The sequence below is a fragment of the Euprymna scolopes genome, chromosome 11, assembly GCF_053919585.1.
Source record: "Euprymna scolopes isolate OS-2025 chromosome 11, ASM5391958v1, whole genome shotgun sequence".
Classification (NCBI taxonomy): Eukaryota; Metazoa; Mollusca; class Cephalopoda; order Sepiida; family Sepiolidae; genus Euprymna; species Euprymna scolopes.
Window position 1 is genome coordinate 20,040,187 of NC_136492.1, and position 72,089 is coordinate 20,112,275.

The 72,089-nt window shown below is 33.3% G+C and overlaps 3 protein-coding genes across 6 annotated transcripts in view; 1 reads left to right on the forward strand and 2 right to left on the reverse strand.

Annotated features, from left to right (window-relative positions):
- The window catches only part of LOC145288268 (uncharacterized), a 72,895-nt gene extending 69,771 nt beyond the window's left edge, over positions 1 to 3,124 (reverse strand). The window contains exons 1-4 of the mRNA XM_080136305.1: positions 3,118 to 3,124; positions 2,935 to 3,021; positions 1,826 to 1,930; positions 561 to 734 (exon numbers count right to left, since the gene is read on the reverse strand). Coding sequence (XP_079992431.1) covers positions 561 to 734; positions 1,826 to 1,930; positions 2,935 to 3,021; positions 3,118 to 3,124 — 373 coding nt within the window. The remainder of the gene's footprint in view (positions 1 to 560; positions 735 to 1,825; positions 1,931 to 2,934; positions 3,022 to 3,117) is intronic.
- Positions 3,125 to 6,419: 3,295 nt separating this feature from the next.
- On the reverse strand, positions 6,420 to 56,108 carry LOC145288227 (uncharacterized). 4 transcript variants are annotated; one of them, XM_080136269.1, is made up of 13 exons: positions 56,006 to 56,108; positions 52,020 to 52,126; positions 47,813 to 47,942; positions 45,223 to 45,328; positions 35,566 to 35,744; positions 31,776 to 31,947; positions 25,322 to 25,418; positions 24,014 to 24,137; positions 20,708 to 20,815; positions 16,503 to 16,638; positions 13,735 to 13,826; positions 10,541 to 10,777; positions 6,422 to 6,762 (listed from the first exon to the last, which is right to left on the reverse strand). In XM_080136269.1, the coding sequence occupies exons 2-13, from the start codon at positions 52,053 to 52,055 to the stop codon at positions 6,536 to 6,538; spliced, it is 1,644 nt and encodes a 547-aa protein (XP_079992395.1). In that variant the 5' UTR covers positions 52,056 to 52,126; positions 56,006 to 56,108; the 3' UTR covers positions 6,422 to 6,535. The 4 variants fall into 4 exon arrangements, with proteins under 4 accessions (XP_079992396.1, XP_079992395.1, XP_079992394.1 ...); XM_080136268.1 differs by having other exon boundaries at positions 6,426 to 6,762; positions 20,708 to 20,818; XM_080136270.1 differs by lacking the exon at positions 20,708 to 20,815 and having other exon boundaries at positions 6,420 to 6,762.
- A 6,294-nt stretch (positions 56,109 to 62,402) lies between these two features.
- The window catches only part of LOC145287792 (radial spoke head 10 homolog B-like), a 77,242-nt gene continuing 67,555 nt past the window's right edge, over positions 62,403 to 72,089 (forward strand). Inside the window, exons 1-3 of the mRNA XM_080135624.1 lie at positions 62,403 to 62,744; positions 66,357 to 66,432; positions 68,277 to 68,345. Of these exons, the coding sequence (XP_079991750.1) occupies positions 62,464 to 62,744; positions 66,357 to 66,432; positions 68,277 to 68,345 (426 nt within the window). The 5' untranslated portion in view covers positions 62,403 to 62,463. The remainder of the gene's footprint in view (positions 62,745 to 66,356; positions 66,433 to 68,276; positions 68,346 to 72,089) is intronic.

Below are 72,089 nucleotides of genomic sequence, written 5' to 3' on the forward strand. Positions count from 1 at the left end.
AAATTATATTTAAATTATAAATAAAACTACATATTTCAATAATGAAAATATTTTTCTGGGATTTATTTTAATTTAAATTCCTTTATTTGGTGCGTTCAAAGAACATAGAACTACATAAATGAGAAATAAGAGAAATGGGATTTTTCCAAAGCAGAAATAAAGAAAAATTTATATGTAAGTACCTGTGACGAAACAAAAATATCGTATTCCAAAAATAAATTGATATAGTGGTTTTGTTTTTATAAAGAAAATCATTTAAATTTTTTTAAAATAATGACGGGAATTCGTAGGGATTGTAACATAAATCTCACAAGTTTGAATTGGTTGAGTTATCTTCCCTTTTTTTTTTTTTTAGATTGCTTACAAAATGTCAGACAAGACAGTCAGTCACTCTTGGGTTACTCGTAAAATTTGATTTTCTTATTTAAAAATAATTTATGTGATTTTTGGAATATGATATTTTGTTTCATCATAAGTATGTACATTGTATAGATTTTTCTTTATTTTTGTTTTTTAACATAGGGGGAATTCAGGACAAACACTAAGAAATGTGTTCATACCCTTTTTGCCAGCCTCCAGAATTCTTTTCTGTTTCTGATTTAATAAAAATCCAGTCATTTCGGGTTGAAGATCTTGAAATAATTTGCCTGCACTTAAATCTCCTGATGTCTTCAGTAATTTCATAAATGGCTCAGCAGAATTTGAAATTTCTTGCAGCAAAAAATCAAAATCACCTAAAATGATAAAAAATATGTTAAATAAGTATTTTGTTTATGATTACGATACTTATGCAGTATAAGGACCATACTAGCGACAGAATTATCCAGGCGGTCTACGGAAAATGACGGAAGGTGCTAAAACACAGAGCGCCTTAAAATCATTAAAAAAATATGTGTTTGCTATAATTGATTGATTATAAAAAAAGACAAAAAAAAAACAAAAAAAAAAAAAACCGGTGCAATTACACTATAATAGCAAAATTCAGAAAAAGAAAACATCAATTAAAAATCAAACAATAAATAGTATCTTCTGACCGTTTGTGTTAATTTCAACTGAAAACGACATCTACTTAATTAGCACATCAGAAGCACTTGAATATTACCACAATATTTAAATAAATTATTTATTGTTAAAAACCCTTGCAATATTTTCTTTGGAAACACATGACATGAAAACAAGGGAAGTAACTCAATTATGTTTAAACCAAGGCAAGTAACTCATATTTTTAAGTCACAATTAATAATAATAAAAAAAAAAAATTGGTAATAGTTATATACCATTTACCTCTCCTTGGAACTCTCCAGTGATCTTTTAGCCAAACATTTTATCTTTGCTAATTTTAGTCAAAAAATGTTTTCTTTAATATATTTTTATCTACCTTATCGTTTTTCATAATTTTTGGATATATTCATTACTGTAACAAAACAGTTAAGTAGAGACTATTGGTTTGCCTTCAAATTCAATATTAAAAGTTTTGAATTTCTTTATTATGGTGTAGATGCACAAAAAAAAAAAAAAAAAAAATCGAAATATTTATCATGATTTGATGTACAAAACACAAGTGAAGCAGGCATGGTCCCCTGCGAGTGCACAGTGAACAAGGCATAAAGTGATCTATCTTATAAAGCAGAGTTGTATGTATGACCAGCTAGAGAGAAATGGGCTGAGAAAGATGGTTTGGGGATAAGGAGGAGAAAACATGAGGCTGGGTTGGGGGGGGGGGAGACAGATGGAGAGAGAGGTAAAGAGATAGAAATTTTAATAGAAATATATTAAATTTTTGCTCCGGACAACGCCAGGTAATCTTGCTAGTCTTTACACTTACGTGTGATGGTAACATGGAGAATATTTTCGATGAATTTGTAATCGTTACTTTGTGGAACATCATACTTTGGAATCTTTGTTTCGGATTTGTTTGGACTTTCTTTCTCTGCAAATATAAAAAAAAAGTAGCAGGAGATTTCATATGCTTTTTTTATCATGAAAGCATTGTAATGTACGGAACTTAGGTTTACTACAAGGTGCCTTGATTATTTAATAAATATATATATATATATATATATATATATATATATATATATTGTCATACATTTATTAAAATGTATAATAAATTATGGATTCAAGATGGTGGTACAAATGAAAAAAGATGTGTCTCCGTTACAGTTCAAACATCTTTTAGACCTCCATGCCATCTGGTATCATCAAAAAGGAACAAACAAACAAAAAAAAAAAAATAAATCTGACTCAGCTTTTTACTGTTTTAGCAAAGACATTTATTACCGTACTTTCCAAACAATGCTTGCATCTTGTTTTTTTTTTTTACTGTTCATTTCGTCTCCCATTAGATAAACAAAACCCCGCCATCTTAACACCAGCTTAAAAGTCTCTTGCCGCCACCACAGGGCCACATGTCCATCTCACCTGGTCACATGTCCATCTCACCTGGTCACATTTTTCTTTCTCCCTCGGCCTCATGTTAGCCATAGTCAGCCATTTCTCACCTATTGACTTTCACACGTCCATCTTACTCGGCGCGCCCTTTTCTTCTTTCCGACCGCATGTTGTCCTTTTTTTTTTCTGGTCATGCAAGCCCATTCTTTTTCTGGTCATGCAAGCCCTTTCTAATTTACATATGTGCTTTTTAGGCTACTGCTCCTATCTTTGCAAACCCACTATCCTACAGCTCCTGCTGATATTTTCCCACACACTAATACACGCTCTGTTACACTAACATGATGAAATGTAAATGTGTGTGAACAAACATATTGCTGTCCAACTCCCCACTCAGGTTGCCTCGCCTCCTATGAATCTAGCTCCTATCACAGTAGCTCTTTACACTTTAGTAATAATATGCCATTTTGGGGGTAAATAAAAACTTTTTAAATGTTTTTTTTTTTAAAGAAAATACTTACTGAGAAAACAGAATTAACTTACCTGCTCTTTTAGAATTCTTGCTGCCAAACCTCATCAAAAAGAAATCGTCAAGCGGATTTAAACCTAAATTGACATCAGTAACAAGAACTGAAAAAGGAATTATTAAAGACAAAAAGATGTGTGTTGATATCGGTAATCTTCTAAACAAATGCATTTTAGGTGAAAAGAGTACTACGTACTTACCTGCCATGGCAAAATTAGTATAAATTCCTAAAATTATAAAATCTGATTGAGTAGAAAAATAATTCACAAATAAAAATGAAATTTTTTTTGAGTTTTGCAATTTATTTAATTAATTTTAACAGATGTTTAATTAAGTTTACAAGATCCAGACGGAGGTAACTGCAGTTGATAATTTTTACTAAAGCCTGGATCTTTTTTCATTTGTACCGCCATCTTGAATCCAGACTGTATTTGTAGCTCATTTTTATTTAAAATACTTCTGCATTATTTTTCATAATTTTTTTGAATTTATACTAATTCAGGCTTGACATGTCAGTACATCATGTTTTCAGCTGAAATGCGTTGGTTTAAAAGATCACCAATATAAACAAGTACCGACAAAATACTTCTTCGTCAGTTCTATTTTTTTGTGTATATTTATTGTAATCAACATGAAAATTGGCAGCACTCTTTTTCACTGACTCTGTAATTCATGTCAACTCTTAACTTCGATGTGGCCTCTTCACTGCCAAATATTTAACTTGCTGTTCTCCTCAATTTGTCATTTTCAACGTAGTTAATTCTTTCATATACAAGTTAATGTATTTATATTTTTAAACCACATGCACCATGATCTTTAAAGATCATTTCACATCTGTTAGACTAGTGCCCAGATCGGCACTTATATCTCTTGAACTTCATACACGGCCACACTTTACTAGTCCACACTGCACAGCCAGACACACTTAGCCCACAATACATGGCCAGACACAACAAGCCCTGACTACACAACCAGACACAACTAAGACCTCACTACGTGGCTAAAAACAACTAAGACCTCACTACAAGGCTAAAAACAACTAAAACCTCACTACAAGGCCAAAAACAACTAAAACCTCACTACATGGCAAAAAACAACTAAAACCTCACTACATGGCCAAAAACAACTAAGACCTCACTACATGGCCAAAAACAACTAAAACCTCACTACATGGCCAAAAACAACTAAAACCTCACTACATGGCCAAAAACAACTAAAACCTCACTACATGGCCAAAAACAACTAAGACCTCACTACATGACCAAAAACAACTAAAACCTCACTACATGGCCAAAAACAACTAAAACCTCACCACATGGCCAAAAACAACTAAAACCTCACTACATGGCCAAAAACAACTAAGACCTACAACTAAGCCCTCATTAAATGGCCAGACACAACTAAGCCATCACTATATAGCAAAAACAACTAAAATCTCTCTACATAGCCACACATTAAGCCCTCACTACACAGCCAGATACAACTATTAATAAGAACTTACTACACAGCCAGACACCACTAAGCACACACTACATGTCTAGACATAAAAGGGTTGGTTCATTCAGATTTTCAATATCCATTTTCAAGGACTTTTTCAAATTTTTTTAAGGCCTTCTCCAGACAAAATTCAAGTTTTCAAAACAAAATTTGATATATAAACAGTGATATAATAAACCAAAACTCTTAATTGACAACAGGAAAAATTATGGTACTTATGCAGTTTTGTTACCGGAATAAATCTGAGCATTTCCGGCCAGATAATGCAAAGAAATGAGATATGCTAAATTCAAGCTAGCAGATGAGAAAACAATTCAATTAATTTTTCAATTCAATAAATTTTTGGTCAAAGTTTACAAGCAATTAACAAAATGAATCTATAGCAGTTAAAAAGCAAAAAACTCCAATCTTAAGAGTCTGTTATCCAATTAGCCAAAGAGAAGAAGCTGATTGGCACAATGAAAAATGTCAGGCATGCGAGCATCTTTGTCATCTAAAAAAAAAATTAGGAAAAGCTGTACCTGGAGATGCCATAATCCGAAATGCAAGATGTGGACTGCATTGTTGGAGGAGACGTTTTTCAGATCTGAGTTATCATGCACTCAGTGCGACCTTGTTAAAATTCACAGTACCTAACTTAATCGCCATTGACATAGGGTCTCTGATATGTAACAATATCATTTAATGTTTTTATAGTTTGCCATAGACATACTATTAATAAACGAAATGCTTTTCTCCGTTATAACCATTTAAAAACGTCATGTACTTTTTAAAACACATATGTATAGCAAATGTAACACACAATTAATTTTAGCAATCCATTATGTGTGCTGAGTTTAAATTTATATTCTTTACCCTTGAGTTACAAAACTTTATGAAATAGAATATTAAACATACTAATTCTTCAAAGCTAATAATTTAGTCATCATGATCATCATCCAATTCAGTTTAAAGTCTATTTTACATACTGACATGTGTTGACAGCTAACTAACCTATTTCTAGACAGGTTTTTATTTCTCTCTCTCAAATCCATTCTTATTTTCCTTAATTTTTGCCAGCAAACTAACCCTGCTACCTCAACTGTTCTGCATCTACTAACCCAAGAACTGTCACTCATTCTGTCAATGTGATCAAACCAACATCGTTTCCTATTCTGCAGACGTTTCTCTATACTGTCCGGATTTAATCTTTCTGCTATATTGAATATCAGTTATGGTCAAAACACAACCTACGTCAAATGTTGGTTCCACATTGGCTATGACTGTACAAAGTAAATGACTACACCAACATCATCACAACCTATCTCTGACCAGGTTTTTATTTATCCCTCTTTTTCTCAAATCCGTCCTTATCAATTCCTATGTTTCCATTAACCTACCCTTGCCTATTGACCCAGCTACTTCAGCTGTTCTACATGAACTAACCCAAGAACCCTCATACATAAGCTTGTCTTTAAGACTCACATTACACTTTTATTGTATCATTCTTATGCATTTTCTCTTCATGCAATGCATACCCTCAACCCTCACTGGTCAGATTTCACTTATATATATATATCATATCGTAAAACAAAACAATCAAATTAAACAAGACCAACCCACATGAAATAGATTGTTCATATATATATATATATATATATATATGTGTGTGTGTGTGTGTTGGTTAATAGAAATTCTTGTGTGCGAGGCGTTTGCTCAGTTGGTAGAGTGCTTGCCTCGCATGCAAGAGGCTCAGGTTTCGAATCTTGAGTTCGGATGTGTCTAACTGATGAGCCCAAATGAGGGCGAAACTCGAGTCTTGGACTTCCGGTTTGTTGACTTTCATGGCTCTTGTGGGCTGCGACGTTGTTTGGCTGTGGAATTTATTATATATATATATATATATATATATATATATATATATATATACGACTTCATGAAATTCACCTTATCATTATCACCACATATTGGTTTAATATCTGTTTTAAACGTCTACTTGCAAACTATCCTATCTCTGGATGGGTATCTATCTCCCTTTCTCTGAAATACTTCCTTTAATGCTTTCCTTGGTTTTCCCTTGCAAAATTGTTCTACATCAAACTGAAACATTCATATGCAATGTGACCAAACCAATAAAGTCTCCTATTCTGCACACGTTTCCCTATACTGTCTTGATTTAATCTTTCTGAAATATTGAAAACGAACAAAAAAATAAATAAATAAAAATGATAAAATTCTAGCAAAGAGTAAAACTTTATTACCTTTTTTTGATGATGTCATTTTGCTTTTATAATTATAAATTGATGATGACGACCATTGCATTGTTTTATGAAGGTCAACTGGATCCAAAGTTGGGTCTTCATTTTCAGCTGAAAAAAATATCATTTTTAAACAAAGACATTCATTCAGTTTTTTTTTTGTTTTTTTTTTTTTTTAGATATTTTTTAAATTTTTATTATTCTATTTTTTTTTATTTTATTACGCTTGTAAATCAATATTTCATATATGCCCCCGCCCGCCTTTTTTAAAATAAAAATCTGTGAAGGCAAGTACTAAATGTTATTAACTTCTTTAAACTACTAAGAGTTATCTCCCTTGTTTCATATTTTTTAGGGATCTATAAAGAAAATGGATGCTGTGTTTGAGTTTTATGTAGAAACTTAAACTGAGAGATATAAATATAAATTACTAGACTACCCGTGACCCATTGGGTCAGTATGTTATATTAGCTATGGAATTCATGTATGAGCGTGACACTTGTGACGTAAAGAAAATAGTTGTTTTTTTTTGACATAACAGAAACATTTCTATGAAAGTATATTAAAAGGAAAAATCATGGACGGATCACTTAAACATGAAAAAAAAAATCCTCCCTATTCGTGTAAAGTTACCTATTTTTCCGAATAATCGCTCAAAAATCGAAAATTAAACATGATTTTCCTATGAATCAAACGCCGACAAAAGTCATTTAGCAGCAAAAATGCATATGAACCTACTGATGAGAAACATAAGAATGAAAAACCATATTGGAATCCTTCAACCATGTTATAGAAACTTAAAATTTAAAAACAAATAATTAATAAAACCTGAAGCAAAAAAATAAAACCTAAATAAATAAAATAAAATAAAACTAATATCAAAACAGATTAGTAAATGTGTCAACAAATTCATCGTTCTCACACAACTATTTTGTATCTAGAAATGTAAACAAAAACTAAAAAAAGAAGGAAGGAAGGAAGGAAGGAAGGAAAAGGGACGGATAGAGAGTAGTAGTAGTAGTAGTCTTGGCTTTACTACAATTGTTCTTATGTTTGTCAACGGGTTAAAGTTGTTTAGTTGTAAGAAAATAGCGACAGCATAGTTGTAATAAACAATAGTTGCAAAACACCCCCACTCTTCCCATGTTAAATAAGAATTTCGAAAAAATAATGTTAATATTTCAGTGTTCAGGTAAAAATCTGCAAAAGAAGCGATTTGTATTTATTTGTTTACGTTGTTATGGGTTAATTTTTATGCGCGCATGCGCAACTGGATGTTGTAAATCAGAAAGTGGGTTACATCACTCGTCACAAGGTCATTTAAGTTTTATAATTATATAGATATATAAATTATAAAGATAATTGTTTGTAAATACAGGTTGTTTGAAAAAAAAAAAAGAAAAGGGTACTTGTTTTTATGACAGCAAGCTGAAGGTAGCCATGTTTGAATTTTTAGACCATGAGGAAAGAAGGGGGTGCGCCATGGGGAGATAACTCAGTCTAAAATGCTGACACCCTCCTACCTTAAATAATAGCTTTTCTTCTTCCTCTTGGTAAAAAAAAAAATCAAAATGTGGCTACTTTTTGCTCGGTGTCATAAGAAATTGTTTTCTCGCCATAAAAAAACACTACTTGATCAAATTAAGGGAAATTTTTTTCAGAGAACTTAATTCCACAACAGGCAACTTTTTTCAATATCTTCATTTTTTTAATGTCTTGCTTAAACTGTACAAGCACCTAAAAAGGTTTTAACGTATTGAATAATAAAATTCATCTTTTGAACATTTTCATCTCCAACCATCAACCGATTTTGAATAACGGTTCAATGCGCATGGCAAATTACAAATTTCACACCTCCAAGAATTGACTATTAACAGATGCTTGGCAATCCATTGAATCATTTCAAAATTATCAGACATCTACATGACAAGTTGGATTATTTCTTCAGTCCGCATGAAATGATTGTCAGAAACATCATTTACAAGACTTTTTGACATTTTTCTTTCTCTACATTACTTCCTTGCTCTATATAGTCATGAATTAGATTTTTCTCTGTTTTAAATTTCATATAGGGGTCTAGTTTGGGCTAATCTCTTTAATGTAAATAATGTTTAGCAAGTATATAAAAAAACATAATAAATAAAATTCTTATAAAAATAAATTCTCTGTGATGTACATGCCTGTTATGGAATGAAGTTTTCAAAAATATTTTTTAAATCGTTTAATTTGATCAAGTAATTTTTTATTTACAGAGGAAAATCAAATTTTAGTGAGACCAATCATGATGCAACCATCTTAGTAATTTTAGTGCCAAGGGAGATAACTCCAGCTAATTCTTGAAGTTTAACAAAATTTGACACGATTACTTTTACTGTTCTGAATAATTTTAAGCATTCTTTTTTCTTTTTCTTTCAAAGAATCATTTTAAAATTTAATAAAATTATTACAATTTCATGTGTGTTTTGACAAGAATTAGATGGAGATTTTTGATGTACGATATTTGCTTTCCTACACAGACATGTATATCTATATCGTAAAGATTTTTTTTTAACAAAGGAAAATCAAATTTTAGTGAGACTCATCACGATGCCGCCATATTTGCAATTTCAGCTACAAAGAGGTGGCACCGGGGGAGATAACTTAATCACTAAAATTTGATTTTCCTCTGTAAAAAAAAAAAAAAAATCGAACAAAAAAAAACTACTTGATCAAATTAAGCAAATTTTTTTCATAATTGTACAGTTTAATCAAGACATTAAAAAGTGAAAATATTGAAAAAAAAGTAATACTGTATAGAATATAACTTAGAATCTCGTTATGGAATGAAGTTCTCCGAAAAAAGAAATGAGCTTAAGGTAGCAATGTTTAAATTTTCAGACCATGAGGAAAGGAAGACAATGGGGAGACAACACAAGTCTAAAGCGCCAAAAACCCACTTTCCATGCTAAATAATAGCTTCTCTTCCTTCCTCATGGTCTGAAAATTCAAACATGGCTACCTTTTGCTCAGTGTCATAACAAATTGTTTTTCTGTTGTAAAAAAAAAAATCTACTTGATCAAATTGAGTGGAATTTTTTTTCTCGGAGAACTTCATTCCATAACGGATACGTACACTATAACTTTTTTTTCAATATTTTAATTTTTTAATGTTTTGATTCAACTGTACAAGTACTAATTTTTTTAATGAGAACTTCATTTTTCTTTATCTTTGTTTTTAATGTTTGCTAAACTGTGTAAGCACCAAACAATCACCTGGTATCTATGTCCTTTTATAGAATTTATCATCCAGTCTGGAATATAAAGTTTGGTTGCTTTGCTTTATGTCATATCAACCTTTTCTGGGTTATTCAATGCCAAATCAGGTCATTTTGGTAAAGGTTTTTATGCTTCTAGATATTTATATCTTCAAATATTTATTAATGATGTTTGGTTTGGTTGCTTTGTTTTATGACATATCAACACTTTTCAGGTTATTTAATACTGAATCCATTCATTTTGGTAAAAGTTTTTATGCTTAAAGGTGTTTATATCTTTAAATATTTATTCAAATTGTTTGGCTTTGCTTGTTTTGTAGAGGAAAATTGTTGGCTTTGTTTTTAGTTTTGCAGAACATGATTGAGTTTTGCAAAAGGAAAAGAAAAAAAAAACAATAACATCAATGTTTTGCATATTTTAAGTCAGGAAGCCAGTATCTTCAGACAGCCTGATATGGTAGCATCAGATAAAAATGTGTGTATTGTTTTCTTTATGATTCAATAGGCAGTAAAAATTTAAGATATTGGTGTCAAGCCAAAATATGTCCATTTGACCACTGTTCATTTTGGTGGTGCCTCAACTATAATTGATCCGGAAAAAAAGTAAATAAATAAAAAAATAAAAGCAAACTTGCCTTCAATAATTTCCCTGTTTTTGACAAACATATCATCCAAATTTTCACAGATGGGAACTTGGTTTTCAATGTCCAAAGTTTCGAGAAGCTGCTTTTTGATAATAGTCACGTTTTGAAATGGATCCCAATTCAAAGCTAGCTCTATTTCACTTGGGATATTTTCTGTGGAGAAATTCATATGCTCCAGTGCAGTTCTGACATAATTCTGGATAAAAGGACGTGCTTCAATAATAGGCTCTGTAAAGATAAGAAACAATTTGCTATGAAGTTGTAAACCAATCGTAATTTCTATATTAATAAAATTATGAGATGATAAAAATTGGTTACATTTTGTCAAACACACACACACACTATAATATATATAAATATATATATATTATAGTGTGTGTGTCTGACGAAATGTAACCAATTTTTATCATCTCATAATTTTATATGTTATATATATATATAACATAAATATTTATATTTTTTTTACAAAGGAGTCACACATTATCAAAGCACGAAGGTCACTTGAGAAGGTTAATGAGTGTACAGTAGTCAATGGGACAATATTGTAGCAATCGTTAGTAGAGGAAATTTGCTAAATTGGATTACTAAAGGGGATGGCTCAAGAAGAACTTGTTTACATTGAACTTGAAGACGACAATATTGTAGTCGGCTGGAAAGCAGAGAAATGAACAGACTTCCACAGACGTGCAGTTCTAAGAAAAAAGCTTTGTTCATGCAATCTATGTTTAGGTTTAGGCACAGATAAAGAGTGAGAGAAATTATTGATAGCGGTTTCAACTAGACTAGTGCTTTTCATGAAAGTCAGGCTGGGGAAACCATAGATTGGAGCTCAGACAAACACTTGCCATGAAAATAATGATAAAGTAGAGACAGGCTCACATCTCTTCTGTAGAGTAGAAAAAAAGGTTACAGGGAAGAGAAAAGAAAAAAAAAACATATTTCTATACATTTTATTTATTTTTACATTTTAGTATTGCTACACATTCATGAGTATGTTTCAGTTAACTAGTTATAACCAACTAGAGACATCATCAGACGATGTTATTTTTACAAAAGTCGAATCCTTTCTCCTAATTATTAATTAAGTATTGTCCAGTACAGTTTCAGGAAGTCCACCTTCCCAAGGTTTGTTTTCTCATCCTCTGATAAGGGGTTAGTTTATTGCCAATTGCCTGAAGATCACCCCCGACTGAAGAATGCTGATGGGGCTGCCCAAGTAATTTTTGTTCGGCCAGAGTGCTTATCTTCTCAAACACTGGTTTCAAGTCCAACTTTCCTGATCTTGTTTCACATATTCCCGCTGTGGAAGGGAGATAAATAGACTCTGGTAACTATTTTCTTCTGTGCAATTAGGAATCTCGACAACCATGGTCAACCAGAATGCCATTTCCATGGTTTTCTTTTTCATCTTCTATTCTGACCGTGGCATTATCTCGCATATTAGCAACTGCCGAGGTGGCAAACAGAGTAGCTCACATGTATGAAAATACAAAACAAGAGAAAACCCACAGGAAACACCAACTTTGACACATTCTGCAGCCATTAGTGATACGTGGGTGACATCATCTCTTAGTCATCTGTTGAGGCGTCTTTGTTGTCGGTTGATGTCAGCTCATCTTGATCTGCTTTGAGCCACAAACATCCATCCACTATCACCAGCTGGAAACTGTCCTCAACTGCTGCAAACTCAAGACAGCAAGGAACACTCCCACCATAACACTACCTGTAAAATAACTCGTTTTATTTTACTTCAGTCAAATCAAGGGACCCACTACCTGGGGATAACACTTGAACTCTATATGAGATACATAGATATTCAAATGTCCCATTAAATTTCTTTATCTCTCAAGCACTGAGTTAGTAAAGAAACTGAGAACATAATTTTCCTCTCCCCAATTAACCATTTTCATATATAGCTGTATATATCTATGGTTTTGGGCTCTTGGTCTTACTGGATTCGAGGACATGAATTTATTTAGTCTGGTGTAGTATCCAGCTTCGTGCTATTACTTTAGGTAACATCACTTGGAGAAGGTGCACTATTCCTTGCAAAAGCTAATGTGGGTTAGCATTAGTGAAAAGATCGTATTAGGGCTGCGAATACCATGTGATTTTGATTATTTGGTCAGAGTTTACTTCTAGGGAAAAGTATCCTCATGCCATGTTGTTCTGACAAAACCCTATATAGAGAGACCTTAGACACTCGAGGACAGTGTCTAGTAGGCATTCAAGTTCTCTCCAGTAGGCATTGTTCGCCTTTATAGGTGCTCATAAGTTGTTTTTTCTCTAGACAACATCAAATATTTTCTGTTATATATATATATATATATATATATATATATATATATATATATACACACACACACATGCTGATGAATGAGAAATGCTTATCAGTGGCGGTCTCCTTAGAGCCGAGTCTGATTTCCGTTGAGAAAGAGTCCACTTGCACTCTCTGCTCTAATAAAGAGGTGAAGCCATGCCTCTCTTCTGGATGAAACAGAATTTATTAACCTCCACCCCTCCCACCTCCGCCAGCAGAAGCGCAGAAAGTAAACCTTGGATTTATTTTCTGTCTTGTCCCAGCTACTGCAACACCTTGATTAACAATCCTATTTCAAGTGCCTTTGTGTGCATTTGTGAATGACTTCCCATATTGTCTTCCTATTAACCTTACGTCTCATATCTCCGTTCTGTTGATCAATTTATTTCCTCTTTTTGTTATAGTTCTTCCTCATTTTTTAAAAATCACTTCCTAACGCTTGAGGGCGGAGGGGGGGGGGGTCCATAGTATCGCACTTCTTTTCAAGTAGGCTCAGTGTGGTAATTAGAAACATGGCTAACTCTACAAAATGGCTAAACTCCCACTAATTTTGCACAAAAAAAATTTTTTTTTTAATTCATGTTTCAAGATACAAAAAAAAAAAACAACTGATATACTTATATATTATTCCTTAATTGGAATTTTTTTTTTTTTTTTTTTTTTTTTTTTGGATGGCAGTGATGGCTGAGAATGCAGTTAGGAGATTCGAAGTTCCTATCCGTCGCGGTTACCACCTGACGAAGGCCAGAGGAAGTTGGCCGAAACGTTGTGAACCAATAAAAACAAACAAACAACAACTAATAAAGATGAGACTAATAGTCCGAAATAAAAATAAAAATTAACTGATATACTATAATAAACTTACCTGCAAGTCTTAAGGTAGAAATCTCGTCACAGAATTTCTCCTTTTGCCAACATTTGATGTTAATTTCATTGACACTTTTTGGACTAAGGACACTAAAAACAAATAAATTAGCTTGTATGATAATCATTAGAAAGTTTTGAAAATGGGACGAGTTGTATTAATCGTTTCGTAATAAAAAACACATAAACACAGCTTTAATATTGTTTGTTATTTATCTATGAAAACAATTACTAAATATGGCCCTTTCAGGTTATAAAAGTTCAGTACAAACTAGTGTTGTGATGATTAATTGGAATCGGGAATCAAAAAAATCAGAACTTTTAGGAGTATCAGAATTGGAGTTTAGGAGGCTCGGAATTGGAATAGGAGTATCGGAATAGGAGTTTAGGAGTATCGGAATTGAAGAAATTTGTGCCTTTCTTTGTCTAAAACTTAATTTTCCACGACTCGTATTAATAATGAAATAATAAATATTTATTAATTTAAAACTACTAGTAAAACTAAACCCTAAAGATCACACCCACAATGTATTTTTACGTTTGTAAAAATATATACACATGTTACATGGGTTTTTACGTTTGTAAAAATATATACACATGTTACATGGGTTTTTACGTTTGTAAAAATATACACACACGTTACATGGGTTTTTACGTTTGTAAAAATATATACACACGTTACATGGGTTTTTACGTTTGTAAAAACATATACACACGTTACATGGGTTTTTACGTTTGTAAAAATATATACACACGTTACATGGGTTTTTGCGGTAATGCAACCTCAGACACAAAAAACAACTCCATATTAAGAAATTTAAAAAGCATCACGATCAATAATTCCGATTAAAATCAACAACTGTATTGGAGCCGGGAAAAATATTGGAATCATCACATCACTAATACAAATGTAAAAAGTTTGTATGATTTGTTAGGTATTTATGCAGAATCTAACCAAACTTTGTGTCCACATCTTCCGTGGAGACTGTCAGAGATGGTAAAAGTAAAACGCTAAAAACAAAATTGTAAAACAAGAAAATAGTTACTGTAAATGTAATTATATAAAAAGAAAAACATTTGTTTTTCAAGAAAAGTATACATAATGTTCTTTTTAAATCAATGTTTTTAAATAAATTGTTTTGTTTTATTTTACGAAAACAAGGAAACAACTGTGAAAGAAATTTTTTCGCTTTCAAGATAAGTATGTTTTGTTCAAGCAAAGTATATAAAGTTTTTTTTTTTTCAAGGAAAGTTTCAAATAATCTTTTTTAATGATGAGAAAACTTGCAAATAACTACTTTTCCACAATAAAAACACAGAAACAATTGTAAAAAATGATTTTTCTTTTTCTTTTTCAAAGAAAGAAAAGTATTTAACATTTTTATTTTTGTTAAATCGTTTTTAAGGGGGGGGGGGGCTTTTCTTTTTTTACTTCAAAAGGTTTTCTGTTAATATTTGTTTTGCTAAATCTTTTGGGTGGCCATTTTTTTTTAAACTTCATGTAGTGTGCTACAATTCATTTTCAATTTAAAACAAAAAAATTTTTTGTTAAAGTGACTTTCACAATTTCATTAAAACTTATCTGCTGACAGCTGATTGTTGATTGGCTAATCGCATTGGCATTTTTCAGATGCTTATCGTAACCTGCTGGAAGATGCCAACGTGAAGTTGGGTCAGGTTCTGGATAAGTACTATTTATTATTTTCATCTTGGTAGTTATATTCACAATATTTTTTTCTTTTTACTTGGGAGTCACCATTTATCAAGGCCCGAAGGCCACTCGAGGATAATGGTTAATGAATGTAAGGTGGTAGCATAGTTATCGTTAATGGTATAAATTGGGTAGAATTTTATTATTTATGGGGACGAATCAACAAGAACTTGTTTACATTGGATTTGAAGACTACCATGTTGTATTCAACCAGGAAGCAGGCCAGCAGAACAGTGTTCCACAGGCAGGTAGTTCTGGGAAAAAAAGCTTTGTTCATGGAATCTGCATTTAGGCATAGATAAGGAGTGGGGAAATTGTATATAGTGGTTGTAGCTAGTTGAGTATTTTTTTGTGAAAGTTTGACAAAGAGGGACCATAGATTGGAGTTCAGTCGAGCACTTGCCATGAAAATAACCACCAACCTTCTCCAGGTATATATTTTCAAATTTGGGAATCTTTACGTTGAACTAAGGAATCTATATGGAATTTTAAAATCCAAAGGAGTAAACTGTTCTCCTTCTATCAGACATGACTCAGTAGAAGTATTAATTATTATTACTATTATTACTATTACTACTACTACTATTATTATTATTATTATTATTATTGCTTATAGTAAGGATTGAAATTTCATTGTCACTTAGAACTGATTGTAATCAATGCATTTATCCATTGTGTGATGGTCTAAATCTGGTGAAAATCAAGTTAAGAATAATGGCCCAAATTATCCATATTATCAACCTTTTTTTTTAAATTCTGAAACAAACATAAATAGCTATTTATAGTTATCTATGTTTGTTTCAAAATTTAAAAAAAAAGAAAATAAATAAGCAGAGGTCATAAGTTCAACCCCTATCTGGGCATAAGTATTTTTACTCAGATTTTGTCCTAAACGGATTAGAAATATTTCAACTTTTTTACTTTTACTTTTCTGTGATTTACATAATTTACAGGAATTAAAACTCTGGACAGCTCCACAAATAATATGACATTCAAAGAGACAAGAACGTTTCAAATTTGTTTTGGTAATAAAAGCAAAAATATATTTTTTTACTTACTAGTTCGTGTCATCATTCATATTAAAAGGAACAACTTCTAATAATTGAAATAGATCTGGTTTCTGAAGCTCTTTCACAGGAGATGATAATGGAGTCTCTAGTTGGGACAGAAGCATTTCAGAGACAGGTGCTTTCTCTAAAAACAGCAAAAACAAAAAATATTAAATAAAATGAGATGCGCAGAATTATCCTTACTATAATAAAGAGTAGGTGTATGTTTGTAACAAAAGCTCAGAATATTACTCCAAAAAATAAAAAGGCAATAAAAAAAAAAAATAGTTAAAAAAATAAAAGAATTTAATTGGTTTCTTAATTTTTGTGATGAGGAGTGATAATTTTTTATTATTTGGATTCTACAGACTACTGTTTTCCTTTGAGTCTTATTCGCACAACATTTTAGCGAATGTAATCTCCGACCTTCTTTAGAAGTATCTTGTTGAACTCGGAAGTTTTTTCGTCAAACTCGTAAATCTGTACATTTTTGAATAGAATCATTTATGTAATCCATGGGCATAGCGTAACAGATAATGTATCATGGAGGTTGAAGGTCCAATCGTCAGTGCGGATGTTACTAAGAATACTATCGCAAATTATTTAAAACTTCTAGTCGATCATAGTGGACAGTTTGGTTTGGTTTGCTTGCTTTGTTTTACGGCATATCAACCCTTTTTGGGTTATTTAATGCCAAATGCAGTTATTTTGGAAATAATATTCATGTTGCATCCAGTAATTTTGTAGGTTTTTATTCTTCAAGCTCTTTGTATCTACAATCGCTAGTTTGTAGTGTTTGGTTTGCTTGTCTTATAATGGATTGTATCATTTTTATTCCCTGCCCTGCAGAACATGAATGAGTTTTTCAATGGGAGAGGGAAAATGGTTACAGTATTAATGTTCGGTACATTATAAGTTAGGAGACCAGTTAGGAAGTAGAGGAAAGAGAAAGAGGGAATGGAAAGAAGGAAAATGGGGGGGGGAGTGCAGAACATAATTAAGATTTGCAAAAAGAAGTAGAAAAACTAAAAACATTAATTTTAGGTGCATTTCGTCTTAGGAAGCTAATATCTTCAGGCAGTCTGATCTGGTAGCACCAACATGGTGCATTGAACACGAGCATGCTACCCCTGTGGATTAAATAAAGGGTTCTATTTGAAATTTCATACAGATTCTTAAGTTCGACAAGATACAGCTGAAAAAGGCTGAAGGTCACATTGGTCGAAATGTTGTGGGAATACAGGTTTTAAAATGAGTGTTGTCTGTGAAATAACCACATAAAAATGATACGAGGACGAAAGAGAACGTTTAACAAATTTATTCAACCGCTTACAAGTGAGATTATAATAGTTGAACAACTGGAGATGCAATGATGTGAATTTTCCCGTTTTTTTTTACACAGAGGTCACCACTTATCAAGGCCCGGAACCCACTCAGGGATAAGGGTTATTGCAAGTACATTACGTTAGTGTGGAGATTTGCTGATGTGTTTACTTAAGGGGGCGGTTCATTAGGAATTTGTTAACGTTGGACTTGAACACATCCAAGTTGTAGTCAGGTGGGAAGCAGGCAGACGGAACAGAGTTCCACAGGCGTGCAATTCTAAGAAAGAAGCTTTGTTCATGGAATCTGCGTTTTGACTTAGGCACAGATATAGAGTGGGGGAAATTTTTCACAGTGGATTCAGCTAGACGGGTGTTTTTCGTGAAAGATTGGCGAGGGGGGACCAGAGATTGGAGTTCAGATGAGCACCTGCCATGGAAATAACGATAAAACAAGGATAGGCTCGCAACGTCTCTTAATAAGAATAAATAAGTAATAAGTAAACAGGATGCAAAAACCCATTTTTAATAATAGTATGGATTGGGACAGGAAAGATTTAAGAATTGTGTGTGTGTGTGTGAGAAAAACGAAGTGAATACTGTACTTACAGCATAGTTGGCCATTAAAAAATAAATAAATAAACATTTTTGGAACAAAGGTCTTCAGTTTTTTTCTTCTTTTTTTTGTTTTTTAGAAGAGAGAGAGACGGGGAAACCCATTTCAAAGTTTTTTTGTTATTGTTTTCTTCTTTGATTTTGAACGCGCCGTCGCTGTTTGTATCAGCGATGGCGACAAAAGGAAAATGAATAACTTTCTTGTTTTCGTCGAAGTTCTTTTTGTGAAAAAAAAAAAAAAAATATCTCTTCCAGTCTTTCTGCCTTTGTGATTTGGTCCCTTCTTGTTTTTTTTATATTTTGCTCAAAATAAGAAATGCCACTTTGTAATCAAAAGGTCTGTGTTCATTTCGGGTCACCATTTTCATAGGTGAGAAATGTTGTGCATTTCTCTCCTAATAATTACTTAAATAAACACAAGGCCAAACGACATTGCTTTTAACAAAACAACAACACAGGGTTTATTTAAAAAAGGCGAGATTGTATCTCAGAATGAAGAGAAAGAAAGAAAGAAAGTGTAAATGTCTGTTTGAAGGTGTCGTCTGCCATCAAACTGTAGTCATCAACAAGTAGAAGTGAGAGGGGTGAGTGAGAGAGGTCTGTATAGGTCGCTTGCTGGCGTCTCTCTGGCGATCGCAGCTGAGATCCCAAAGGGCTAAAAATAGTCCTTAAGGGGACAGTTCAAATCAATGCACCCTGTCAACCGATTGGTCAGTGTGGCCGAATCACTTTGGCACCGGGCATTGACCCGCTTATAGTAAATAGTTTGTTAATTGCTACAGATCTAGTTTTTACAAAAATTTATACATACTACCAGTTCGACATTTTGTATTTTGAAATGGTGGATTTTTAACTGAAAGCAAGGGAAATAAGTCATTAAACTAAATTTTTTTTTTACTTGTAATTATTTTTCTGTTTTATCATTTATTGTAATTTTTTAAATTCATACTAATTTTGACATGCCATGCAAGTATGTAATAGTGTTTTTTACTGAAAATGCATTTGGTAAGAAATTCAGAAAATAAAAACTTATTGTCCACGTTAACTAAGATGTCATCTACCACTTGTATAATTGTTTTTAAAGAGCAAGGTATGCAGCCTTAATCACTGCTGTTTGTTTAAGAGGATAAGGGACATATGAAATGGCAGATTTTTTAATTGAAAGCAAGGGAGATAAGTCAGTTTGGCATACAGAACTCTTCCACATTAAAACATGATTAAACTTTATAAGATTAATTTTATTTTCATTTGTAACTAGCGGGAGGGGGGGGGACCCGGGTGTTAGGAGGTGTGTGTCTGTGTGTGTGTGGGGGGGGGGTAAATCTAAACAAAATGGAAACTAACGAATAAGCGAAGTAATAACCCTGTTTAAATATTAAAAAAAAAAAAACGATGTTAAACTTCTTAAAAGAATCAGAAAAACAAAAAAAACAAAACAAGTGAACATGATGAAAAAAAAACAAAAAACGTGTAAGCATCCGATGTCAAAACTTAAAAAAATCGGGGGGGAGAAAAAAAAACAAAAAAAACAGTGAACGTGATGGAAAAAAAAATAAAAAAGAACAAAATTACATAAATAACTGTCTCAATATTAAAACTTTAAAGATCAAACAAAATTTATCTGATACCTCGGATCGAAGCTGCAATCTAAAGATAACACTGCCACTACGAACATTGTGCCATGACCGCGTGAGTGAATTAAGATTGTTTTTTATATTTAAACTAATTCAAGGAACAACGTCTTTTTGCGCATGCATATTTGGCTAGATTGTCATGAAAGAAACAATTTCTTGCTACCCTTCCCTGTAGAGTATATATCTAACACAGTTAATCAACCAAGAACCGCATGACTTTATATAAAAGCATATAAGATATCAACGGATACACACTCGAGGGTCAAAACAATGAAAAGAATATGCTGTTGTCATATCCCTAGTAATAACTAATAACGCGTTATTTTTTTTACCCAAAATGCATGTTTCATATTTCACTATTCTGCAAAGCACTGTTTTTTTTTCTTTTTAGGTTGTGGGGTCATCCTGCATCAAATTCATTTCAATTTAGTATTACTGGTCTCATGATCCTGGCCAGCATGGTAGATGAAAGGTGGACCATCTGACTCCACATGAGTTTTTTTGGGTTTTTTTTTTCAAAGGGGTCACCAAAATCCCCACCATAAACAATTACTACATCATGTCCCAATGACTACCATACACACATTAACCCTTATCCTCGAGTGGCCTCAAGGCATTATGTGATGACTCCTTTGTGACTTACCTACAAATGAATACTCATCATTGTTGTCGTCCTTTGATTGTGAAAACTTCTCTTGAAATTCTGAAGAAAGATTGTTTGTATAATCTTCCAGCAGAATGGTATTCGAATCTGCTGAAAATAAAATTTTAAATTAACTTTTATTTAATAAAACATTTAAAAACAAAAATGTCATAAGCAAAAAGGGGAGGGAATTGACAGTGGTTAAGCAGATGACAATGCAGACTAACAATCTGGGTGTACCAAGTTCAAATCCATTTGGTTCCATTGTTACAGAGAGAGAGAGAGAGAGAGAGAGAGAGAGAGAGAGAGAGAGAGAGAGAGAGAGAGAGGTGAGTAAATGTGGTGGTAGACACGTTTACCAGAACTGAAGGTCAGCTGACCAGATTACGTATGAGTGATGTGGTCAGGTTGGCTAGATCGGAGAGATTTGATTTGGGCTTTGAAGAAGACAGATGGCTTTCCGTTGTCTCCCCCTCTTAACTGGGGAGGGGGGAGACGAACGCTGACGTGTGTAGAAGAACCACCACACAGGCCGATTTCACTTCCACCTTCTGCAGGACCTCTGGGGAAAGTGAAATAAAAACTATAAAACCCATTCATCGTCTTGGAGTAATAAATCTTCGTCAAACAGGTATCAAGTCTCCCTCCAGGATGAGAAATTTCCAGATGATCCAACATCGAAGAAGCAGAGGTAGGTTCTGAAAATGCATGTCACACACACGATTCCCTTTATGATAATTAAACACACAACCATTTATATTAGAGACAATCATATGCACACGGAATCCTTTTTATGTTATACACCAAACGTAAATGGTGCCCCTATATGATAAACACTATATAACACCATGGCACATTCATTTATAGATGCTGACAACCTTCATGTCTCTAAGTACCTAATTCTAGAAAGAATCTGGAGTGATGTTAAATACCAAGTCCAACAACAGAATTAAGCCGGTCAAAAAAAATCATCCACACTGAATTATATAAATTTACAGCACTTCTACACTAGCAGAACAAACTTTTGTAGTCAATAAATGGTTTTTACTGATTTTTTTTTTTTTTTGTTGTTAATGTTAGTTTCCACATTATGCAGTTGAAATCACCTGAATATTACTGAATTATTTAAAAATCATGTTAAGGTTTTTCAGGCGAAAATTTGCGGCCATCTTGTTTTAATAAAATAAATCGAAATGGAAAATTAGCTCCCTTTTGAACTCTCCTTGTTTTCTTAAAATTCTATTTTCTTTAATAAATAATTTTCTACCTTATTGATTTGTGTAATTTTTGGATATAATCATCTTAAAAATAAAAGGAATGCATAGATACCATTGTTTTCATGTGAAATTCAATTAAAATTTCCAAACTTTCGTTCTGATAGTGTAGAAGCACCAAATTTAATTTTCTTTTATGAGCAAAAAATTATTTTTGTACAAATTGATTTCAAGCATTGTTTTCATTATCTATCTACTTATATTTGTATGTGCCTGTGTGTGTGTGTGTGTGTGTGTGTGCCTGTGTGTGAGTTCATTCCCTGTAGATTCTAAAACGGCTCAATAGATTTTTTAAAAATTTCACACAAATATACTTATGTCTGGGAGTGTTATTAGATAGGTTTTGTATCAGAATGCCTCTGATAAGTATAAAAAATCCATAATGGAAAAAATCCGATTAAAGAAAGACCAATCCAGTTTTGACCAAAGTTAACGCCTTTATATGGCCTAACATTACAAGAGCATTTACTAAGTTTTATCACCACACAAGCAGAAGGGCACAGCATATAAAAATCAACAGTATGTTCTTTGATAAGACAAAAGTGCGTTTGAATTGAATGTTTATTTAGAGCACAATTGAACTATGATACTTAACTTTTACACTTTAAAATTTAATTAAAGCAACTATATGAAAATAATTATTAAATAAACAGTAAATTCTATGTAGTGCAATGTAGACTACAATATACTGTGGACTAAGTCACTGCAGGGAAGAATGTGGAGCTTACTCACGGCGGTGGTCTTCCTGCCATATAAAATTCTTAAAAATGCCTAAATTTGCATAATGTCTTAGTCTTGTATCTAAACAGTTCTAGGTTTGCATACAACTATTTCTGTACAGTGTGACCATGCCAACCATGTTCAGATATATACATCTCTTCATAGACAGCATCTCTACTCTTGGATCTAGGCCAATGGCCTCATCAAAATACCAACAAGTTTCGACAATTATCCTCAACTAATAACACCTGTCCCTCTGGAGCATGCTCAAGTTACTTAGTTGATTTGGCTATCACTGTAGATCTGTTGAGTTTACGCCACCTGTTGAGTTGATAACATTTTGAATTGAGGCCGATCATGCCTGACAATTCGATGCTGCTGTAGCCATGAACATGTTATATCGCATATCCCTCCTTAGCATGAATTGTACAGCGACGCATCTCCGATCTCGCTCGTTGAACATTGTGTTACTTTCAGATGTGATAGAAGGCTCCTATCGCTCTTGGGATTCATATACAACTGGCCAACTAGTAGATGGTCTGCAACAAAAAGGGGTGACAATTTTATCATTCAACCCTGTATTCAACAAGAACTTTACATTGGACTTGAAGACAACCATATTATATTCAGCTGGAAAGCATGCCCGCAGAACAAACAGAGTTCCACAGGCAGACAGTTCTAGGAAAGTATTGTTCATAGAATTTGCATTTAGATTTCGGCAGAGAGAGAGAGAGAGAGAGAGAGAGTGGGGGAAAACTGTTGATAATGAGTATTTTTGTGAAAGTTTGGCAAGAGGGGCCATGGATTGAAGCTCAGACAAGAACTTGCCATGAAAATAATGACAGAGCAGAGACAGGCTTATAATGTCTCTTTTGTGGGACAAAGGTTGCAGGGAAGAGAAAAGGGTATCACCTAACAGCTTTCGAAGCCGGTTTTGAACTGAGTCTGGGGGGCTCCGAATAGATCCTGCCTAGATATGGCAACATATTTCTGTTTTGAGCTCTGCAGAACATGATTGAGTTTTTCAGCGTGTGAGAAAACATACAATAGCATCAATGTCTGGTACATATTTTATTATGAAACTGGTATCTCCAGACAGCTTATATTCTAATATGGAATATTTATTGTAAGAAACCAACAACAACCTCATGAATTTTGAGTGAAAATGGTCATATCATCATTTTCTGGTATAAATATACTTCAACTATCTGCTTGAGGAAAGCATCACCCTGCTACACGAGAAAAAAAAGAAATGAAATACTCGACTCCATCATCAAAGGTTATATAAGAAATTGCACCCAACAATAAATACCTTTTTCATCAAGCTTTACAATGACTTCTTGCAACTGAAGTAAATCTTTCAACTGCTGCAGGCTGGATCGAGTTATTGTAAAGCCAGAGTGAAATGAAAGGGTCATGGCTTCTTCAAGACAATGCTAGAAAGATTAAAAATAAATTAAAACATTTTTTATCAAGTTTAAATATTAGTATAATTATCAAATGAAAGCGAGACAAGATTCTTTTAAAAACATGAAAAATTAACATAATTTTTGCTTGTTGTCCAGAATTCCACCTATATTAAAAAAAAAAATATGCATGATGAATGTACCTACCACGAAATGAAAATATCATGTTCCAAAAGTCATGTAAATTGATCAAGTAAATTTATTTTTATAAAGAAAATAATTTTTAAGTGATTGATGGGAATCCATAGGCATTACAATAATCTTGCAAATTTGAATTATTGTTGCGTTATCTTCAATTGTTTCTTAAGATTGTTTTCAAAATTTCCGTTGAGACAGTTGCTCTTCGGATGCTTATAAAATTTGATTTTCTTAATCAAAAATAAAACTATTTGATTAATTTATACGAGTTTTGGAATATGATGTATTCGTTTCGTCATGGGTACATACATCATACAAGATTTTTTTTTTATTTTGTTTTTTTTAATAAAGAGAAAATTCTGAACAATAAGCCAATTATCTATCTTACAACTAAAACTTTTTTTTTTTCCTGTATAAGGTTTAAAATATACAAACAAAAATTAAAAACTAAAATGCCTTTCCTCAGTCCCAAACAATGTCAGTAGGGTTCTACAGAGAAATCTATCTGTAGTTGACTTTTGATAATTAAATATTTTCATTTATTAGCCAAATAGAAAAGTTACTAACTAAATCTACATGAGTTTTGGAGTATGAAATCTTTGTTCCATGGCGAGAACGTACATAATAAAAACTTGAAAATATAAACATTTGGATTTTTTCAGGTGTTTTTAAAACAGCTTTTGCTTAAAAAAAAGAGTATATTGTTCTAATAAACTTTTACTTTTTAATAATTTGACTTTGCTCGTTTGATTTTTTTAAAATAAAAATTGAAAAGAAATCTTTTACTCAGTAATGAGTGTTGGAAGATTGTCAGTGAAAAGAAAACAATCGCCAAATGATAAGCGTTTTATTATTTCTAGTCGCCATTTTGAACAATCACTCACAAATGCAACTGTTTTACTCACAACGTAAAGCCCTGGTCATATAGACAAGGCTAACATATAAAAAAGCTTTGACAATGTTGATATAAAAAAAAAATTTTTTTTTAACGTTGGTAGAAATAAATCATAACGTACAGAGTTTTCATCTGAATGTAGATCAGGGATTGGAAGAAACAATTCTTTGGTTTCGATAATGGGTTCTGCTTCTTTGAATTCCTTTGAAGAACTGAAACTTTAAAATTTTAAATTCAAAATAACAAAATAAATGACAAGAAAACTTGATATTCATATTCCAAAAATCAAAAAAAACATTTTGGAAAGATATGGATGAAAAATATAAGAGAAAAAAAAGAAAAACAAAAATAGAAATATAGGTGCTTCTGCATTTACTAACTCACATTTCCGTGATGTCGCCTTGGCATAGCCTAGCAGCTGACATAAACCGCAGGAATATGCCAAGGGCTGATCAAATTTTAAAATGCTAGAAAAATTAAGAACTACATTTATCGTATGAAGAAAAATGAAAAAACAATAAAAATATAACATACCAGAAGTTTTTTAAATTGAAATACTCATGTTTTACATTTATAAGCCAATACAACACAACAATTATTTTTTTTATATTAAATAAATAAATATTTATTTGTTTAAAAGTCAAAATTTTTGGATGTTATACATCTTCTTCAGGATATTTTTTCTTTTTTTTGCATGAGCACTTATGTCAACGGACCATCAAATCTAAGGGAGATAACCAGCATGAACATAGCAAAAATAAGCATATTTTGCAAGATATAATTTGGGACACTGAAATAATCAGTAGAACAATGAAAGAATGGTAAATGAAAAAAAAAAAAAAATTGTTTTACTTTATTTTAAGTAATCAGTCAGTGTCAGGATGATTAAAAGTCTCTTGAAGGAGATTTTGAAGTATTTAAACCGTCAATGAATGATTAAAGTTTAATTTAATTGTTTTGTTTTGTTACTATTCTGTAGCTTCGTTTTGCAAAGTATAATTTGGGGTGCATAATAATTAATGTACACAAAACAACGAAAATAGAAAACTTTTTTGAAGTAGATTTTGAAGTATTTAAACTGTCAATGTAATTTTTTTTTTAAACGAAAATAAAAAATTTAAAAATAAATTTGTTTTCCTTTATTTTAGGTAATCAGTCATTTCTGTCTATGATTAAAGTAGGAAAAAATAACAACGTTCAAATAAAGTGTTTGTTTTTTTTTTTTGGAGGGGGGTTCTCTTAAATAAGGGAAGTATTTTTCTTTAATTGGACAACAACTTCTTGATTAATTAACAAGTTTGTTTAATTTTTGTTGTTGATTAATTAACATAGTTTCATTGTAACAGGTTGTTTACTTTTGTTTTGTGTTAGTTAATAATAAGTTTATTTTGCTACTTAACATGGTTATATTTTTAAGTTTGTTTATTAACTTCGCTAACTTATTTCCTTTCCGTAAATTGCTCGACTACAGTAATCGTGTAATCTTTCTTTTTTTTTTTCATTTAACATTCTTTTATTGTTCTATTGATTATTTCAGCGTCCCAAATTATATCTTGCAAAATATTCTTATTTTTGCTATGTTTATGCTGGTTATCGCCCTTAGATTTGATGATCTGTTGATATAAGCGCCTTTGCACGGTGTTAAAAATAAAGGAAAATAACAGTAAAAATAGAGTCTGTGTATTTTTCTTCAGTGGTAATACTATTTTTTTTTTTTTAATAACTGAAAACATTGTTTTTGCAAGTGTTTTTTTATGTAAGAATTAAATTTTTTTTTTTTTTGTAAAAGTTTTTTATAGTTTATTTTTTTTGGTAAAAAAAATATTTTTGCTGAAAACCTATCAACAAATGAAAACATTTCTTTTGTAAGAAAGTGGCCTTTTTATTTTAGGCTATTGAAACTAATTTTTTTTCTTCCAATTTATTAACTGTCGTATCCTAAGATTTTCATTGGCTTAATAAATCCACAGCATGTTTGTTTTCATTTGATCAGCGATCTGCATAATCCAGCTGTTTACGGAAATGCAGGTCAGTAAATGTAAATGCAGAAGTACTGATATATATATATATATATATATATATATATATATATGCAAAATCAAATAAAAATAAAAGGTGATGATGATGATCATCATCATCATCATGTGGATGGGTTTAGAAATTGATTTCCAATCCAAACTAACTTATCTCTGGATCAGTCTTTATTTATCCTTCTTTCTCCAACATCCAATCTTATCACTTTCTCCCATGTTTTCCTTGACCTTCCCCCACAAACAGATCCTGCTAACTCAACTGTTCTACATCTACCAACCAAAGATCTTATATCCATTCATTCAGCATGGCAAAACTATTAAAATGTCACACATATCTCTCAATACTATCCCAATTTAATCTTCCTCTGAGGTCCTCAGATCTAAGCCTGTCTAACACTCACATACATCCATCATATCATTTCAACAAGTGTTGAATATGAATTCGCAGTAATCTTAAAACATATGAAAGTATTTTGTCAGATTTTCAAAATGAGACAAACAGCGATCCATTTGACATATAGATATTTGAGGTACTCATGCAGAGAATGATCCAGATGTAACTCAAAGTCCGCCCGGCTTTCTCCGGAACATGACGTCAACAGCCAGAGTAAGCCGAGCATCGCCGAGTAAATTAAGCCAAGCGTCACCAATGAAGGCATAACAAGAAAAGAAAACCTACCTTAAATTTTAAGTTTTATTAACTGTAAAGAAAAATGTATAACAATATTTTTTCTTTTTTTTTTTTTGTTTTTGCTATATATATTTTTTTTTACATAAATAATGTTAAAGATTTTTTTTGTTTGAGAAAAGGCTCCACGCTAAGTCAAATAAATACTTTCAAGGAATTTTTTTGTAAAGGTTTTTTTTTTCAAGAAAAATTAAAAAAAAAAATTATTTTTGTTTTTTAAGGTGTTATTTTTGTTTTTTTGGTGGGTGGTTTTTTTTTCAAGGAAAAACCTGAACACTAGAAAAATGTTGCAATATTTTGGAACAAGAATGGGGTATGATCCCACACAGTCGGACGATTCTATTTATAAACGATGCTGCTAGGAACTGACGAATCGAATTAATTCACGTTCTGCTACCAACCAATCAGAAACCAGAATTGCTTCATCAATATTAAACCTTTTCTGGAGCAATTTCACATGTTTTTTCTGTCTCGACACTGTAAGAATATTTTGCTCTGTGGAACTGTTTACTGCAAACAAATCACCTCTCAGGACTTGTGTGTAACAACAAACTATCAGAAACTGTTCTGTCTACTGCAAACCAGTCACCTCTCAAGACTTGTTTAGAACAACGAACCATCGGAAACTGTTCTGTCTACTGCAAACCAGTCACCTCTCAAGACTTGTTTAGAACAACGAACCATCAGAAACTGTTCTGTCTACTGCAAATCAGTCACCTCTCAAGACTTGTTTAGAACAACGAACCATATGAAACGTTTCTGAAACTAAACATGACCCACACTTCTAGAGGTTATGGGCCCAGCACGCTTACACTGTAAACAAAACTGGGTGGGATAGTTTTTTTTTTCATATTAAAACAGATATTATTGTTGTTTCCTCTGACCGTTGTTTTATTAATGGTGTGTGTGCATAGATCATATTCCGCATGCGTGCTGGGGGTCTTTCTGTGTTGCTCACTCGAACGGCCACAAGTAGATTATTTTAATTATGATGGCAATTGTCAGCCTAGACTTGGCAAAAAAGGTACCAGTCTGGACGATGTAAAGGTTCGACATTTGGTAACCTGACACCTCCAGGCATAGCAATTGTTTACCTTTCTCCTGATAAAATTGCACCCGTGTCCATATGATGCACAAGTTTTCGTCCGTACCAGTAAATTTTTTTCTTGACAAAAGTCGAGGACTCTGGCTGGTGTCTTCAGTTGCTTACTTAAGGCTGTAAAATTCATGTTTTTTTTTTTCTGACGTGAAAAATTGTGTGCTTTTTTTTTTTTGTTTTTACTAATTTGTTTTCTTTTCTTCCTCTTCAAATTGTTGCCTGCTGTATAGAAAAATATCGCGCGTCATTGGTTCAGCTCTATGTTACATCAGACGGCTTAATTTCCTCAGTGACGTTCGTCTTACTCCGGCTGTTGACGTCATGTTCCGAGGAAAGCCGAGCATGTGCTGAGTTACGTCTGGATCACTCTCTGCATGAGTACCATATTTGATTCTAACTAGTCTATATTTTCCTTCCAGTATTCTATTGGCATTAATATATTTTATTTTACTGAAATTTTTTGCTGAAAATAATATTATATTATAGTTGTCTTAAATAATCAAACTTTTTTCATTAAAAATATCATTTTCAATCCTTTTGTAATATTCTTCATCATTCAAATGACAATCTAACCATCTCATTAACATTTACCTTAAAGTGGTTGTTAGCCATCCTAAGTAGTGACGTATTAGTAATAACAAAATAAATAATAATTTTCATATTCAAAATATGAAAGGCTAGTGGAGGGGGGGGCACTTGGATTGCCCGGTCATAAGATATGCTTAAATATATTTTAATTCATGCAGATTTCGTATTTATTATTACAGAACCAATTCTCTATTGAATATTATATTGTACCTAATATATAGTACTAATTCCAACAGATTAAAAAAAAAACGATTTGAGTATGATCAGCTAGAATTGAAACCAAAACATTTAGCGCTCTAGCCACATTCTCTACTGTTTGAGCTAGCTATAGATAGATAAGTAAGATTTAAAATTAAACCACTTAAAACTATGAATGAATTTGCACATGCACAAAAGTAATAGAAATATATCGGCAAGTTGAAATGAACATTTTGTATTTCAACTTACCAACATATTTCTATACATGTTATTCAACCATCCAAAGATTTTTCTTGTTATAAACCATCCTTGGTATATGATTACTATTTCCTGTTAATTTCAGTGTTATGTGACCAGTTTAAGAGTTTATCAGTCAAATATTTGCACACACACACACACACATATATATATATATATATATATATATATATATACCTACTATTTTATTTATATAAATAATATCTTGGAAAGATATGAATTAAAAAAAATAAAATAAAGGAAATATAACACAAATCATAATCATTATTATGTGCATTTTATATGCTGGCATGTTTTTGGATGGCTTTTAGAAATTTAAAAAATTAAGCTATCTCTGGCCAGGTCTTTATTTATCCCTCTTTCTTTCAAGTCCATCCTTATAAGTCTCTCTCGAGTTTTCCTTAGCCTTCCTCTGTTACCTGAAGTTGCTACTTGAATTATTCAACATCTACTTGCCCAAGAACTCTCACCCATTCTTTTCATGTGGCCAAATCATTGACATCTCCTGCTTTATATCTCTCAACGTAACCTTCCTCTGAGCTCAACAGTTCTAAGCCTGTCTTTAAGTCTCACATTACACATGGTATCATTCTCATATCATTTCAACAAATGTTGAATATTAATTAGTAATTGTCTTTTTATCCAGAATATTAAGTTATGATGGGGGATTTTCAAAGTGAGGCACAAATAGCAATGCAGCTGATATATCAATACTTGATTCGAACTAACCTATTTTTTTTTTTACTTACCTATTAGTATTTTATTTTAGTTTAAGTTATTTTCTGAAAATACTATTATATTGAAGTGGAAGACAATGAATACACCATGTAAAGGTAGCTGCACATGTAATTATGAGGCAAGGGTTGCACAATAACCAACCATACCTCTTCTGAATCAGCACTACTTGAGTTCAGTGGCAAGGAGAAGTCCAGGATGACTGGAAACAATGCCGAGATAAGTGGAGAGCACATATGACACCTGGAATTCACGAATGATCACTCATTTAGTACTGATCAAGCTCAACATTGCTTAACTTCAACGGAAACCAGTACATCAGCATGATTATGCTGTATTATCATATACTGTACTAATATGTACTATGATATTATTGTTGTCACAGTCATCATTTTTTAATGTAGTCACAGAATATATTTGATTATTACGGTTTATCTTCAATATCGTTTTAGGAGTCAGTGACTTCCATTGAATGGATGACCAGCACAAATGGAAACCTCACAATATCATTATACTATCTTTAGACAGAACAGGTACTATCCTTAGATCCTAGCCAGAAGACCAAGAAGGTATATTTTAGTTTTAGATATGACCCAAAAGCGACATCACTTTTTTATTTTAATTTTTTTTTTTTTAACAGTGACTGGGAGATTCTATTTATTAAAAAGGAGGATAGCAGGTGATAACATACTATGAACATTAAATTAGCGTATCACTATACTAATTAAATATTTGTAGTATGGTATCACCTATTTTCCTTTTTAATCAATAGAATTTCCCTGATCGAATAATTTATAATCTAGAAACCATGACACGCATACATATGTTAAAAGAACTACAGTATTAATATATAGATTTCATCCCGGGCAATGCCAAGGCACAGGTCCTGCTAGCTAGTAATAAACCCCGCACACACACATACATACATACAATAATACAATGTTAAATAAGTATATTTCAAATAAACTTTATGTACTTCATTTGAAAGAGTTTATCTTCAGACAACGTGGACCCATCGGGAGACAGAAGTGGATCAGCAATTTTGATCAAACTGAGGCATTCAACATATGTCTTCAAAGTCGGCAGTTTTTGTAAGCATTCCTTAAAAAGATTGTTGCAGTAGACATCCTCAAGATACCACAAATTATCTGAACATAAAAAAAATGGTATTGAGACATATTTTTATAACATTTTAACAATATTACATAGTTATCATCTAACATATAAAGTTATCTTGTTGGATTTTTTAGATCAGATTCAGATAGCATTCAAGCTGATAAATTAAACTTGACTGCTAACTAGCCAATTCTTGTTTGTTTTTTTTTGGGGGGGCAGTGTTATTAAGAATTTAATAATATATCAGGTTGGTGAAAAACTTTTTGCCAAAATTTCATCTTGAGATTGAAAACTGTTTTGGAAAATATTTATTCATAATGATAACGATCTTTGCGCCTTTATAATTTAATTCCATCCATCATTGAGCTTATAAATACCTTGCTTTTAAAATTTTTTAGGTTTTTATATGAAATATGAATTAAGCTCACGTTTCTTCATGATGTAAACCTAAGGCCACCCAAATGGTTTTGTAAGTCTCAAAATAAGTAATAATCCACGATAGCTAGATCAGGAGAATATGCAGGATGGAGCAAAATTTCCCATCAAAATTCTCCTAGATCTTTGGACAGTAGTGCTATGTGAGGATAAGCATTATGATGCTGGAATATGACTCTTATGTTGATTAAAGAAGTTACAGTTTAATCAAAACATTAAAAAATGAAAATATCGAAAAGAAACAGTTTATATTGTACGTATCCGTTATGGAATGAAGTGCTCCGGAAATAATTTCACTTAATTTCATCAAGTAGTCTTTTTTTACAGCAAAAAAAACAATTTGTTGTGATACCGAGCAAAAGGTTTGATTTTTAAGAAGAAAAGCTTGTATTAAAAATGGGGAGGGAGTGTGGGCGCTTTAAATTGAGTTATCTCCCTGTGGCGTGGTCAAATATTTCCAAGATGGCTATCTTCAACGTGCTGTCATAAAAACATGTTTTTCCGCTGTAAAAAAAACAAAAAAAAAACAAACTACTCAATCAAATTAAGTGAAATTTTTTTCTGGAGATCTTCAGTCTAAAACAGAAACATATAATATAAACATTTTTTTTTGTTTTTTTTCGATATTTTCATTTTTTAATGTCTTGATTAAAGTGTACAAGTACCAAGAAAGTTTTTTCGGGTCAACATGGGTGAGAATATTTTAGAAAAAGATGAATAATACTTTAAGAAGGTGAAAGAAAAAAGTTATAAATCAATCATGGTGATATGTTTCAGTAATAATAATATGTATCAAATAAATTATCGTTTAAAATGACCCTTATATAAACCAGCAAAAACTTTTGCACCGACCTGATGCTTAAAATTATTTAGTCTGATGCAGATGACTGGTAACACAAAACATTTTTAAATAATCACCTAAAGATAGAAATCATTTTCGACTGAGTTGTCTACTTTAAGTTTTAAAATGTGCAAACAAATAAAAATGTAAAAATTGAATTTAAAAAAACAAAAAAAAACAATGGCAGCTACTTAATTATCATGTCACAGTAATGAACATATCCAAAAATTACAAAAAACAGTACAGTAGAAAATTAAATACTAATGAAAATAATTTTCAAAGACAATTCGCAGAAGTTGAGTTTTGCTAAATTAGCCTAAGATTCTCAGAAAACATTTACCTCCTTTGTTACGATTCAAGCTCTCTGGTTTCTTTTTTTTAGCAAATATTTCCAAAAAAGTATTTTCATTAATAACTAATTTTCTACTATATCATTTGTTTTTGTAATTTTTGGATATGCTCATTACTGTGACTTTACAACTGTAAAATACCATTGGTTTTACTTGAAATACAATATTTCACTATTATAACCAACAAGCACCAAAAAGTTTTTCACTGCATCCAAGGCAAGGCCGGGTGGGTACAGTTATAATATAGTATATAAAATATGAGTTTACACCTTCTATCAAAAATGACAGCGTAAAAAAAAAAATAACATTTTGTTAGTGTTCACACTAATTTTTAACCAGACATATCGAAGCATACGCTCGACTTTGCTTTTAATTTGCCGATCAGCCAATCGCAATGCATGGCAACGGACAAGTAGACAACTTTTGGATATATATTGGCAGAGCATGGAGATTAACAGCACTATGAAGTTATTAATGTTAGACAAACAACTGCAGACACCTAAAGAAGTAGTTTTCTTTTGTTAAATTAAGAAATGGATCGGATCCCAAACGGAATTGCATTACATGTGGTGTTAGATACATCATTGCAAAGAGAGCCTCAATAAATGACGGATGTGGCTTTGCTCAGGCGTAAAATACGCTTAAATATGATATTTTAATTTGTCCAGATTTTGTATTTATTATTATAGAGTCATGATTTCAAAAGTAAAAGAAAAAAAAAAGTATTTGGGTGCCTTCAGTAAGAATCGAAACTGAAACTGTAACATTCAAAGTTGGTGACGTTACCACAGTATAAACGTGACACACATATGAATTGATTATGAATTAAAAATTAAAAATTAAGATGAATGTACAAAATGTATAACGATTTTTTTCAATTTTGACCATTTTTAAGCCCTTAAAAACTGCCAGCTCTCCCATCTGGCACGTCATAAAATTTGATTTCTTTAAATAAAAAAAACTAACTACTTGATCAATTTAGGTGAGTTTTAGAATATGACGTCTTTGTTCTGTCACGGGTAGATACATCAAAGATTTTTTTCTACATTTTCTGTATATTTGTTTTTCAAAACATGTATAATTCTAAATAAGCACTGAATATTTATTCTGCTTGTTGGAGATAACAGTTTCGTAACAGCATCACTGTGTCTGTATTTATCTGACTGCCGTTGCTCGAAATGAAGAAAAAAAAAAGGAATCACCAGAGTTCCAATTAAAAAGATAAATATTTTCTCTACACTACAATTTACTTAAGTTTCAGCACTTAGAAACAAAAGAATAGGTTGGTTCGGACAGCATATTCCTATTTATTTGGTTGGTTGTTTTTATTTTACGGCATATCAACCCTTTTCAGGTTATGCAATACCGAATCCAGTGGTTTTGAAGAAAAATTTTTTTAATAGAATATATTTGTTTTTTTTCAAGTCGGTTTCTATTTAACCCATAGTTGGAACCCTAACAAGTACTACCACTCTGGGTCAGAGTAGACCTGGGAGCAATGGCAATTCAAGGGTGGCTCACCATCGGATATAGTTCGTCATATCCAGGACCATATAGCTATTTACTAGCCTCCCCACGAGGGCAGAGTTAGACACAAGGTCGGCATTTAATGTGGGGAAAATCCAGTTCCCCAAAAAGGGGCACTCTGGATAGGAACAAAAATAAAAAATTGTCTCAGTCATGAAGGATTTCTCCTCCACTGACCGAGAATAGAAAAGGTTAAGTGCGCCATCAGAACAGATACTACACTGTGATCTTGGCCTGAGGATCAGACGGCATGTATTACCATATTTTACTATAAGAACAGAATTGAGTCCAGATCTTTAGTCTTGCTTCTTGTCTAAGCCATGTCGAGAGGTAAGCTAGGAAATGACACATTTTGTCACATTGGCAAAAAAAAAAAAAAAAAAAAAAAAAAAACAGCATAGTTAAAAAAAAAAAAAAAAGATCAAACAAAATGTAAGTAAAAGGACTCCTGGGCAATGTTAGCTCATAATAAAAAACAAAAAAAATATGTAAAAGACCTTTATCAATCTCTTTTCGAATTTCTTGAAAATCCCGCTTACTGAAGACTTCAATGTCTTCAGACTGCAACGCATTTTCTGGAGAAGATGGCTGAATATAGATTATTTCTGCACTATCAGGAGTATTATAGGAGTTGAACAACGCTTCATCAATATCGTCACTCTCCTCTGGCGTTTCACTGAATAATTAAAATAAAACTTTTTTATGAAAAGTATATAGCAGTCACATACCAATCAATGAAAAATGAAAGTATAAAATGTATTTTCAATTCAGAAGCTATATTCATTTTTCTAAGGGAGGTAACTGTATTTTACTAAAGTAGTTGAAAAAAAAAAAAATCATTTTTTTCTTACAATTACGCAAATGTTTTGTATAAGAAAAATTACATCATCGCATTTTACATTTCATTTTTTTGTTATTAATGTTAAAAAACTTTGTTACATTAAATAGTGTAGTTGAAAAAAAAAAAAAACTTTTTTTCAAGAATACTTAGTAAAATAGAGTTACCTTCCTTGGAACAATGAGTTAAGATTGCAAATTGCTTATGTATTAAGTAAAAAAAAAGTAAAGTATTTGTTATGGTGCAAGTTGATCTACCTATTTCAGGAATAAATGGACTTACCCAGACACAATAAATACAGCTATGACTAAGAGTTATAGTAGTTATTGATGACAGCTATGGCCACAGAATCAGATGCATACTTTCTGTAACATACTTTTGTGAATTACATCACTGTGCTTGTCTTGATTTGCCATAAACACAATCAAAACATCTGACATGATCTTCATCACAATTCTCCAGCTCATACGTCGCAACCTTCAATGTATTTTAGGAACAGAACTGCAGCGTGGATTTTCAAATTTTTTTAATCCAGTGTAGAATCATGATGATGCAGGTTGCCCCCCCCTTTTTTTTTAAATGTTTTGGTGCTTTGCAGTCGTCCATGGTGTTATTATTATGATGTATGAGGTACTTTCAATAGGTTTTCAGACGTTTTTGTACAGGTATTTAAAATTGTCGTAGACTCTAGAAACTTCAGTATGTTATTGCTATACATACTATGAGATGACTGACCAATTTTTAGGATTTCAGGTTAAAATGAATAGCTACAGCAAGAATTGGAATACACTCTACTAAAGCCTGATTGTCACAGCTAGTGAATTTCTGAAGTGTCCTAACATCCAGATGGTCTGGATGTGAGGACATTTCAGAAGAAAGATATGCAGTAAAATTGTTTTAAACTTGAAAATATTCCACAGAAATGTATGGATGTCTTCAAGTCCAATGTCGACAAATTCTTAATGAACCGCCCCCTTAAGTAAACACTTCAGCAAATCTCCTCACTAACTTAATGTACTTGCAATAACCCTTATCCCTGAGTGGCTTCCGGGCCTTGATAAGTGGTGATCACTGTGTAAAAAAAAAAAAAAAAAAAAAAAAAAAAAAAAAAAAAAAAAAAAGACTACTTTTGGACCATCTTGCATGAATCCAACACCAGCTTTTGAGTGGCATAAGAGATTCAAAGAAGACAGAGAGTCTGTGAGGAATGATAGGAAGTGTGAGTGGAATAAGGAAGTCAGAACACCAGAGTTGATTGGCCAAATAAAGAATTTCATGGATAAAGACTGTCGTATGTCTATAGAGATAATAAGTGCGCAGCTTGATGTTAGTGTAGGGACTGTACACACAATTATTTGCGAGGAACTGAATATGCAGAAGATCTGCGCAAAGTTTGTCCCAAAGGTGCTGCTCTATCCTTGTCACAGACTATTTGACCAAGATGGGCATCAAGAAAGTTCCTCACCCTCCCTATAGTCTAGACCTTGTTCCCTGTGACTTTTGATTATTCTCTAAACACAAAGAAAATCTTAGCGATGATTGTTATGAGACAATTGAAGAGATGACAGAGGCTGATGAGGGGGGGGGGTCATTAACACACTCCTACAACAGGGCTTCCATGATGCATTCCAGAAGTTGTTTGAACAATACAACAAGTGCATTGCAGCCGGAGGAGATTACTTTAAAGGGGATAACAGTTTCATGCATGTACTAACAATAAAAGTACGCATACAAAAAAACTCTGGAAACTTATTGGAGGCACCTCGTAAGTTGATCTACCGCTTTCGGACATAAATGGACTTATCCAGATATCCAGATACAATAAATACAATTATGATTAAGTGTCATAGCAGTTACTGATGGCAGTTATAACCACAGAATCAGATGCATACTTTCTATAACGTACATTTGCTAATTATATCACTGCGTTTGCCTTGATTATTACCGGCCTTCCAAGACCACAACAGAAACAAAAGTTTTAAAAAAAAACTTATTTAGTATAAACTCAATTTAGTATAAACAGATTAATAAGACTCCATGTTGTTTTTTTTTTAATTTCTATAATAATAAATGCACTTATCCAGACACAATACAGTTATTGATGGCAGTTATGACCACAGAATCAGATGCATACTTTATATAATGTACTTTCATTAATACAATTTTTGTCAATATGATTTTAAATCATAATTTGTAGGAGTGGCTGTGATAAGAGGATGACTAGTGGAGAAGGGATCCTATTGAAACATTGTAGTTGGCTCATTGAATGGTGATGTAGCTAGCAAACTTTTTTTGGTTTCCTGTCTCCAGTAATATTGTAACAAATTAAAAGAAAAACAGTCGAGATAACGAAGAGTATTAGATTATATGGATTATTTTGAATGGTACCAGGAAATGTGTTGTTTAGGAGTGCTGTCTTTACATGTTTCGGAGTTTATGTGATGTATGTGTGTATGCGGCAGAATAACGTTGACACACAAGTTCCCACCAGATCACCGAAGTTAAGCAACGATGAGCCTGGCCAGTACAAGATCGGTGACCATTTGGGAATTTAACAGTTTCGTCAACACATAGAATATACTACAGGTTGGTTTGCTTGGCATGTATTACTATAGGGATAGAATGGAGTCTAGTGTTTTGGTGTCGATCTTTAGTCTTGTGTCTTGTCAATTGCAAACTGTTCATGTTTGAGTGTCAGATGGTTTGGGTAGAAATGAGTGAAAGGTACGCATACACAGTTATGTTTTAATCCCCTGTGCATCACTATCCGAGTTTGAACATGCCTGTTTCATCCAACCGAACCATGTACCAATCACTATGCAAGAGAGAAGAGAAATTTTCCCCACTCCTTTCTGTGCCAAAATCAAAACGTAGATTCCATGAACAAAGCTTCTTTCTTAGAAGTGCACGCCTGTGGAACTCTCTTCCGGTTGCCTGTTTCCCACCTGACTACAACCTGGATGTCTTCAAGTCCAATGTAAACAAATTCCCGATGAACCGCCTCCTTAAGTAAGACACTTTATCAAATCTCCAACACTAACGTACTGTGCACACAATAACCCTTATCCGTGAGTGGCTTCCGCGCCTTGATAAAAAAGAAAAAAAAAAAAAAAAAAAGAGAGTACGTGTTAGTACAGAATAAAATAGATTTTAATCCTGTTACCGTGGTAGTATATTACATAAGTTTTCAAACGTATTATTAGTATGGTTATCAGCTGAAGGAAGTAAAAGATGTTCTGATGAAATTATAATAATATGGGTTTACTTCCATGTCAGCAGCACCAAAATAGGTGTCCATCCATGATTAACATAGAGAGATAACCGTTTTTTAGTAATGGAAAAAACAATTAACATTGTAGCGTAACGTGAGATATTTCTTTCATGCCCACAGATTGATTTCATCTACTCTGCCAACAGAAATAACTGTCCATCTCTCTTGTTGAACCATTGTAGTTGGCTCACTGAATGGTGATGTAGCAAGCAAAATTTCTTTGGCTTCCTCTCTCCTGATAGCAGCAATATTGTAACAAATTAAAAGAAAGACAGTTGGGGTAATGAGGACTAAATTGAATTTCTGGGAGACGATTTTAAGGTTATTTTTTGAAGGTTGACTTATAAATAGATAATGTTTTTGCAAGTGTTGTTGAAGAGCAACTCGGCACTTGATCATAATGTAGAAAAATGCTATTTTGTTTGTGCACTCAGTATATACTGGTAATTCTAATAATTAATCACACTCCTTCCGAACCCTATTGCTATGTGTTTGCCAGCATGTAAGCACATGTACGGTTTTTCAGCAGGAGTCTTAATAATAATTGGAATAGCTTTCGCAATGTTCACTCTCTAGATGTGGCTATAGACCTAAGTTCGATATGATTTAAAAAAAAATTTTTTTATTACATTTTCACCCCAAACAAGGCATAATGCCACTTTGTTGTAGGGGGCTACTATCAGGGACATAGGCATCACGGGTACTGTGTAGGGAGTTGGGCAGCAAGATGTCGGTTCACGTTGCACTTGAACTTCTGCATGTCAGTACAGTTGAGGAAGCAGAGAGCCAGAAGGGAATTCCAAAGTCTAGCGGTTCTGGTGAAGAAACTACTGGAGTAGAAAGCTTTCTTACATCTAGGGATCTCTACTGTGAAGGGGTGGGATTTAGCTGCTTGTCAGGTTTGTCGAGGGTATTTACGTCAAGGGGGAACAAGTGCTTGCAGTTCGTCAGGGCATTCACTGTTAAAGTACTTGTAGAACAGGCAGAGGGATGCAACATTTTGTCAATGGGACAGAGGCTGAAGTTTAGATGACAGTTCAGGACCTATCAGATTGGCGATTCTCTTTTGAACCTTGTCTAGCAGCAAGAGACTAGTGGTAGATGCACCAGCCCAAATATGACAACAATATTCCATACATGGGAAAATGGTGACTTTATAGAGGTATAGGATACTTTTGGGTGTTAGTATCTTTCTAGCACGGTAGAGAGAATCTACCTTCTTCGCAGCGGTCCTGGCGATACTGTCAATGTAATTGTTCCAGCTCATGTTTCCTGTGAGCGTTAGGCCGAGGAGTTTAAAAGATGTACTTTCAGATAAAGAATCTTTGGCCATTGCTATTGGTGGTAGAGAAGGTTCTTGTAATGATGTATTTGATGTTGATATGAGTTTTTTTTAGTAGGTTAGGAAATATAGTGTTCTCCCCTAAGTTCACTATTAAAAATCCTATAAACGACAATATTAATGTTACGGCTCACCATTCTTACTGTAGTTTTTTTTTTTTTTTTAAATAAAATACATATCTACATCTGATAGTTCAGCCCTAAGAACAACTCCAATAAACTTTTGGACAAATCAACACTATTGAAATTTTTAATTAGTTAATTATTTTTAACTATTTGACCACGAAAAACAACTTATAAAAAAAAAAAACACCAAAAGGGAAATTATCTGTGCAAGAAAAAGCCATGAGATGGACCATTTATCCCATTTAAAAAATTTTTTTTTCCTTTGAAGATTGTACCGTTGGGTATGGGGCAACCAAACCAGCTGCCAACATTGTCCTGGTTTTTATTGAAACCAGCCGAGAGCTCTTTTTAATATCCTCATTGTTCCCTTAAGTGCAATTGTCTGGATTTATTTTGCACTTGGTTCACCAGGAATATAAGTTAGGTAGGACTTCAAGTTCTTCTTCATAAGCCCTGTGGCAACTATAATAACTGGTATGATTGATATCTCTCTAAGATTCCCGTTTCTTTTCATATCATACACGAGACCTTGATATTTGGTCTGTTTCTCCCTTTCAGCTCTGTTCAGACCTCCATCATTAGAGACACTCACTTCAACCAAGGTTGCCATTCTCTCTGACTTATTCCATAGACCTTTAACTTGTCTAGAATCTACAGTAATACCTAAAATGACACAATTTTTTGGTCTTAAAATGCACAGCGACTTATACACAAGTATATATGGTAATTAATTATTTTGAATGACACCGGGAAACGTGCTGTCAAGGAGTGCTGTCTGTTCATGCTTCAGAGTTTGTGTATGTGTGTATATAGCATAATCAGGTTGACACATCATTTCCGATAAGATCACAGAAGTTAAGAAACGATTAGCCATGTACGAATCACGACACAAGACATTGCATGCTAATACAAAAAATTAAAATTTTCATCATATAATTGCTATAATCTTAATGGTGCTATCCGCATTTTTTTTTTCGTAATGTGTTAATCTTGTAGCTTTCTCCAGCTCTCTTCAACAAATAATAATACCATATGCTTTTTTTTTTTTTTTTTTTTTTACATGGAGGTCACCACTTATCAATGCCCAGAAGCCACCCGGGGATAAGGGTTATTGTGTGTACAGTATTTTTTTTTTTTTTTTTTACACAAACATCACCACATTATCGAGGCCAAGAGGCCACTTGAGGATAAGGGTTAAAGAGTGTACAGTAGAAATTGGACAATATAGTAATCATTAGTAATGGAAATTCAGTAAATGTTTTAACTTATATGGAACGACTCATCAATAACTTATTTACATTAGACTTGAAGACAACCATATTGTAGTCAGCCGGAAAGCAGGAAAACAATTCCACAGGCGTGCAGTTCTGAGAAAGAAGCTTTGTTCATGGAATCTACGTTTAGGTTTAGGCACAGATAAAGAGTGGGGGGAATTATTGATAGTGTGTACAGCTAGACGAGTGTTTCTTGTGAAAGTTAGGCGAGAGGGGACCATAGACTGAAGCTCAGTTGAACACTTTCCATGAAAATAACGATACATCAGAGACAAACTTGCAACATCTCTTCTGTGAGATAGAGGTTGCAGGGAAGAGAAAAGGACATCTCCTACGAGGCTACGAAGTCTATTTTGAACTCTATCAAGGCAGGACAAGTCCTTTCTAGCAGCTCCTGCCCAGGTGTGGCAACAGTATTCCATCCTCGGACGTACCTGGCTCTTGTATAGATAGAGAATTGCATCAGCAGTGAGATATCTACTGGATCGATAGAAAGATCCCACCATTTTTCCAGCGGCCTAGGCAACAGATTTGATGAACGTGTTCCATTTAAGATCAGGTGTAACAGTCAAGCCCATAAGCTTGTCAAAACTTGAGGCCTCCTGAAGACGAGAGCCATTCATTTCAATTGATGCCAGATGGGGATCAGAATGTTGATGATGTAAAGAGAGAAGCTTGGTTTTAGATGCATTAAAAGTAACCAGCCACTCCTTTCCCCATTGTACTACGTGCTCAAGATCAGAGGAGAGAGAATCGAAGAGAACTTGGTTTACTGTCTTAGATGTGCTACCATAAATGGTAGTGTCGTCAGCATAAATGTCTACAAATGATGTAAGGATGTGATTTGGAAGATCATTACTGTAGATCAGGAAAAGAGTTGGGCCCACGATGGACCTCTAAGAGACTCCAGAATTAATACTGTGAGCTTCTGATTTTTGCCCCTCAACTACTACTCTTATGAACCTATCAGAAAGAAATGATTTAATAATTGAGAAGACATTTCCAGCTATATCATAGCTAGAGATCTTGTGAAGTAAACCTTTATGCCATATCCTATCAAAGGCCTTGGATATGTCAAGAGCAATTGCCTAGAAAGATTGCCTCCGTCGAGAGATTTGCTAATCCTATGAGATATAACTGTAAGGACATCTGCTGTAGATCTAGCAGAACAGAAACCATATTGAGTGTCACTAAGGTTATTTTTGTTGAGATGGTTGATTACTTCTGTATTTAACACACATTCCAGCAACTTACTCATGACGCACAGGAGACTTATTGGCCTGTACTGAGAGGGGGGATGAGCGATCACCTGAATTCTTAAATACAGGGCATACTGATCAGATTTTCCAGGGTGATGGGAAGCGTTCTCCTTAAGACAACGTTTAAACAGTTTTGTAAGTATGGGCGCTAGTTCTGGTTGAAATTTTTTAAGTACTATAATTGGAATACCGTCAGGGCCAGTTGCTTTACTGGAATCAAGGTTTTTGATTAGCTTGGCAACATCACGTACAGATATATGTATCCAGTTTATAACCCAATCTATGTATATGTATATCACATAGAGTGTTTTATGATACAGGATGAAATATTGGGGGTTGGCGGCCTTGGTCGCAAAGGGTAGAATTAGCTGCAAAGTTCTTGGCAAAGAGTTTGGCTTTGTCTGATGCTGACGAGATTACCTCAGGTCCATTGATGATAGTTGGGATAGAGCACATGCTTCTGTTCAGGATTCTGTTTACTATTTTGCCAAAACTGGGGATAGTATAATAGTAATAGTTAGTATTGGAGATTTGATAAAGTGTCATTACTTAAGGGGGCGGTTAATCAGGAATTTGTTTGTGTTGGACTTGGAGACATCTAGGTTGAAGTCGAGGGGAAACAGGCAAGCGGCAGAGAGTTCCACAGGCGTCCAGTTCTAAGAACGAAGCTTTGTTTGTTCATAGAATCTACGTTTTGATTTAGGCACGGATAAAGAGTGGGGAAAATTATTGACAGTGGTTTCAGTTAGTCGGGTGTTTTTCGTGAAAGATTGGCGAAAGGAGACCAGAGAATGGAGCTCAGACGAACACTTGCCATGGAAATAACGCTAAAACAGAGACTGGCTTGCAACGCCTCTTCTGTGGGAGAGGGGTTGCAGGGAAGAGAGTCTATTTTGTACTCTGTCAAGGCAGGATAGGCTGTTTTAAGCAGCTCCTGCCCAGATGTGGCAGCAGTACTCCATCCTTGGACGTACTTAACTTTTATATAGATAGAGAATTGCATCATGAGATATCTTCTGGAGCGGTATACTCTCAATGTTGCATCATAGACTTTTTCATTATTTTCTATTTCTTCTGCCATTGGCTTCTTCTAGACACTCACTGTTTTTCTTCCTATTTTTCTATCAAACACATTCTTAACAGTACTTATCCAGTTTATAACCCAATCTCTGGCAACTTCACGTCAGCATTTTCCAGCAAGTTATATAAGTAGCCGGAAGATGCTCAAGCGAAGACTGTCAGATGATTAATTCAAAACGCATTGTCTCTCCTTCTTCATATAAAAAATGGCTTTCTATTTAGATATATGATAATTAATTTGAATAGCACCGGGAAACGTGTTGTCAAGGAGTGCTGTCTTTTCATGTTTCAATCACGGAAGGATGGGAGATTTCAGGAATGTAAAAAATCATTTTCAGTTTTAAAAACGTTTCTTAATTTAATGAATTTCTTGCATTCCTTGACGAAATGAGAGCATGCTACTCCCGTGAAGTAAATAAAGGGTCCCGTTCAAAGAGATTGCGTGTAAATAAAAAAGAACATAAATCGTAATCATGTAACTTCTTCTTTAGGTATCAGGTCTGTTATTGCAGACATCGCTGATCATGGCTCTTCAATCGTCTCTGCATTCGGTCTTTCTAATGGGATCTATAGTCGTGTTTTTAGTGACCCTGTTGAGACTCTTGGTGAACTTTTGTTCGTTGTCTTCCTCTGCTCTTTTCTCCAGAGATTTTTCCTAACATCAAGTTTTTTTACCCACATTAAATAACAAAAGAACTTTAACTATCTCACGAGGATGGTATTAAGTAGTGATCTGCTGTACTCTGATCTGCCTTACGCATAACTTCATTTGTCTTCTTTTCTGTCCATGAGATTTGTAGAATTCTCCTTAAAAACCATATCAAACGATTTTCAGCTGCCTTCGTTACTGTCCAACATTCGCAACTGTAAACGAGAACTCTCCATTACACATAACTACTGGACGTATATTTCAAAATGTAAGATTTTATTTTTTTTTACCCATAAAAGATAATTTTTTGACTTACTTGGAAAAAACTTCTAAAGGTATCACGGGCATTCTATCACTGAGCAATTTGAAACTGTCATGCAAAGAAATGTCTGTTTCATGGAATAATTTCTTCAAAGCAATACCTATAAATTAATAAAAGAAGTGCTTATTCAGATCGGCACTTATAACGATAAACAAAAATGAAAAAAAACTTTTATATTGTACCGACTTGTCACAGAATAAAGCTTGTACATTCCAAAAATCACAAAAATTGATCAACTAGTATTTTTTTTTTAATTTACGTAAAACAAATTTACCGTTTTTTTACCGATAAGTGACAGATGAGGCCGTGTTTTTTTTACAGAATATAATAAGGGGAGGTAATCAGTGATTATTTTGACAGTTTATACGTGCATAAGGGTTGTCTACTCTTGCCTACCAATCTGTTGATCATAATATTGACGTTTTTTTGTTTTTTTTACCCTTGTTGAAACAGTAAAATTTGATTTTCTTGAATAAAAAAACAAAAACTACTTGATCAAATTAAGTAATTTTTGGAATTTTTCATCTTCGTCTCGTGACTGGTACGTATATCGTACAGACATTTCTGCATTTGCTTTAATTTTAAATGCTGCCATAAGTGCCAATCTGAATAAGCACCATATAAGACATAAACATTAATAATAGTAGATTAAGTGTATAAAATTATAAAAATATATTTCATAACTTTTGTCCTATTTGTATGTTCAACGGGAGGCAAGGTTGGAATGCATGTAGATGGGGAAAATATCTGACTTAGAATTTGCCCACCCAGAACTTGATTTTTTCACCTGAAAGAGTTATTGCCTCTTTAAATGGGGACGAGGGAGTCATGTTGAAAAATAAAACCACTTCAAATCATTAAAAAATTAATGTCCAGTCCAAATATGAGATCTCCTCCCTAGGTAAGTTTATATGTTCAGTGATAAAACAGCTAGCTGTGCGGTCTACCCTAAATGACACAAATTATATATATTATATATATATATTTATTTATTTTAAAATGAAATATACGTTTGAAACCAAATTACAACACAAAATAAAAAAAAAAACAAGTATCACTTGTTTAAAATTTTACATATATACATACATATATATACACATTATATATATATATATATATACACATTATATATATATATATATATATATATATATATATATATATATATAGTTTAGTAGAAATGGTAATTAATAAAAACTGAAGAAAGTGCTCAATACTGTTGTAGAGCATATATATATATATTTCAGAGTTATACTCCATCGTCATTATTTAAAAAATTTTTTATCCTTGCCATGATGTTATAACTCCAAAATATATAAATTTTAAACAAGTAATATTTGCTTTTGTTTTTTTTTACATTGTAATTTGGATTCAAACGTATTTTATAGGTTTTTCATTTCAAAATTCAAATTCTGTCAATGCTTCCAACACAGAAAATAAAACTACCCTGGGATATATATATAAATAAATCCTTGGAACAGTGTTTCATGGTAAGCAACTGATGATCCCTTAAAAATAAATTATTACTGATACTATATAGAAAATGAGAGAGAGCAAGTTGATGCAGTGATTGCAGGTGATTGAATGACTTACTGACTACATGGTTTTCTAACGAATGATAAAAAATTTTTTTTTTTGTATAGTTTTAAAGGTTAAAAACTTCCAAGAATATATATATATATATATATATATATATATATATATATATACAGGTTAAAAACTTCCAAGAATATATATATATATATATACACATATATATATATATATATATATATATATATATATATATATATATATATTGAACCCTGGACCTTATGTATTACAGTTGGGTGTGTAATCCATTATACTATGAAGCCATAATACATAAGGTCTGGGGTTCAATTCTTAGAAACAGTCAAGCTACGCTGAAGAGGGGTAAGGCTCTGAAACATGCATGTCTGTAGATTAGTTTTAAAAAATAATAAATAAATAAAAAAAATGTTATTTGTCTATGTCTAAATAAAAATAAGGACGATTTTCTAAGAAATATGATCTCCAAGGGGGAGACGCTAAATTAACCGTATTACCGTTTACAAAAAAATCAACAACAAATCTACATAAAATATATAAACGTTAAAAATAAACAGTAAAATTGTCTCTAGCTTCATAGAGTAATGAATTAGACGCTGGGCTGTAATACATAAGATCCAGAGTTCGATTCCTAGAAACAGTCAAGCTACGCTGAAAAGGTGTAGGGCCCTGAAACATGCATTCCGTAGATTACTGTTTAAAAAAATTATATATATATATATATATATTCTAGGTTTATATTTTCCAGGCGTGAAACAAGAAATGAATTTTGAACAAGGTTAACACAAGAGTGCTCGATACTGGAGTAGAGCAAAATATACTTTTTATTTGTTCTACATAAGCATTTACATGTTGCTACACATTCATGAGTATGTTCCGATCAGCCAGTTACAAGTAACTAAAGATGCCTTTTTGTGAAAATAAAAAGCTTCCCTTGTTTAGTCCTTATTTTGTCAACAGGTAACCTTTTCAGTTAAAGTGTCTGGTATCATAAATAAAAAATTTTTTTTTTTACCTTTTTCATGGTATTGTCGAATTTCATGTTCCGCTGGAAGTCCCTTATGTGGATAATTTTCAACTTGGTCCAAATGATCAGGAACTGGTAATCGAGCAAAACTGAGGAAAGCACAAGTTTTTTCCAAGGCCTCAATTTGATTTTGCAAAAGCAAGAAGAATTCACAAAAATAAAAAAAATAAAAATTTGATAAAAGAAAAGAAAAGAAAAAAAAAAGAAAAATGTACTGTGACATTGACAAATGCTGAACTTAGTCATTTTTTTTAATGCCTCATTCACTGTGCATTCACGGGGGACCATGCATGCTTCATTTGTTTTATCCAAATGGGAATTCAAACAAATGAGATATATATAGGCACCGCCAAAAATGGCCGAAAAATCAAGTTGTTGTTTTTTAAAACTAAATTACATTTATTAAAATCCATTATTTCTGAGTAACTTTTTTTTTCCAGAAAGATAAAACCCTGAATTTTATCATATAGAAAACAGAATAATGTAAAACTTTTTCTACTATTTTTAATTCAATTTTAAATGTTAAATTTTCCCAAAAAGTTAACAATTGACATTTTTTTTGTTTTGCACAAAAAACGTACTTAAATATTTAAAAAAAAAGGGTTTTTGAAATAATTAATTTATTTATTTATTGTCTAACTAAGATTTAGGATGATTTTCTAAGAGAATATGCAAAAATATTATAATATAAGTACCTGAATTTCAAATAATTCCACTTATTCATATTTTGCGTCGACGTAGAGTTCAGATCGACTCTGTTTACGTTTTCTTTTGATAAGAAGAAAACTATGGAAGACCAAACAGGCCAAAAAAACTTATTTTTCAGTGACAAAAATTTCAATGTATTATTAAGCTGAGGCTGGCCAGTACCAGATGGGTGACCATTTGTATGAGTTTGGTTTTTAATGTGTATGTGTGTGGGGGCCAGGCTCCCCAAAATGGGGGGGGGGGCAATTTAAAGCAGAATAAAAAAAAATTATTTCAGCTCGTTTGGTCCACCGTAGTCGAAAGGCGGCAAACGTTTTCAAACAAGATCGAAAAAAATGATGCTATTTTTAACACAAAGGGCACAATATTTATCGAATTTTTTTTTTTGTATCGATTATTCAAAGCATGCCCTGTTTAATAATGGTCATGCATTATTCGGCTCGCTAAAAAAAAATTGTTAATTTATTTATCAAAAATTTTAAAATGGCTTTTTTCGTATAAATATTAAAAAAATTTTTTTTTTGTTTTGCTTAACTTAAATTAATTATTTTACTTAACATATTCACCGAATTTCACACTTCAAAACTCAAAAGCGGGATAATTAAACACAATCGAAGTTCTGATATTCAGACGTCAAAATAAGGTATGCAAACAATTTTTTTTTTTTTTTTTAATCTATAATTCTGTCCCTTACAACAACACAATATGTTTTGTTCAGTTTCAGATGATTATTTTAAGCATATTTGTTCCCACTTCAAAACAAGGGGGGTTTTGTAAGCAAAAAAATATATATATATAAATATCGTTTATGAAAAATAAGTACACTGTTATAAAGTTCATTCTTCTAATAATCGCTGAAAATTTCGTATTGATCGGATAATTACCTGATTTTTGGTAGATTTTTAAAAAGACGGTCCGTCAAAAAGTACTGACCTGCCCCCCCCCCCCCCCCCAGTTTTGGCGGTGCCTAGATATATGCTAGTAAACAATCGAAATTTGGCCATTTTTATGAATTCCGGTCAATTTTAAGACTGCCGCCAGTACCTATAAACAATCAGCCTTCTTCTAAAAAATTCAGAACTTTAATGTTATGATTGTGGCTTTAATTAATTACCTTTGTTAGGTTAATTGATAACCTTAGTTAAATTAATTACAAAGTAAGTAAAGAAAAACATACCTTTGTTCTTTAAATAACTTCATATTATGGAAGGTATCGATGATGACAAAGAAACAAATGAATTAGCACTCAACATTTTATCTGTTTATTTTTTACATCTGTACACGAAAAAGAGCTATACACCAAAGAGAAAGAGCACGTTGCATTACGTGTCTTTTATACAAAAAACAAAATGGAGGACAACTCAGTTACAAATTTTAAAATATACGTCACCAGTTAATCAAAGGAGATAACTTTATTAAAAAATCCACTAGCATCGATATTTTCAACAATTATGTATTTTATTAAATGATTAAAATCATTATTTCCTTTCTGAAACTTTTGGTGTCAAAAACACCCTTTTCAAACAAGACTTTTTCTCCTTAATTTTGCCCATGGGATCAACCTTGAGAAGTTGGCCTCATTTTCTAAAATTTTCAAATTAACCCTTTTTTTCTTTTTTTTTTACTTAGGAATCACTACTTATCAAGGCCTAAAGGCCACTCAAGGATAAGGATTAATGAATGTAAGGTGGTAGTGTAGCAATCACTAATGGTGTAAATTGAGTAGAATTTGATTATCTATAGGGACAGAATAAGATTGGATTTGAAGGTTACCATGTTGTATTCAACTGGGGAGCAGGCCAGCAGAACAGTGTTCCATAGGCAGGCAGTTCTGGGAAAGAAGCTTTGTTCATGGAATCTGCGTTTAGATTTAAGCACAGATAGAGAGTGGGGGAAACTATACATAATGGTTGTAGCTAATCGAGTGTTTCTTTTGTAAAAGTTGTTTGGTGGGGGGGGTCAAAGATTAGAGCTCAGTCGAGCACTTGCCATGAAAATAGCAATAAGCCAGAGACAGGCTTGCAATGTCTCTTCTGTGGGAAATAGATTAAAGAGAAGAGAAAAGGGAATCACCTACTAGGTTACGAAGCCGGTTTTGAACTCTATCAAGGCAGTATACAAAATACTGTGATGTGACCAAGCTCCTTCTATTCAAAATTTGCACCGACTATGCAAACATTGATTTCAGACTTAACGACATCCAACAATAAAACCAGACGTATACTTTTCTCTCTTCATTAGGGGTCAACTCTCCAAGGTTAATACCACCAGAAAAATGAAAAGAAAAAAGGGTGATGTAAAGAATATTGTGATTGGTTGGTTAAGCCATTTTTTTTTACATAGGAGTCACCACTTATCAAGACCCAGAGGCCACTCGTGGATAAGGGTTAAAGAGCGTACATTAGTCAATGGGACAATATCATAGTAATTGTTAGTAGTGGAAATTTGGTAAATTGGATTACTTAAGAACAGTTCATCAAGAACTTGTTTACGTTGGACTTGAAGATGACCATAGTGTAGTCAGCTGGAAAGCAGGCAAACGGAAGAGTTCCACAGGTGTGCAGTTCTAAGAAAGAAGCTTTGTTCATGGAATCTACGTTTAAGTTTAGGAACAGATAAAGAGTGGGAGAAATTATTGATAATGTTTTTAGCTAGACAAGTGCTTCTCAGAAAGTTTAGTAAGGGGGGGGGCATAGATTGGAGTTCAGATGAGCACTTGCCATGAAAATAACGATAAAGCAGAGACAGGCTCGCAATGTCTTTTGTGAGAAAGCGGTTGCAGGGAAGAGAAAAGGGCATCCCCTACTTGACTCCGAAGTCTATTTTGAGCTCTATCATGGCAGGATAAGATCTTTCCACCTGCAATACTGTGATTGGTTGGTTAAGCCATAAATATTGGCTGGCAGAGATGTTGGAAGGCATGCAAGCCTCACACTAAGAATTCCCACTTTTTCTATGATAGTCTTCCATATCCATACAGTGATATACAAGATTTATTATTCAAACTGAAGACTGCTAAGCTATCTCAAACGATATATATATATATATCTTTCCTGAGATCTTTTCTCTGAAAAAGGTATCTTACACCGAAAGTCTCAGAACAAAAAGAAAAATGGGTGCTTCTGTATTTATGAACCCGCGATTTCCACAAAATTACTTGGGTGTGCCTGGCAGATGACAGGAATAACTGGAAACAGCCAGGCAAGCCTTATTACCAAACACACTAATTGTTACAACCTCCGTCCCCATGTTAAGAATGGCGACGACCACTGAAAAAGTACTTCTCAACTGTTTCTGGTTCTTTTGTGTCATTCGCTGGGTGCACCAAAATAACTTTGTGGAAATCACGGGGTTCATAAATGCAGAGATACTGAAAAATGATTTTATTAATTTAATAAAAAAAAAATATAACATTATTTGATTTTCTAAAATTTTTAAGAATAAAGATTGTGATTATCTTTAAAATTACAAAAGTTTGTCTACTCACATGTTGAAGATAATCTATACCAAGGTACTGAGGCATAATTTCATTCAGTTACATGGCCATCTGGCTATTGCCATGCTTTGGCAATATGGAAAATTATATCAGTCTATCTATAAGGAACAGATAAAAAAAAGAAAAAGAAAAACATAAAAAATTTATTTGGTGCTTCTATATTAGACAAATGAAAAAAAATATTGAATTACAAGTGAAACAAATGGTACCTACTTAATTGTCAGGTTTCAAATAGTGGCATATCCAAGTATTACGGAAAACAATCTATATATCTATAAAAGTGAACGTGTCTGTCTGTCTGTGTGTGTGTCTGTCTGTGTACATTTCCCTACGCAATAACTCCGTCAATTTTTAGTCTATAGACTCGAAATTTGAAATACCGGGTACTGAGATTTGGGAAAATCGATGTGACGGGTGTCAGCCAGAAATTTGGCTGTTAAGGGGTCAAATTTCAACGATTTGACCTTTAAGAACTCTACCAAACTCCTCCGACAATTTTGGGTCTAGACACTTGAAATTTTAGATATAGGTTCCTTGAACCTGGATCTAACTTAATAAAGTGATTTGAGCCCGAAACAATAAATTTTAAGGGGTCATAATAGGGGTCAAAGTTTTAAAAAATTAACCATTTTTTTTTTTTTTGCTTTTTTTGCACAGCATACACCTCCAAACACCTGAGCAACGCCGGGCACCCCTGCTAGTAATGTAGAAAAATAATCTAAGCGAAAATGTATGTATGTATGTGTGTATGTTTGTGTCTGCTAAAAACTTTTGACAGACAGAACAAAAATTCACAAACTCGGTATCATATTGAAGCTCCATTCTTCGCTTGAAAAATATCGAAAAATTGGCCAAAAACATTCATTTCTTTTTCACCCCGAAATCGACAATTTTTCGACGAGGGGTATCAACAAAAACGGTCCTCTCATGACGACAACCGGTTCTACGCATGCGTCAGATGACGTCATGACCTGATTTACTTTAAATAGTTGAAAAACTGACTAAATTTCATGTACGTCACGTTAGCTCAGTTGATTAGCATGTTGGTTCATTATCTAAACGTTTTGGGTTCAAATTGTGGTGAGATGTCTTCTTTTTTTTTTTCTCGATTTTTTAAATGTTATTTAAGCCATTTTTCACGTAAAGATCGTTTTTCTTTTTACTTCGCTTATCCACCCCCGACCACACACCCAAAAAACACCCGGGTACCCACCGATTTTTTAAATTTTAATATCGAAACAAGCTTATTTCAGCCATTTTTCACATGTTCGTTTTTCTGTTTTCATCGTTCGTTGGCCTTACCTTAGTTTTTTTTGTGTTTTTTTCGATGTTTTGATTACCTCACCCTTAAAGTTTAATGTTGTTTTCTTTTTTTACTTTGCTTATAACAAACAAGCCTGGTCATTGACGTCATCATAACACTCGACGACTTCCGTGCGCGCACCTGTCAATTTGGTTCTTACTTAAATAAATTCAAACATCTTTCAGTAACTCATTCTGGCTGGCCGATTTTATTTTCAAACTTTGCCTCAGGGCTTCGGGTTCAGTCCTACCAACTTTTATCCACCCTCACCCCTGGTTTCTTTTTTATTTAACACCACACACATCTCCAAACACCCAGGCAACGCTAGTTAATTAATTAATAAAAAACACATGTGTAAAAAAGGAAGCAAAATCACTATATTACGCTTACTAAAAAAAAGAGATTAAATGAAGAATTTATTGGAAGAACTAGTCCCATTTTCACAGCAAAAAATTAACAGGCTGTTCTTTTTTTTCTCTTCTTTTTTTTAAGAATAGCCCCCACCCCCACCCCACCCCCAAAAAATAGGAGGTTTTACTTTTGGCACTTGGCCTTCAGGACAAGATCAAAGTGTAGTATCTGTTCTTCAGATGCTGCACTTCTATTTCTTGTTCTCTTTCGGTGGAGGAGAAATCCTTCACGACTGAGACAATTTTTATTTTTGTACCTTTTCTCCACGTTAAAAAACGACCCTGGTGTCTAACTCTGTCCAGTGGGGAGGCATAGTAAATAGGTACACTAATAATGCATATTATGAATCATAAAGACAGATTTGGTTCTGATTTAGGCAAAATAAATAACCACATGGCTCATAGAGAAGGGGAGAAAGATGGGTAAATGCAAGGCATGGGGGGGGTGATTTAGCATTAGTTCTGGCGGATTGACAGGTAGCGAGTAGTAGAAATTTACTTGCTGCTCACAACAGCAAGATGTGACATAAGGTCAGAAGGTGGGGATGTCAAGCCAGCATCCCCAAAGGAGAGGCACTCTGGCCTAGCAAAAATTGCCTGGGTATCCTATTAACATCCCCTGGAAGGGGTGCCTCAGGCAAGAAGCAATAAACTTGCCCCACCCGAAAACCGAGTGGTAAGGCCTAAGTAATATCCAGGCGGCATACCTCAGTCAGACAGCTGGTGGGCCAGTTCCTGGCCCCTCAGCTGTCAGGCTGATTGAACGGATTCTAGACTGCCACTTTCTACCCACGTCTCCATGCAATCGAAGCGGCAAGGAGACCAACCCTGCAACATTCAAAAGAATGGAAGAGAGTAGTAAGAGATTAAGTAGAGGTATGAATAATATTCATTTAGGGGGTGAACTTGACTTTTAATGGTCCTGAACAATGTATTGCATAATTAATGTACTTGATAAAAATTTAGCACAAAAAAAAAAAAACAAATCATGGTTATATTGAAGCGGGTAACTCCTAAAATGGCTGCCAAATTTTATCGAATTATTTATTTGTTTGATTTTTGCAAATTTCTTCTTTCTTTTCGTTTTCATTTTTTAATTTTGTTAATGTTTTATTTATTTTAGATTAGTCCCCCATGAAAATTATTCGTAGTATAAAAAACAATTCCTTCGGCAATATTCTCTATTTGATAAGCTAATATTACGTTTAATTTGTAATATATTTCAATTTCAGTTTTGATAAACACTGTTTGGTTTTAGTATTTGTTTCTTACAAAACATTTCCTTCCCTAATCCTAAGTCCGGATGCCCCCCACCCCAAGCTCTTCTAACGAACTAAGAAAATTGTTGCCACCTAGACTTAGGGTTAGTGGTAGTTTATATAAGTTACTGACAAACGCAAATCTTTAATAATAATTTCCGAAAAAAAAAAAAAATGAAAGAAGTCTGTCCCATCATTTGACAAAAGTAATCGATAAAATTTCGCAGCCAACAACCGCTAAAATATAACCAAAATGGAAAACATTATAAAATCATTCCTGCCTCCATAAATATAAATCACTAAAAAGAAGCATTCAATTGGAGACGAGGTAATTATATATAATTACCAATAAAACGTTAAAATTTATTAAAAAAAAAAAAAAAATGTCCTTCCTTAACTCTCCCACTTACCCTGAGTACGACTGGCAAAATGTAATAAATAAATAAATTTTAAAGACAGAAAGAGTGTCTACAATGAAACGAGGCCGTTAAAAGTAACTTTGGCCACCAAAGTCGTCATTTTACTTAAAACCGCTATATATGGTCTCGAAGTGGGTGATCATTTTACATTAATTTTATATGGGAAAATGATCTCCACTTTAAAATATTTAGTTTTATTTTATCTATTTTTATTAAGTTTTCTAGGTGTAATCGCCCACTAAAAGTAGGATTTTAAAGGGGAAGGAATTCATAATCTGAAGTGTTTTTTTTTAAGTTTGTTTACAAAATATATATATATAATGAACAAAATAAAAACTATTAACCGATTAAAAAATTTTTTTTTAATATAATATAAAATGGATGGAATTGTGAAGACTTTTTGCTAATCGAGTGGCTTTTATTTTAACACCAATTTTATTTAATTATTTTCACTTTTCAGAAAAAAATATGATAAAATAAGTCCTGTAAATTGAACACAATGTCAAATTACATTTTAAAAAACCCAAACAAATCACTTTCCATTTATGTTTCTTGTTTTTGTTTTTTATATACATAGAAAACTCACCTGTTTTTGAATTTTCGAATGAAGTTTCTCTCAAAAAATAAACTTACTTAAAAATAGTAGTTCTTTTTTCCCGCCTCTTTTTTCATGGAATTTTTAACTAATAATTATTTCATATTTTTATCAATTTTTTTTTTTCAAATTTAATATTTAAATTATTTCTTTACTGTTGAAAAAAAAATTTAATAAGTTCAGAATTCAAATAAATTGGTTACAATAAAAATAAAAATAAAATTGTACGATCTTTTACGAACAAATGACAATTCAAATCCGTAAAAGATCGTAAAAGAAATTATCGATGGCCTTTTAAAGAGATTGTTTTTTGTATTATTTTTTTAAAATAACTATTAACAACATTTTAAATAAACAAAACAAGAAACTGATTTAAAACCGTAATATATAAAATATGACTTCTTTTTTTTTTTTTTTAATATATTGACATTTAAAGCATGTCAACTTTGAAATTATTAAGAGATACAATTTGTCGTCTGCTAGTTTTAAATTTTATTGAACATTTTAAAGTTTTTAACTTGATTTCTTCTTTGATGCATTTTTCATTTTAAAAAGTAAAACTTTTAAGGTTATAAGTAAATATTTGATATAAAATTTTCATTTCATTTTGTTTAGTGTTTTAAACCACAAACAATTTGAATTAGTAGATGAAAAATATAAAGATTTTGACTTGGCTGTTTATGATTTATCAACCCTTTTGGTGCTTAAACTGTCGAAAAACCAAGCCAACATATAAAATCCACAAAAACAGCAACAGTAAAAATACAGAATAGTTAACGCTCAAGAATTATGCGAGTTTAGTAGAGAATTTCATTCTGGTGCATTTTATATAAATTACGTTGTTCTCAAGTATTAACTAATCTGGACTTTTACCCAATAAACATTATACAACAATTAATACAAAAAATATAAATTTTTATTTGACAGGATAGGCAACAATTCTCTTTAAGGGTCCAATTTCAACATGAACGCCGTACAAGATTTTTACGAAAACCTGAAACTATATTGAACAATTCGCTTAGTGTATAGCAGGCAAAGTTTGAAAATTAGTGTTAATCGGAGAAGGTAGAATCACTATTATTAATTGTAGACAATAACAGGGAGATGATGATGATGATGATGATGGTGGTGGTGGTGGTGATGATGATGAAGACAGGATCAGGAACTGCTGCTAGTCGTCTAGGGTAGGATTGTTATTCTTAATTGTAGATTATACAGAGAGATGATGAAGCTGCTGGTGGTAGCAGTATTGGAAAACGCATCAGCCATCTTGAAGTTCGGGCAGGAGAGATCTGCTGCCAATTGTAGTCGTCATAGATCACAGGAGAATGGGTGATGCTGCAGCTGCCGCTACTAGTTGGTTGTTCTTATGGTGAAGTTTCTGCCTATATCTCACATAGCAACGACTGTAGGGGACAAGCCCCAAGTGACTTGAGCATGGAAAATTGCCCCTTTTTTATACTGATTGATCAGCTGCAATGGCTATACAAATCTACCTTACTGACCCTTGTGGGGGTCGTCAGGCCTTTTTAGGAACTAACTTCCTCCAAAAATAAATAAAAATAAAAAGAAGAAGACTTACATGCAAACAAACGAAGGTTTATTCACAGAAACCAACCATTAACAAATAAAATATAATTCTCTTTATAATGAGTTCAGAAGTCCTTTTTAAGTGTTCGTATATAAAAAAAAAGGAGAATGTCTTTTTTTGTTGAACTGTTCATATGTTAAAACATGGTAAGAGAGGCAATAGGTAATGTTCGCCTGTGAAATTGTATGAAGCGCGCGGAGCAGTGAAAATGGAAGAGTGATAGTAACACGCGTGGAACGTCCGAATGAGAATGCAGTTGAGAGAGAGATTTGATGTTTGTGTGTGCTTAAATACTATTTGGACCGGCTCCCAGCGAGCTTAAAAAGAAAAGTTTAGAAAAATGTCTTTGGAGAAATCCCATTGGACAGAAACATCACGTGGGGTGCTCTGTACTACGTCCGCTCGTTTTGAGTCGATTTAATATATAAGGCCACGCCGGAATTTGCGTGGGAGTTATTTTTTATTTTTCACACGCCAACATAATCATAATCATACTGCGTGCCTAAATTGTACTTATTTTTATAACAATTTTTAATCAGAATCTTAACCGTGTCAACTGGCACACCCTGTACTGAAGCGACACTCACCCTAATTGGGTTGAGCCTGCGTCCTCCAAAGGAGGAAGTATCATGAGAATATCAAATTCACGTCACTTTTATATTGCCATCAAGTGAAATGATGTTGTTAGATTTTTGCAGTTGTTGCAGAGAGATGTTGACATCTTCCTATATACAGATGGTCACCCATCTGATACTGACCATACTCAATGTTGCTTAAATTTGATGATTTAATGAGAATCAGTGTGTCAATATTATTATGTTGTATGAGCCTTCCTTAGCATAGGCTTTAAGAAAGCGGTGCGGTCCCTGGCCTTTGTAGGGCCATTTTGGATGACGATAGTCTTTGTGTATACTCAAGAACTACACCCACAATTGTTGTTTTAGCAAAGGAAGAAAATAAAAGATATATACAGACTTGCATGCATAATAAAATGAAAATTAAGAGAATGGAAGGCCACCAGTTAGCAAGTACTGACTAAAACATGAACAGAGTTTAGTAAATGTTTAGTAAAAAATGCAGACAAGCAAAGAAGTCTCATTCTAACATTTAAAAGAAAGTTTGTTGGTTATTGTCATTAGTAAGAATATAGGAGAGAAATGGGTTAGTAGCTGAAAATGTTCTTGTGTGGAAATGTATATTGAATATTATACAGGCTTGTTGAAGGAGAACAGTGTTCATGCGTGTTTGTATCTATAGTAGTCGTGGGAGAGTTTCTGATGTGGAGACGTGGATTAGACTGGCTGGTTTAATGAGAAAGAAATAGAAAAGTGTTCAGTGGATATGTGTGTTGGAGATAGCCATGTTGGCTTAAATGGACTCATGCTACTAACCCGGGGCCCAAATGGCCCGGATGAGGTCTTCTGCCAGCAAGAGCTGGTAAGAAAGAGTTGGAGTCTGCTGCTGGTTAAACCTTTTATACACTAGGTCATGTGACCAAGAGTTGGCCTCTGATTGGATAAGCCAGGGAGAAAGTGGATTCAAAATCCCCAGCCGTGAGAATTCGCTCCTACTACTGTGCTCGTTACAATTTTCATCTGCTCCAAATAAAAAAATGTTTACGACAAAACATTTTATCAGGATGTAATAGTTATTTTCAATTAGTAAATGTTTATACATAGTATTGCTGTAGATGTGGTCCCAAATAGTAGCCCCTTGCATCTAAATGGCACAGTAAAAAAGAATCAGTAAATGTTTATTTTGCAAATTTGTATTTGTGATGACGAAAATTGAATGCGTAATCAAAAGTCAAAATGTTCAAAGTGTGAATAATATGTCTACATAAGTAATATACTTATGTGAGTATTTGGCAGCACAGCATTGTGTATGTGTGTTGGTTTACTTTGTTCTTGTTAGTGCATGTATAGATGTAACAGTTTGTTTCAGTTTGCCTTACTCTTGTTAGTGTTTAAGAATGTGTGCGTGAGATGAAGAAGAGTTCTTTGAAGATATTTTTTTGCCTTGCCTTCCTCTTCCCCGGTCAAAGGCAGGGGAAGGGATGACCAGCCATTCTTGGTATAGGTGGAAAAAAAAAAAAACAACCAAAATGAGAATAATAGTCTAAATAATACAAAAAATAATTATAAATCCTCATCTCCAAAATATACATTCATCATATCAAAAAAACAGAATGGATCCAGATTTATTAATTAAAAATTTTTTTTAAAGACTTGACACTATTTGCGTTTTAAATTTTTAATGGCTGTGTTCGTTGGGAAAGCAAATAAACCAAATTTTTTTTTTCACTATTCACCAATAAGATCTAGTTTGAATGCACCTGAAGATCGTCGGAGGTTACTGTAAGAAATTTCTTTCTCACACACTCAATTTCCTCCCTGCAGAAGCAAATGAATTCCACAAACAAAAGCCATACCTTTTCAAACTCAAAATTTATTCACAAGTAACAGCAATGAAAGTTCTTTGGCTCTGGTATATTCCTTTTGCAAAACGGTGGTCCGATTTGCTTCCATATGCATGGAGCCTTTAGTTCGATTTCCTATTGTTGGAATGTTAGTTCATTGTTCCTTTGGAAGGATCCATGAATGTTTCATGGTAAACTCGGTGGGAATGATGGCGCCTCTAATGAGGCATCTGTGATCCCTTTGGGACTCAAGATGAAATAAGATAAGATCCAATATTTGGTAAATAAACATGCAGAGTAGTTCTTGAATGTCATCCTCAATTAGGATAAATACAGCAATCTAAGTTGTCTCAGCTTATAGAGATGTGGCCTTCGTTCACCAACTGTTTGGTGACCATGAATGGATTGTCTTGGTTCCCTCGAAAGAGAGAACCGCTGAGTTGAGTCTATCCCAATGCTGCGTTTCTGTTAGACTGAAAAAGAAAGCAAGATACAAAAAGCGCACCAAGTCAAATCACCTGACACATTCACATTTAAACCAATAACAGCCGACCACTAATGCGTGGACGGACAACAAGAAAAGATGGCTGCCGCATGTGAAATTTCTCACAGTTACATCGGCTGAAACGTTGTGAAAAAAAAAAAAAAAAAAAACAAGATGAGTATAATAGTCGAAATAATACAAAAAATAATTCGTTTTGGTGCTAATGCAGAGAGTGATCCGCGCTATTTTTTAAATCGTATTTCCACGTTTAATTAAAGTTTTCTGATATGATTTTATTCAATTGTAAGGTTAAAGTACAGAATAGGTACAAAACACCCTCCCCTCCAATGTTAAGAATGGCTTTTTAAATAATAACGTTATTATTTCAGCACGGATCACTCTCTGCATGAGTACTTTTGTTTTTATTGACAAATTGAATGATAACTCTCTCCGAAAATAGAAATAAATATAAAATAATTTGCCACTACGCCATCCGGCATATCATTTAGTAATATTTTCTTATTTCTTTACCTAATTTATTTCTGGTGACGGGGTAGGTGTGAGGTGGATTGTCTGCATCGACTTGTTATTTGTTTTCATGTACCCCTTTCTCATTTGAAAGTGATCTCACCCGCACCTTAATAAGGCACCTATTTTTACCTGACCATCTCTCGGCAACTGCAGTAGTGCAGTATGTTTTTTAGTCGGGTACTAACTAACAGAATTTTCCTATTTTTGTCACGAATTTGCCAAGTCAAAAATATTACTCTTGTGTATAACTTTCTCACGTTGAATTCAACACCAGGACCATGATATTCCTCCTCTCCCCTCCCCAAAACCACCCAATCCAGTACGAGAGTAAGTCGAAAGCTGTAAAGTACACTAATTTTCCTGGCAAAACTTTTGGCTACCTTCCTGCGCCGAAAGTTTACAGTTTTCCTCGACAGTAAAAATTAAAATATGTATTAGAAAGTTTTTTTTGTAATTTTATTTTAAAATGTTCATATATTTTGAAACAAAACTAGATGCTTATGCATCTATGTTACCGCACTTTAAAAAAAAAAATCGTACGTCACGTTAAATTCTATTTTTGCAATATTGTTGTATAAAACACATAGCTCGCGATAAAATACTGAAACTCACTCAATATATGTTCCCTATGCCACGGTAACATATATTGAGTGAGTTTCTAACAGTATTTTGTATAATTTTTTTAGTTTGAACTCATTTTCCCAAACTTACCGTGTTAAACTCAGAGCTCGCCACCATTTGTCTTTTTCAAATATATCGATAAACACTTAATAATTTTCGAACCGATTATACGTTTTAAAGTGAGTAAAACCACAAAACAATTTTTCCAGATAGGTAGAAGAGTAACTTATTTTGCCTTTGATAACATTTGTTATATATTTTTGTTGTTTTTTTTTTGTTTGTTTTTTTAAATCATTTTTTTTTTTTTTTCGAATCTATGTATGCAAAGTAACACAAACCCTAAGTTTTTATCTTAGTAAAAAAAAAAAAAGTGTGTGTGTGGGGGGGGTACTTTAACTACAACAGAACACCGACCAATAATTTTTTTAAAGGATTTTGGGGTCCTTGACAATTGGTAACATTTATTTATTGTATATTGACCTTTTTCATTTTGTTGTCGATACTGCAAAAGTGCAAAATGCCCATCCATTTTTAGCATGGGAGAAAGAATTTTTTTTTTTTTTATTTCACCTAATAATTTAATAAACAAACGATACTGTGAAACTTGAATGTAACTTGAGCCCGATCTGTATTCTTCATTACTATCAAATAAAGTTATCATTGTCGATAATTGTGATTATAGCGTCGTCGTGATACTTATTTTTAAATAGTTTTATTTACATTGACAACAATAAGAACAACGACGGAAACCAACATGTCTATTTATTTTAACGGAGCCTAGCAACGCGTGCGTGCCAACCAAGATGTCGACGGCGAGCAGTACGAAACAGCCGAAAGGTAAAAACAACAAAGATGTAGAAAAGAAATCTGTGAAAAAGGCGGAAGATGTACAGCAGGTGGTCGTCGAAGAAGAGGACCCGTCGGTAAACGATTCTGATGAAGAAGATGCCGACGAAGCCGAAGAAGAGGAAGAAGCTGATGAAGACAGCCGAAGAGAAGTCGAAACGTCGAAAGAAGAGGATCACGCACACTCGGTGGCAGAAATCTATGATGGACCAATGTTAACCGATGTCATTATTGAAAGGTTCTGTGCAAGTCTAGAGTTTAACCCCCCCCCCCTCAAAAAAAAAGTCCTACATACCGGTTACAGAAAGAAAATGTCATATTCCAACAAGCACGTAAATTGATCAAGTTGTTTTATTGCTTACAAAGAAAATCATTTCTAAACGATTTTAAGCGATTAATGTGAAATCGTTAGCACTACAAGGCTGCGCTCACAAGTTTGAATTTCTTGTGCTTGCCAGTCCAATGTTGCTGTTGCGTTTGTTGCGATTGTTGCGTACTCATAAAATTTGATTTTCTTAGTTAAAAATAAAACTACTTGATCAATTTACGTGATTTTTGGAAGATGAAATTTTTGCTTTCTGACAGGTAAGTACATAGTACAGATTTTTTTGCATTCTTTTTTTTTTTTTTTCCAATTAAGTTCGATTCTGGAAAAGAACCAAAGGTTCTTTTATTTATTTATTTATTTATTTATTTATTTATTTATTTATTTTAGTAATTGTGACCTGGCAAGCCAACACAAAATTTACCTAAAAAAAAAAAAAACTTGTTTTCTAGGAGTTTTCGGGTGTGCTGAAAACGAATATCGCACTTAAAATTGGGTCCAGCAGCGACTAGTTTTCACGATACTGAAAAGATATTTTTTTGCAGGTTTCATGTAGGAATGTAACGCAGTGGCCATATTTGTTCAACGTAACGAATTTTCAAGATAATGAAGAGTTAATCTGTTTTTTATTTTTTTGCTTAAAAAAGTATATGCGTGCTTTTGCGCAATACAACAATGACCACCATAACATAAAATATCGCATTTAAATTTTCCACAAATGAGTAGTTTTCCGGATATTAAGCAATGTAATTCTTTGTTATAAATGGTGGCAACTGTTGTACATGCAATTATACAAAATACTGCTAGAAACCCACTCAATATGTTACCATGGTATAGACTGACATATTTGGTGGGTTTCTAACAGTATTTTGTATAATGTTTTAGGTTTAACTTATTTTCCCAAATTTAACGTATATAACACAGAGCTGGCCCCCATTTGTTTGTTTTTTTCCACATATACTGATAAACACTATGATTTTCGAACTGATGAAACGTTTTAGTGAGTAAAACCACTAAAAACTTTTCCAGATGAGTAGAAGAATAACTTATCTTGCCTTTGCTGACATTTGTTTGTTATATTTTTTTTATATTTTGACCACTTTTTCATACGCCTGTGTATTGTAATACAAACCCGGTAAGTCTATTGGCATCCTTGTTACTCTACCTTTGGTTTATCTATGCTAATCCTAATTAGAGTTCTCAATCACACACGCACCAGGGGTTGTCCTACTTAAGATTCCCAAATCAAATTTTCTTTTTTTTTTTTTTTTAAAGCAAATAGATACAGTGATGCCAAAAAGAAAGTCTTCACTTGTCATTTTTTTTCAAAAACCACAAATTTAAGCTAAATTGAATGTAACGGTTTAAACAGTCTATACCTCATTTGATTCGCCTTTTATTCCTTTATAATTTTACCTGTTCATATTTAACTTTTAATGAAAGCATCCTAGTGTTCACGTAAATTTAAAAAATTAACTTCAAATCAAGAGGGCAAAAAGAAACTCTGCACAATGGAAAATTGTTATTTAAATGTAACTTTAGAACATTAATACAACACAACTACAACAGAAACACAATGAACTAGTTAATATTTAGTAGCATAGCCCTTCTGCAATTTGACAGCTTGCAATCTTTGGGGAATTCCTTGAATTAGACTGCAGCAATACTCCGGAGAAAGGGCATCTCACTTAAATTTTTGTCACAAAGTTCTTCCAAATTTGAAATTTTATCATTGCATAGCTGTTGCTTGATGTAATCCCATACGTTTTCGATAGGATTGAGGTCTGGAAATTGTGCAGACTAATCCAAACATGGAATATCATGCTCTTCCAGGAACCTCTTGACATTGCCAGCTGTGTGAATGGAAGCATTATCATCCCAAATTCCGACCAAAGTAGGGTAGAAAATGCTCAGTCAACATATTAATGTACTTGGTCGAATTAATTTGACCTTGCAAGCGAACTTAGGCCCTGACCATTGGCACTAGTAACACCCCACACCAAAATTTGAAGCATTGAAACTGAGCATCTAGGATTAAATTCTTTGTCTTTCCTTCAACGGATGTACTGCCTATCATCACTGCCTAGCCTATTGAACTTGCTTTTGTCACTAAAAATCACTTTTGACCAATATGAAGAGTCATGATCTTCATTGCATTTGACGAAGTCCAGACAGCGCTTTCTTTTCTTTACAGAAATCATTGGCTTGCATCTTACAACACAGCCTTGCAAATTAAATTCCTTCAATCTGTTCTTAACTGTAGAAAAAGAGCACTTTTTAATAAAATTACACTGTCGTTGGATTTGGGGAGCTGTTTCAAATCTGTTTTTGAGGCTGCGGATCTTGATAGCATTGTTGTCTCTGTAAGAAGTAACTCTAGGACGACCAGATTTAGGGGCATCACGAACACTGCTGGTATTTTGGTGCTTTTGCACAGTCATTTGTACCGTTTTCTCATCACATTTCAATCTGCGGCTGATGTCTTAATTAGATAAACCAGAAAGGTGGAGATTAATGAGCTTCTGACAATCACGAAGAGAAAGTCAAGGCATATGGACTAAATGTTAAGTTGTATAACCTGAAACAACAACAATTACGATTAGAAATGCTTTGTTTAATTTTATTTTAAACTGTTTTTTTTTTAAGCTCATTTGTTGCTGCAGAGTTTTTTGGGGGGTTTTCTTGCCTTCTAGATTTGAAGTTAATTTTTTAAATTGACGTGAACTCTAGGATACTTCAACTGAGTTAAATATGAACAGGTAAAATTATAGAGGAATAAAAGGCAAATCAAATGAGGTACAGATTGTTACATTCAATTTAGCTTAAATTTGCGGTTTTTGAAGAATTAACAAGTGCAGACTTTCTTTTTGGTGCCACTGTATGTAAAAAATTAGAATTTTGTAAAAACCGTTTTATTGAAAACAAAATCGTTAAACAATTTCTAGCTGGTATCATTATGATGATTGTGTGTTGAATTGTGTCCCTTGGTTGTTGTCCTTAATGTAAGTAGAAAATGGTAGATGAGACATTTCGCCGTTAAAATGTTTTCTTTTCTTATCTGAAAAAAAAACCGCTTGATTAATTTGCATAATGTTTGGTATATTATCTTTCCTAAAGTCTAACACAGCAAAATTACATAGCAAAATTTTTGTGACATTTTATTTGTTCTCCCTTTTACAATGAAATTTTTATATTCCAGTAAAACTAGATAAGCATTGTGATGGTGGTGGTGGTGGACTTCGTGATGATGTGTGTGTGTGTGTCTTAAGAAGAGAAAATGAGCCTTTAGGCTTCTCCCCCAAAATCGTCGACCTCTCTCCCTATATATACACAAAATACAAAAAAAATAGGACAATGAGAGACAAGTCTAGGAAATAAAATTTGCACAAGGAATTTTCATTTAGTTTTAGGCATTGATATAGTAAAGGAAACTACTGGCAATTGTTGTAGTTAGACGAGTATTTGTTATGAATAATGTTAACGTTAAAAAAGAACTCACTCGATTATTTTGTTTTATGATTTCAGTTTTGAAGGAAAAAGAGAAAATGGATTGTTTGAAGGTGAAGGATTCATTAAATTTATTGATGGACATACTTATGAGGTAAGACAAAAAATTATTAATTTTCAGTTAAAAAGAATGATTTATCAATTTGTGTTCAATTTTATTCATACACTAGTGGGGAGTGGGGGCGCCTGGCCTTGCCCGGTCATAAAATACACTATCTGTTTTAATTCATGCAGATTTAGTATTTAATTATTACAGAGCCAATTCTCTATTGAATATTATATATATAATACTGATTTAAAAAGATTTAAAAAAAATTACTTGGGTGCCTTCAGCTAGAATCGAAACCAAAACATTTAGCGCTCCAACCACATTCCCTACCATTTGAGTTACCACCAGATAGATAAGAAAGATTTAAATTAAACCACTTCAACCTCACATGCGCAAACGTAATAAAACTATGTAAAATTTATAGAAATATGTCGGCAAGACAAAATAAACATTTTTGCATTTCAACTTGTCAACATATTTCTGTGTGCGTTATTCATCCATCCAAACAAAGATTTTACTCGTTATAAACCATCCTTGGTGTACAATTACTATTTCCTGTTAATTTTAATGTTATGTGACCAGTAGTTTAGAGTTTATCGGTTAAATATTTACATACAGACACACACACACATACATGATCTACTGTTTTATTATCAATACACATGAAAACAAGTGAAATGGCTTAAAATATTTCAATAATGCCATGCATAGTTTATTAGTTAAATATTCTCATTCATACATCTACTGTTGTATTTCTCTTACTCTGTCTGTCCGTTCTACTTTTTCTCAGAAACTACTGAGCTGATCTGGCTAAAATTTTCTATGGACTTGTGTTATGATAAGGTGTAGCAAATTAAGTATTATGGTATCCATTTGATTAACAGTTAGGAATTAAGAGAGATTAGTATTTAATGCAAAAATAAGCACAAGTTTAACCATATTTAACCATAATTTTGGGACTCATAAATCTCAATTTTCCCTTATTTATATTACATCATTTGTATCACCTGGAAAAAATGGGCAAAATCAGCAAATTGGACATATGGGTCCCAATTAAATTAACTGAATAATGATAAATGATGTTTTTGAGTTTTTGAGATGAAGATTGATTAGATTATTCAGACTACTGTTCTCATCTTTGCACAGTTTCAACCAATGTAACCTCCAACCTTCTTTAGGTGTATCTTATTGACCTTTCGAGTATTTTTATCAAGCTCAAGAATTTGCACAGAATTTTGAACAGAGCCCTTTATTTAATTCAAAGGGGTATCTTGGTCTCATTTCATCAACCTTGACCGGGTAGAAGCTCTTACTAATTCACAATTGCACTGAGGATTAAACCTTCAACCTCCAGAATAGTGTTACTTAAGACCGATTTTATCTAGTACTTTTGTGGGGATTCATAAACTCTCAACCGGATGTTTACCTATCGGCTGTCACAAACAAAGTGTGTAAAAGTGTCAATAGGTATAGGCTTGATGCACCCATCCAATCAAAAAGAGGAAAATAATAAAAATTAATTAGCGAATGGAAGTGAGGCCTGATAAAAATAAGTTTAATAACTAACATATCTATGGGAGCTGCTTAAAAAGAGATTTAAAAAGATTTTTTTTAAATTACTTGGATGCCTTCAGCTAGTATGTACCTATATATGTACGTTAAAGGTACTACAGATTAATATATAGATGGTTCTCATATTTCTGAGTTTGACAAGATACACTTGAAGAAGGTTTGATGCTACATCAGTCAAAATGTTGTGGGAATAACACCCAAGATTAGAACATTAGTCTGTGAATAATCCAATGATAAATGTTGTATGATAATTTTATTTCCAATCTGATCGGAATCAAATTTAACTTTATGCTCTTTCTTTTTTTGTTCTAATATAGGGCCACTTTCATGAAGGTTTTATGCATGGAAATGGATCTTACAAATGGGCAGATGGTGTCGTATATGAAGTATGATATAAGATTCTTATTTAACATAAAATGATTTTATGAGATATTAAAAGTTGGGCCTATATAGCATTTAAGCTGACATAGCAAACTTTGATTTTGATTGGTGATTTTTCATTTTATATTGTACTAGCAAGAGGTACCCGGCGTTGCCCGGGTGTTTGGAGGTGTGTGTGTGGGGGGGGGGGGTTAAAAAAAAAAGTAAGTATGAGGATCGAACCCGAACTGTTAAGGCAAAGTTGTGAAAAAAAAACGTGCGACATTAACCATTGCCCCACCGCGACATGCTTACGGAAACACGTTTGAATTTATTTAACTACTTGGATTTAGCAGGTGCTCGTTTTAATGAGTTAATGAGGTCAAGTTTGACTGCGGGATAGTATTTACTGCTGAACGCTTTATTTTCCCTCAAGATGTTATAGGAAAAAGACTAACCCACATGCGGCGAGCGACAAATATTGAATATTTATCTTCCCAAAATCGAGCAAATTAAATAGACAGGCGAGCTTTGTTGTTAACTGTGAGATATTACGATTTATATGTGATATAAAAAGTTTTTAAAAGTTGTGAACCGACCGACCACTTCTCTGAAAGAAGCCTTTTGTAGATACACAGAAAAAGCGAACACACATACATACATACATTTTCCCTTTTATATTTATAGATTATATTGTTGTTGGTATCTGTCAGTCTAGAAGAATATGGGGTTGTGCCTGTAGAGGTGATTGAACACCGTCTTCTGTGGATGAATAAGCCTATCTTTGATCTACATTGTCGGTTGCAGGCATTACAGGTGTAGGTTAGCGCATCATATTAGTGGTCTGTTGAGTTTTGTTGATAGGCCTTCCTGAACTGTCTTTTGGTCTCTGCCTGTTCTGCAATGGCTCTTTCATTAGTGGTCAGGCCTTTGGTTACCATTTGTCTCCAGATGTTGCAGACTTTAGCTTTGGGCTCCCAGCTGATAAGGTCAATACCACATGCTTTTATGCTGTGTTTGCACACATTGACATAGTGGAGGTAAGGACGGACAATTTTCCTTTTGTTAGTGGTGAATTCACTGTAGAGAATATCATTTAGGATTCTCCCATTGTCCATGCGGTGCACATAGCCTATCCAGCACATATTTTGCGATGGTTCCCCCCTCTCCAAACTTTCACAAGAAACACCTGTCTAGCAGAAAACACTATCAATAATTTCCCCCACTCTTTATCTGTGCCTAAACCTAAATGTAGATTCCATGAACAAAGCTTCTTTCTTAGAACTGCACGCCCATGGAACTGTCTTCCGTTTTCCTGTTTTCCTGCTGACTACAATATGGTTGTCTTTAAGTCTAACGTAAACAAGTTTTTGATGAGCCGTTTCATATAAGTTAACAAATTTACGAAATTTCCGTTACTAACGATTACTATATTGCTCAATTGTCTACTGTACACTCTTCAACCCTTATCCGCTAGTGGCCTCTGAGCCTTGATAAGTGGTGATGCCTTTGTAAAAAAAAAAAAATACCCTTGCAAGCACAGCATTGTTTGTAACTTTGTCTTTCCAAGAAATTCTAAGAATTCTCCAAAGACTACATGTGTGAAATGTGTTCAGTTTCCATTCTTGGTGGCTGTAGGTTGTCCATACTTCGCTTCCATACATAAGGGTGCTGATGACATAGGCCGTGTAAACGGCCTATGTCATCAGCACCCTTATGTATGGAATCCAGAAATAAGAAGAGAGCTTCCAACTGTAAGATAAAAAGCAGCTGCTCCCCCATCTATGCTATCACTGTTCAGGACCATTGGAGCATAGGGTGGAGTAGGTGTTATGAGTGGATCGGATAAGTTCAAAGAGCTTCTGCCATTACTAACCAGTAGAAGAAAAAGGGGTTATCTACACAGTGCAAGGACATATGAGAGTGAAACCTGGTCAATGAGAGTTGGGGACATGCGCTGCATGAAAAGAAATGATATGAGAATAATACAATGGATATGTAATGTGAGTCTTAAAAACAGACATAGATCTGATGACTCCGGAAGAAGATTAAATCTGGACAATATAAAAAGATGTGTGTAGAACAGGAGATTTTGATGGTTTGGTCACATTGAAAGAATGGATGAGAGTTCTTGGGTCAGAAGATATAGAACAATTGAGATAGCAGATTTATTTCACAGGAGAAGATCAAGGAAAACATGAGAAAGTAATAAAAATGGAATTGATAGTAAGAGGGATAAATAGACCTGACCAGAGATAGGTTAGTTTGAAAATCAATTTCTTATAACCGTCTAATGTATTTCAGCATCCTCTCATTTTTACAGTCTATTGAAATATATTTGTTTTCCAAAGAACCCTTGGACCTTAATAAGCAGTTACTCATTAGTAAAGAAAAAAAGTTTTGTTTGCGTACTTTAAAAATTTATTCAGAAAAAGAAATAAAATTTTTGTCGTAAGATAGACAATTTTTTTTATATTCTTCAATAAAAATATTCCCCTTGATTTTCTTTTTCGGTTATAAGTAAAAAATTGGTGCTTCTATATTTAATGAAAAAATATTGAATTTCGAGTAAAACAAATGGTACCTATGTAATTGTCATGTCACAAATAGTAACATATGGAAACATTATGGAAAACGATAAGATAGAAAATTAATTATTCATGAAAAACGGTTCCAATAAGGGTAAGAATACTTTGATAAGGTTACACGTTGAGTGGACATATTGGATCGTGACATAGGCGAAGGGGAAGTAAATCAGGTGAAACACCATGTATAACAGACAGAATTTATTCAGAAAACAAAAATGAACATAACATCTATATATCTATAAAAGTGAACATATCTGTGTGTCTGCGTGTACATTTCCCTACGCAATAACTGTCAATTTTAAGTCTACAGATTCGAAATTTGATATACAGGGTACTGAGATTTGGGTAAATCGATGTGATCGGTTTTCGGCCAGAAATTTGGCTGTCAAGGGGTTAAAGTTCAACCTTTGAGAACTCTACCAAACTCCTCCGACAATTTTGGGTCTAAACACTCAAAGTTTTAGATATAGGTTCCTTGGACATGGATCTAACTTAATAATTTGATTTGAGCCCCAAACAATAAATGTAAAGGGGTCATAATAGGGGTCGAAGTTTAAAAAAATTTAACTTCTGCGGTCTCTACCAAATTACTTAGACAATTTCTGGTCTAAACATTTAAAATTTTACATAAAGGGTATTCAGAGATAGGGCAAGCTTTTTAATCGGTTTGGGTTGAAAATTTTTGTTACCAATATATAAATGTATGTATGTATGTTTGCATGTCTGCCTAAAACTTTGGACAAAGGCGACGGATTTTCACAAGATCAGTATCGTTTTGAAGCTCGACCTTTCGATGACAAATACCGAAAAATTGGCTAAAAACATTAATATCTTCATCTTCAACTGGGCACTTTTCTACAGGGAGGAGTCGCTTTTTTCACCGATATTTTCGATTGTCTAGCTTTAATTTAAACCTATGTCACTTCCGGTTTGGTTGTAACAGCAAAGGCGTCACGTTCCTTTCCTCCTTCGCAGTACGGGTTCGAGCCTGCCTTCCTACTACCACTTTTTTTTTTTTTTTTGCTCAACACACACCTCCAAACACCCGGGCAACACCGGGCACCCATGCTAATAATTATTAAATATGATTTGTAGTACATGAAAACGGTTCCTAATCTAAAGAAATAAATGTCAGATTTAGTCTCAGAATATTTTTCTTACACCGAAATAGATTTTTGTATT

Coding starts and splice junctions, on each gene's coding strand:
- LOC145288227 (XM_080136268.1), bottom strand. CDS start 52,055: ATGCCTCAGTACCTTGGTATAGATTATCTTCAACAT. Junction 35,745..45,222: donor CCTTTAGAAGTTTTTTCCAA/GTAAGTCAAAAA, acceptor TTAATTATTCAG/TGAAACGCCAGAGGAGAGTG. Junction 24,138..25,321: donor TACATTCAGATGAAAACTCT/GTACGTTATGAT, acceptor TAATCTTTCTAG/CATTGTCTTGAAGAAGCCAT.